General features: G+C 42.9%; 3 protein-coding genes and 1 pseudogene across 3 annotated transcripts; 1 reads left to right on the top strand and 3 right to left on the bottom strand.

Moving 5' to 3' along the window:
- Nucleotides 1-5,934: 5,934 nt before the first annotated feature.
- On the bottom strand, nt 5,935-18,873 carry LOC134574563 (oocyte zinc finger protein XlCOF22-like). The gene is made up of 5 exons (XM_063433687.1): nt 18,860-18,873; nt 14,961-15,146; nt 12,343-12,525; nt 12,138-12,261; nt 5,935-7,413 (listed from the first exon to the last, which is right to left on the bottom strand). Exons 2-5 carry the CDS (start codon nt 15,060-15,062, stop codon nt 6,047-6,049), a joined length of 1,776 nt encoding a protein of 591 aa, XP_063289757.1. The 5' UTR covers nt 15,063-15,146; nt 18,860-18,873; the 3' UTR covers nt 5,935-6,046.
- Nucleotides 18,874-27,357: 8,484 nt separating this feature from the next.
- On the bottom strand, nt 27,358-27,729 carry LOC134574828 (gastrula zinc finger protein XlCGF67.1-like). Its single transcript, XM_063433890.1, has one exon. It carries the CDS (start codon nt 27,727-27,729, stop codon nt 27,358-27,360), a length of 372 nt encoding a protein of 123 aa, XP_063289960.1.
- An 8,393-nt stretch (nt 27,730-36,122) lies between these two features.
- Nucleotides 36,123-39,404, top strand: LOC134574584 (uncharacterized). Its single transcript, XM_063433712.1, has one exon. The coding sequence runs from the start codon at nt 36,129-36,131 to the stop codon at nt 37,188-37,190; it is 1,062 nt and encodes a 353-aa protein (XP_063289782.1). The 5' UTR covers nt 36,123-36,128; the 3' UTR covers nt 37,191-39,404.
- Nucleotides 39,405-40,052: 648 nt separating this feature from the next.
- On the bottom strand, nt 40,053-61,870 carry LOC134574567 (zinc finger protein OZF-like; annotated as a pseudogene).
- Nucleotides 61,871-72,089: the final 10,219 nt, after the last annotated feature.

Raw genomic sequence — 72,089 nt, 5'->3', positions numbered from 1 at the left:
CTTTTTTTTAAGGAGAAATTGGGATTTCTTTTGATGCCATGTTTAAGTCTATCAAGTGAGTTAATATTTTTGGATAATATAGAAAGAACAAAGAGTTAACTGTAGTGCTATATTACACAGAATTTCCTAGGGTTTTTAAAGTGTTCCCTTATAGACACTCACAGTATAATAATGAAAGAAAAGAAAAAAAAAACAAAAGGAAAGGAAAAAACTGTGTGATTCACCCTAAAGTGATAATAAAAATTAATACAAACTGGATATCTAAGATGTATTCGGATATAGATATCTATAGAAAGAATATAAAATATATATAGTGTAATATGGTTAACACATATGGAGGGTGGGGGTGGTAGAGAACTCACAAAATTAAGATGAATTCAGGCGTATCTCCCCTGATAGGGAATAATAGCGATGGAATGGACTTCCAGCGATGTAACTCCTGATGTAGAATGATCAATATTCTTTGCTCACTCAAAGTAAAGGAAGAGAAATGATGGTGCAGATTGTATAAAAGTATTACAATTTATTACAAATATTGCACTTACAATGTTGCAAATAAAAAACAGCTTGTCTCCACACCAAGGTGGTCTCCATGCAAATCAGCCAATCGGATCACAGCAGGAAATAGCAGACAAATTGCAGCAGTCAAAATTAAAATAAAGTAAATAAATAAAAACAAAAGTTCAAATGAACTAGATGAACACCTTTCTTGTTATTTACCTATTTTTTTGGAATATTTCTTAAGCTGTTGTGCAGGATGTGAAAAGTGCTGCCCTTGGTCACCTTGAAAACCACTGCTGTGACAGCTCTTTTCACACCCTGCACATAAATTTGCTAAAATTGTGTTAATGGATTAAAGCAGTAGCCCAGTTTTCACAAATGTTATTTAAGTCTGTGTATTTATCTCTATCTTATTTAAAACAAACCTATAATTCCAGTCAAACCAGTAAACCTGCACCCATTCCTTAGAAATTGTCATGCTTTTAAAAGATTTTTCACAAATATATTGAGTATTGTTCACTTTAAAAATAGACATGTGCAATTCGTTTAGTTCCGAATGTCAATTACGATGAAGTTCGGGCAATTCAGACATTCAGATACTTCCATATGTCTGAATAGCTGAATCGCCGAATTTCCAAAGTCCCGAAGTCCCGAAGCGCCGAATTACCAAATAGCCGAAGTGCCGAATTTCGGATTTGCCGAACCGAAGTCCCGAATCGCTGAATGTGCGAATAGCCGAAGCACAGAATTGCTGAAGTACTAATATACTCAGTGGAAGAATGAAGAATGTTACACTGTATACCAGTTTAAATAAAAAGTATACACACATTGCCAGGATTCAGCTGTAAGCATTTGCAACACTTACAACAATCAAGTAACACGTTCATAAAAATGTAAGTTTCTTAGCTAGTCAACGGATGGGAATGAGTAAGTAGATAGCTCCCTAATACTGTGGGAATTAGGGAGTTATCTACTAAAAGGCTGAAAGACTTAAATTGGACTTTCAGACAAATTTACTAATACTAAGTAAAAATTAGGGGCATGTCTAGTAAACAGTAAGCAGCCTGTGGCTGCTCACTGTAAAAAAATTTAAAAAGCAAAAGTGTCCCCCCTCCTGAGTCCTCTTTTGGGGCTGAAAAAATAAGATTTTAGAAAAAATAAGACATCAAATGGTAAGTTTTATTTCTTTTTTTACAGGTACTTAGTTATTGTTCCCCCTTACTATTTTTAGGGTGAGGGGGTAGGTAGGGATTTATTATTTTTTTGGGGGGAGGGTGGTGACTAGGGGTTTGGGGACCCCTATCACCTGTGTATCATTTTTATTTAGGGCCCCCACCCACTGCTCAGGGGGGAGGACAATAGGTCCCCCCATATTGGTATTTAAGGCCACCACCAGCCGGGTGGGGGTCTGGGGGGAGGACAATAGGCCCCCCATATTGGTATTTAGGGCCCCCACCGGCCATTCAGGGGTGGGGGCCAGGGGGGGGGAAAGAACAATAGGTCCTCCCCTTACTCTAATTTAGGGCCCCCACCCGCAGCTCAGGGCATGGGTGGGGGCTCTGGAGGGGGGGGGGGACACTTGGTTTTTATTTGTTGTTGTTTTTTTTTTAACAGTTTACTAGATATGCCCCTACTCGCAGTATAGCGAGTAGGGGCAGAATTTACTAATACTAAGTAATTTTTTACTTAGTATTAGTAAATTTGACTGAAAGACCAATTGAGGTCTTTCAGCCTTTTGGTACATAGCTCCCTAATACCGTGGGAATTAGGGAGTTATCTACGAAGTGGCTGCAAGAGAACATCCGAAATCCTGAATTTCAGAATGCCGAACCAAACTGAATATTTTGCCCATGCACATCCCTATTAAAAAGTGTATTTAAGACATATCCCCTCCTCCCCCACCCCTTAATATTACAGTCAATAGTATCACCAGTACATTTATAGTAACTGTCCAAAAAGATACCTGACTAACACATAAAGGTCGCGAGCAATTTGTGTATAAATTATTCTAGCAACAGGGTCCTAGCAGTAAATCAGCCCTTTAACTTGATCACCTTGGCAACGGCACCTCCAATATTTAACTATGCCACTACGTTTTCCCTATTCTCCTAAAAGTGTAATTACTGAAACAGCTGGTTCTGTCATTCCATGGGGTAGGTTCTAGATAATTCTTACACACGTGATAAAATATTTTACCAGGAAGGATTGAGATTGGACACTGTATGCAGTTTCTCTCAAAATATTGATATCTGCAAGAAAGCCACCGGATTCTTTATTTCAGTTATTACTGGGATTTAAACCACCTAATTAGTGTGTAAATACAAGGCTGCTACTGTATCTGTCACATCAAGAAACATTGTATATATGTAAACTGAACCTGATTTATGTTGATATACTGCCACCATGTGTCAAGTATTAAGATTGCAACTTGTATTGGTTTACATTCCCTATCAAACTTGTGTTGATCTATAATAGAATGTGCTTTCTGTGTTAACATTGCCACCTAGTGTTAAGTTTTGAATTTGCCACTGAAATCATTCTAAATAAGAAATAGGTATAGCACCTACAGGTACTTCCCTTAATTTATTATTGGGAATATTTGGACAACTTTCTATCTATACTTTTTTTTTTTTTAGATATAATTTGTTTTAAGTGTTTGTTGAGCTTTAATGTAACACCGAACCATAATAATATCCTGCCTCTTGTTCAATAAACAAGTTTTCTTGTCGAGTGTTTGGGTGTCAGCCTATTTCCTTCATAGAATCAAAGGAGTTGTAGTTCAGCATCAGCAATATGTGGAGGGCCGGAGTTTGGGGGAGCCTGTCTTAAAGGGTAACTTTAAACCCTTTTTAAATAATAGTTATTTTTTTTATCTAGCATCCGCGATTGGGCATTACTAATTAAGTCCATCCCGTTAAAACCTGCAAAAAATAAATATCAAACGTACCGGGAATCCAGCACCCGGCAAAGTTCACCCATGCTACATTCCACTCCCTGTCTGATGTCACTGCTGCTCTCGGAACGTCCAATCAGATGCTTGATCAGCTCAGAGCACATGTGCACGCTTTAAACGGAGATGCTGCACATACACATTCCTACCACCATCAGCACTTCGAAGTGCAGAAGTAGTCATAGTGATAGGAGAAACCCTTTGATGTACTAGTTTTGGTGCACGTATGCCATTTCTTTCTTTTTGTACAATGCCTAAAACTATATCTACACTACATTTGAAAGGTTGTCATGTTTGGCATAATCAAAAACAGCATGATGACGCAGAAGCTGTCCAATAGTCTCAAAGAAAAGCATTGGATTCAGTGCATGTCTAAGCAATGCATCAAACAGCCTGAGTGCAGCCATTCCTGCACACGTGTCCTGTATTCAGTATGAATGCTAGTAGTACTTTAAAGGAACACTACATTCCTGACAATATTACTATCGTATTCCTGACACTGTACTTCTAATACTGCTGTTTTGGTCCCCAGCAACCCTGTCAGTAGAGTAAAAGCTGATTTTACTGGCCTTTTCCAGCATTGTGCAGGTCTATTTGTAGCTGGCTCCACCACCTTGGCCGAGAGCAAACTTGACGATTTCAGCCAACCCAAAGCATCAATCAGCATTCTCCTCATAGAGCTGCATTGAATCAATGAATCTCTATGTGGAACATTCGGCTCCTCTACGCAGAGCATGTAGACACTGAATGTCAGTGCTGCAAATTGTACAGCGCTACCACAGGAATCACCTCTAGTGGCCGTCTGAGTGACTGTCACTAGAGCTGTTCCTAGACAGTAATGTAAACACGGCCTTTTCAGAGAAAAGCCATTAAAAAGACTGCAGGTACTGCCTATAGACACCAGAACTACATTAAGATGTAGTTGTTCTGCTGACTATAGTGTCCCTTTAAGATTACAATTTTCATGTAGGTAAAACACCTGTTGCTGCCATTGAGAGAATCCATTTTAATTCCATCACATGCTAAAGAACTCACATCCCATTCTGATTGCTTCCATTTTATTATGTGTTTTTCCCAGTAAACTATGCTACATTACTCTCTGGTGTGAACCATCGATTTGCCTGTTTGAACTGGGAAGAATGTACAAAGATATGGACAATAATGCTCATATGTTCCTTACAAGATAGGGGACATGTCAAGATAAAATGTCAGTTCTGGGATGGCAATCTGTGCAAAGCATACTGGCAGCAGATAACCAATAGCAGCAAAGCCCCTGTCCAAGTCCTCCCTTCAGCACAGTCTTTGGACATTCCTCTTCCCTGCAGCGAGGGGGATTGATGTCAACTGCAGAAACACCTTGGCGTCGGATTGAAGGAAACTTTAAAGGGAAACTATAATCACCAAAACAACTTTAGCTAACTGAAGCAGTTTTAGTGTATAGATTGTTTCCTTGCAGTCTCACTGCTTCATTCTCTGCCATTCAAGAGTTAAATCACTCTTTTTTCTGTTTATGCAGCCCTAGCCACACCTCCCCTGGCTGTGACTGACGCAGCCTGCATGAACAAAAACGGTTTCATTTTCAATCAGATGTAACTTAATTTAAAACTTTTCTCCTGCTCTGTAAATTAAACCGTAATCACATACAGGACGCTTCCGCAGGGTCTAACAGGTTATTAACAGAGCAGGAGATAAGAAATTCTAAAATAAGCAAGCTGTGCAATAAAGGAATTGTAAACATTAGATGACTCTTTACAGGAAGTGTTTAGGAAGGCTATGTAAGTCATGTGCAGAGAGGTGTGACTAGGGCCGTTTAAACAAAGGGATTTAACTCCGAAACAGCAGAGAATTGAGCAGTGAGACTGCACAGACATTATCTATACGCCAAAACTGCTTCATTATGCTTAAGTTGTTTTGGTGACTGTAGTGTCTCTTTAAGATAATTTTTTTCTTTCTTTTTTACTCTTTCTTGGGGGAGGGAAACATGCCAGCTGGGTTTACTCTAATCATAAACAGTGTTTTATTAAAATACTGTTTGTTTGGTTAGAGTAACCCTTTAAAATGGATCTGTCACTTCTTTGAAAATAACACCATTAAAAAAATCTTTGAAAACCACCTGTGACTAGTATTAAATGTTTAAAGCGATGGTCAGTTTTCTCTAAAAAGTATATTAAATATTAAAATGGTCATCACAATCCGGTTCACATGTGGCACAGCCGGGGCAAGGATTGCAAAAGGAGAAACAAGTGGATGAAGTGATCATGATGCTTGGAGTAACTATTCAACAGGATGGATGCTGTTATATTTTCCCCCTCTCCTTTTTAAAGTAAATGATAAATACTAAACGTTTAAATTGTTTAAAGGATTATTTTGGCTGCGCGCAAAAAAGGACAAAATTTAGTTGGTAAAAACACACAAATATAACCGTGTATATTTTTCTTGTCTCCCTTATTTGGACTAGGATACCCAAAATAATGAAAAGGAACTGCATAGAACTAAATTTAATTACAAATTACAATATATTTATAGCTGAATAGTTTCCATCTTGAATTGTCCAGTTCAGACGCACACAGCCCAATATTCGAGAACATTTCCCATTCAGAACAAGACGTTTTCACTCATATGAGTTTTCTGATGGAGAAGAAGAGCTGAGTGGTGGGTAAAACATTTCCCGCAGTCAGAACATATGAAAGCCTCCACCCGGCTGTGACTACGCTGATGAAGAACAAGGTCAGACTTACGAATAAAATGAATCCCACACTCAAAACAAGCGTATTGTTTCACTCCTGTGTGAACGCTTTGATGTCTACCAAGATGGGACTTCTGACTAAAAGATTTTCCACATTCTGTGCAAGAATAGGGCTTCTCTCCCGTGTGAGTTCTCAAATGCAAATTAAGGTGTGACTCCCGATTGAATGACTTTCCACAGTCAGAGCAAGGATACATCTTTCTTCCCCTATGCGTTTTCATGTGTTTAATAAGCTCTGCATGTAACGGGAAATGCTCCCCACATTCAGAACATGTAAAGGTTCTCTCTCCAAGGTGGGTTATCCAATGAAGTTTGAGAAGGCCTTCTTCATCAAAGCCTCTTCCACAGGCTTTGCATAGGAACGGTTCTTTTACTTCACTGGTCTTCTGGTCTATTGGAATTCCTTGTTGTTTAACACGATCTGAGTGGATACTGAAAAATGTTTTATACCCAGAGTTTGTGTAAATTCTTTCTAACGCACTTGAATTTTGTGGAGGAGTAGTAGATGTTTTATTAAACTCGTCGTACGTCCTTACCTGCGAGTCTTTGTTTACATTCAATTTCTGACTCATTGTGTTGCTTTGCTCCACAAAAGGGATAGATGCGTGCTCTGCAGTTAGAAAAACATCAGTGAGATTGCTTTCTTCGTGTGTTGTGGAGTCTTTGTTAATCGGAGTATATTCTATTTCTGTGTGTTCCCTGGTTGCATAACGGTCCGTGTGGGTGATTTTTCCATCACTACACACGGATGATCCATGTGAGGCCGATTCCTTCTTAATAGGAGTTGATGCACATTCCATCTGCGTATGTGCTGTGGGTGTATAAATGTCAGTGTTCGCTACATTTCTAGCTTTAGATGAGCCGGAGTCCCCCTTGACATCAGTAGACGGACATTCTGTCTGTGTGTGTTCTGTGACTGTATAAATGTCCATGGCGGAGGAAGTCCTACATTCATCTGAGGTAGATTCCTTATTAATAACAGTGGATGAATGTTCCCTCTGTGTATGTCCTCTGGGTTTATAAACATCAGTAATATTTCCTTTTTCATATGAAACCTCTTTGTCTGTTGCATTTATAACCGTTTTCTGCGTTGTAGGGCTCGGTTTGAATAAAGTTGGTTCTACGTGTCTCTGGTTATTTTGTTTAGATTCAGTGAAGCAGTCTGGCGATGTGAAGGAGCATAATCCGTTGGTTCTAACTCTGTCCATGCTTATATCTGTTGGAAATAAGTACAATGATTAGAACTCATTTCTAAAGGTAGAAAACCAGGACACGTTTTTTTCATGTACAAACAGACTATATTGCATGCCTTTATTCTACAAACTGGGTAGTGTTTGACATTGTTGTAAATGCTGCCCAATTATTAATTTATCTTGAACTTAAAGGAACACTATAGTCACCTAAATGACTTTAGCTACATAAAGCAGTTTTAGTGTATAGATCATTCCCCTGCAATTTCACTGCTCAATTCTCTGTCATTTAGGAGTTAAATCACTTTGTTTCTGTTTATGCAGCCCTAGCCACACCTCCCCTGGCTATGATTGACAGAGCCTGCATGAAAAAAAAAATGGTTTCACTTTCAAACAGATGTAATTTACCTTAAATAATTGTATCTCAATCTCTAGATTGAACTTTAATCACATACAGGAGGCTCTTGCAGGGTCTAGCAAGCTATTAACATAGCAGGTGATAAGAAAATCTTAATTAAACAGAACTTGCAATAAAGAAAGCCTAAATAGGGCTCTCTCTACAGGAAGTGTTTATGGAAGGCTGTGCAAGTCACATGCAGGGAGGTGTGACTAGGGTTCATAAACAAAGGGATTTAACTCCTAAATGGCAGAGGATTGAGCAGTGAGGCTGCAGGGGCATGTTCTATACACCAAAACTGCTTCATTAAGCTAAAGTTGTTCAGGTGACTATAGTGTCCCTTTAAGCAGTGAGACTGACTGCAGGGGCATGATCTATATGCTAAAACTTCTTCATTAAGTTAAAGTTGTTTTGGTGAATATAGTATCCCTAATTTTCACCTCCTTTGCAGAAATAGACAGGACACAGAGGTCAGCATATTGAATCAGAGCTTGCTTTGCTCTCAGGTATCAGTGTTAAACAGAAGGGTAAAATAAATTCCTTGGGATGAGTGATAATGCAACTCAGACCAATATGGAATGCTTTAACCCCTTAAGGACCAAATAAAAGGGAATAAAAGGGAATCATGACATGTCACACGTCATGTGTCCTTAAGGGGTTAAACAAGCTGAGATTTAAGGAAAGTGAAGGAGCCCCATTCAGAAAATTACATAGTGTCACTCGTTTTTCCTCCCCGCATTCTCACCTCTTTGTCAAGCTCCTAAGACTCATCACCATTTATATGAATTTGAAGCACTTTAAGAAATTCAATCTTTTGGGGATGTAACTTTCTCCTATTGTTTTATCCACTTAACTGATGTAATTAGTTTATGTCGTATGATTTGAGTTGTGTGTTAAACCTTTCTAGGAGCATTAAAACATTGCTTTAACCCCTTAAGGACCAAACTTCTGGAATAAAATGGAATAATGACGTGTCACACACGTCATGTGTCCTTAAGGGGTTAACCCCTTAAGGACCAAACTTCTGGATTAAAAGGGAATCATGACATGTCACACATGCCATGTGTCCTTAAGGGGCTAAAGGCATCCTAACGGCACTCAGACCACTTTATCTCAATTAAGTGGTCTTGGTGCAGTGGTTCTGTCCTTTAACCCTGCAATGTAAAACAATGTTTGTTTTAGAAACTGCAATGTTTACATTACAGGGTTAAGTCCGGCTTTAGTGGCTGTCCCAATGATAGCCACTAGAGACGCTTGCAATGCACGGACCGAATGAAACTTGGTCACAAAATAACTCAATGCTTTTCTTTTCTATTTTTTTTTTTAATTCTTTATTTTTGTTGTGCATGTGATTACAAATCGATGTAATAACGCCACAACAGCGTAAACTTTGACATTTCAGTGAGAGCAGTGGCATGGAAAACGTTGCACATTTTTATATTATTAACAAGCTTAAACAATCGAACACGTTACAAGTTGAAAAGTCGGGTAACAAGATGTAGAGGGCGTGCGTGTAGGTTTATGTGAGTTCGCTCAGTTTACAGGTGATGTTCAGGTTTAGACTTTCTAACATGGCGCTAAGTTAAAGATTTAAATGACAAGATGAGTAGGACATATGTGTGTTCTGGCTTGAGTGCGTAGACTTAATTTGTGTATGACAAACAGGTTTAAGTTTTCTATCATGTCATGTATGTAAGATGGGAAGTGATAACATGTCTGTGCGCCTGAGAGTAAACTCAATAGGGAGTGATACATGAGGGGTTAACATGCTGTGTTGATCAGGTGGACGTGAGCCCACAAGGGTACTGAGTAGGAGTGTGCTAACTGACTGTTTGATTGTTGACAGTGCCTTCAGGTATGGAAAATAAAAGAATAGTACGAGAGATAAACAAGAAGAGCAAAACAGTTGGTTTAGCAGGAGCCATGAATTAAGATTGTAGGTGTCATGCCCTGTGATAATTGGAAGGGTCCCCTTTCTGGCCTGGCTTCATCCGATGCCCATTCTGGAGGGCCTCAGGTGACTTGAGTATGAGTCCATCATGATCTGGGCCGGGTCGAGGACTGAAGACAAGAAGCGTTGCTTGCTGGTCTCCTTAGAGCATACCCTCTGCATCGCAGCCGTGTACCTTCACCACGTGGGGTAGAGAGGGGAGTGTGTCTGGCATTGGTGTGCTCCTTTGGCTGGCTTCCAACAGTTGACGCTCGCAGCCGGTAGGTATATGTGCTCTCGTGTGTGTGGCCGGTGGGTGTTCGGCATTGTGGTGAGCTGTTACAGGGTGCGCCATGCTTAGGAGTGTGGGGCCCTCTGACGTGGCGTTGTCTCTTAGATATTGGCAGAGGAGGCCATGCCTTCTCTGTAACATCATAGGAGGCAGGAAAGTTAACACTGGAAAAGGTGACAATACTTTATTTTTTATGGCAAACACCTATGTAGAGCTAGGTAAAGGGACACTGCAGCGTTGGGAATAGATTTGTTTTCCTAATGCCATGGTATTCCTTTAAGTTTAATGAATTTTTTGTATCCGGTTTTCTATACATTCACATGAACACTCTGTGATATAAGACTTATTAAATATACCCCAATGCTTGCTTTTATTGTGCTTTTATTGATGCCATATTGTTCTGTTTGATGAATACCTTCAAAAATAAAGAGATCCAAAAAATAAAATATTTCTACACTGATCAAAATTATAAACGCAACACTTTGGTTTTTGCCCCCATTTTTCATGAGCTGAACTCAAAGAGCTAAGACTTTTTCTATGTACATAAAAGGCCTATTTCTCTCAAATATTGTTCACAAATCTGTCTAAATCTGTGTTAGTGAGCAGTTCTCCTTTGCCGAGATAATCCATCAACCTCACATGGGGTGGCATATCAAGATGCTGATTAGACAGCATGATTATTGCACAGGTGTGGCATATCAAGATGCTGATTAGACAGCATGATTATTGCACAGGTGTGCCTTAGGCTGGCCACAATAAAAGGCCACTCTAAAATGTGCAGTTTTATCACACAGCACAATGCCACAGGTGTCGCTATGAGTTATGAGGGAGTGTGCAATTGGCATGCTGACTGCAGAGCTGTTGCCCGTGAATTGAATGTTCATTTCGCTACCATAAGCCGTCTCCAAAAGCGTTTCAGAGAATTTGGCAGTACATCCAACCAGCCTCACAACCGCAGACCACGTGTAACCACACCAGCCCAGGACCTCCACATCCAGCATCTTCACCTCCAAGATCGTCTGAGACCAGCCACCCGGACAGCTGCTGCAACAATCGGTTTGCATAACCAAAGAATTTCTGCACAAACTGTCAGAAACCGTCTCAGGGAAGCTCATCTGCATGTTTGTCATCCTCATCGGGGTCTCGACCTGACTGCAGTTCGTCGTCGTAACCGACTTGAGGGGGCAAATGCTCACATTCAATGATGTCTGGCACTTTGGGGAGGTGTTCTCTTCACGAATGAATCCCATTTTTCACTGTACTGGGCAGATGGCAGACAGTGTGTATGGCGTTGTGTGGGTGAGCGGTTTGCTGATGCCAACGTTGTGGATCGAGTGGCTCATGGTAGTGGTGGGGTTATGGTATGGGCAGGCGCATGTTATGGACCACGAACACAGGTGCACTTTATTGATGGCATTTTGAATGCAAAGAGATAACGGGATGGAATCTTGAGGCTCATTGTTGTGCCATTCTTCCTCGACCATCACCTCATGTTGCAGCATGATAATGCACAGCCCCCATGTTGCAAGGATCTTTACACAATTCCTGGAAGCTGAAAACATCCCAGTTCTTGCATTGCCAGCATACTCACTGGACATGTCACCCATTGAACATGTTTAGGATGCTCTGATCGGCGTATACGACAGCGTGTTCCAGGTCCTGCCAATATCCAGCAACTTCGCACAGACATTGAAGAGGAGTGGACCAACATTCCACAGGCCACAAACAACAACCTGATTAACTCTATGCGAAGGAGATGTGTTGCACTGCATGAGGCAAATGGTGGTCACACCAGATACTGACTGGTTTTCGGACTCCCCCAATACAGTAAAACTGCACATATTAGAGTGGCCTTTTATTGTGGCCAGCCTAAGGCACACCTGTGCAATAATCATGCTGTCTAATCAGCATCTTGATATGCCACACCTGTGAGGTGAATGGATTATCTCGGAAAAGGAGAAGTGCTCACTAACACAGATTTAGACAGATTTGTGAACAATATTTGAGAGAAATAGGCTTTTTGTGTACATAGAAAAAGTCTTAGATCTTTGAGTTCAGCTCATGAAAAATGGGGGCATAAACATAAGTGTTGCGTTTATAATTTTGTTCAGTGTATATATATGTATCTTACCCAGTAAGCTGAAGGTCTGGTGATTCTCCATCATTACGTCCTTGTAGAGATCCTTGTGTCCTTCTAGATACTCCCACTCCTCCATGGAGAAATAGACAGTGACATCCTCACACCTTATAGGAACCTGACACACACAATGATACAGTCACCATCCAGACACATCCCTTGGTTTTACTGTATAATGTCCCATTCCCAGCAGCCTCACCTCTCCAGTCAGCAGCTGGATGATCTGATTGGTCAGTTCCAGGATCTTCTTGTCATTGTTCATTTCATGTATCAGCAGTGAGTGACGCGGAAGCACCATGTTGGGGCTGTGAGTCCTGGAAAAGCCTGCTTTACTGCTGCTTTGTTGGACACGCTCGTAAGTCTTTTTCACAATAACATAATCCTACATATTGAAATACACAAAGTCAGGTAAGAAGATGCATCTCTCGGATTATGCAGTTTCCTGATTACATTCTTATAAAAGGCTCAAGAATTTACATTTAATTTACAAATTAATATAGTTCTATGAGCACTGTCTATTGTTGCAAACTTTTCCTTGATCCATCTAATAATTAAACAACATTTGGTTACTGATTTTCAGAAATATTACCTGTGCCGCACGCTACAGCAGAAGGCAGCGGGAGATTAGAGAGGTCAATGTGTGGCTGAAGTCTTGGTGCAGGAAAGAGGGTTTGGGGTTTTAGAGCACTGGGCCGATTTTGCGTTTGGGTACAACCTGTATAGCCGTGATGGATTGCACCTAAACGGAAGAAGGTCTGCTGTGCTGGGGGATAGGATGGCTAGAAGGTTGGAGGAGATTTTTAAACTAGTAGTAGGGAGGGAGGGTCAAAGCAATCTAGAAAATGGAGATAGGACAGAAAGGAGATGGGCTTTATCTCAGAACAAATGGGGTGGAGATGAGGGAGGGGAAAGCTCAGAACAGAGGAGGTATGTAATATTGATAATTCACAAAACGTACAAATGACTCATGGTAATATTAAATGTATGCTTACTAATGCAAGGAGCCTATATAACAAAATGGGGGAACTAGAGGCAATAGCATACACTAAACAATACGATATAATAGGCATAACAGAAACATGGGGGGGGATGAGACACATGACTGGGCAGTTAACTTAAATGGGTACACGTTATTTAGGAAGGATAGGAAAAACAAGAAGGGTGGTGGGGTATGTTTGTATGTCAACCATGAGTTAAAGTCAAATCTTAGACATGTGGAGTGTGACGAGGAAAATGTGGACGCTTTATGGGTAGTGTGGGGATATTTATGGGATGATAATATTATACAGTTAAGAATTGCCCACTATTTCAATTCTCTTACATCTTAGAGATCGTTATCATGTAAGTGAAATGTATTCCATACAAATAAAATCACAATTTGTAATAAAAATAGATACAATTTATTGTGACAAATAAAATAATAATATTAGGCAGCATGCATGATAACAATCAGTGAATGTTTAGATAGTATAGATTTCAACTAAGGCAAAGAAAAGTTTTTTTTACACTAAGAGCAATAAGGATATGGAATTCTCTGCCTGAAGAGGTGGTTTTGTCAGTCACTACAGATGTTTAAACTGCAATTGGATAAATACTTGCAAAAACATAACATACAGGGATACAATTTCTAATTAGTGGGCTAATAGCTGCGTGATCCAAGGAGACATCTGACTGCTATTTTGGGGTCAAGAAGGATTTTTTTCCTAGTTTGTTGCAAAATTGTAAGCGCTTCAGACTGTTTTTTTTGCCTTCTTTTGGATCAACAGCAAAAGCATATGTGAGGAAGGCTGAACTTGATGGACGCAAGTCTCTTTTCAGCTATGTAACTATGTAACTATGATTTATGATAATATCCATTTACATCAATTCTAAATTAACACAGAGCTATGTTTCTTAAATAAAGCCTGTGTCACCGTGGAATACCCAGAATCCCTCAACTCTCCAGTCAGCAGGTAGATGATCTCCATGGTGACATTACCCAGAATCCCTCACCTCTCCAGCCAGCAGGTAGATGATCTCCATGGTGACATTACCCAGAATCCATCACCTCTCCAGTCAGCAGGTAGATGATCTCCATACTGACATTACCCAGAATCCCTCACCTCTCCAGTCAGCAGGTAGATGATCTCCATGGTGACATTACCCAGAATCCCTCACCTCTCCAGTCAGCAGGTAGATGATCTCCATGGTGACATTACCCAGAATCCCTCACCTCTCCAGTCAGCAGGTAGATGATCTCCATACTGACATTACCCAGAATCCCTCACCTCTCCAGCCAGCAGGTAGATGATCTCCATAATGACATTACCCAGAATCCCTCACCTCTCCAGTCAGCAGGTAGATGATCTCCATACTGACATTACCCAGAATCCCTCACCTCGCCAGCCAGCAGGTAGATGATCTCCATAATGACATTACCCAGAATCCCTCACCTCTCCAGTCAGCAGGTAGATGATCTCCATACTGACATTACCCAGAATCCCTCACCTCTCCAGTCAGCAGGTAGATGATCTCCATACTGACATTACCCAGAATCCCTCACCTCTCCAGCCAGCAGGTAGATGATCTCCATGGTGACATTACCCAGAATCCCTCACCTCTCCAGTCAGCAGGTAGATGATCTCCACAATGACATTACCCAGAATCCCTCACCTCTCCAGTCAGCAGGTAGATGATCTCCATAATGACATTACCCAGAATCCCTCACCTCTCCAGTCAGCAGGTAGATGATCTCCGTAGTGACATTACCCAGAATCCCTCACCTCTCCAGCCAGCAGGTAGATGATCTCCATAATGACATTACCCAGAATCCCTCACCTCTCCAGTCAGCAGGTAGATGATCTCCAGGGTGAGATTCAATATCCTCTCAGTCATCTGATTCCTGTACTTTTTCATTATTGAAATTGATTGAAATCTCATGGAATGGGCCCTGGTCGTGGTGCAATGACCTTTGAGTGATGTCCTTAGGGGGCGATATGCTGCGTTTGTTACATCACAGCCATCCTGAAAATGTACAGAAAAGACAATAATTTGAAAGAAAATTAATAAAATAGACTGTGCCTAAATATTGCTAGTATGGCAGCATGGTTCAACTGTAATAAACCCCATCAATGTTACCACTTTGAACTCATCAACTATTTTGTTTGGAAATAGGCAGCAGGCTTAGTATCTGCAACCAGGAAAACCTGGTCATACAAGCCAGACTGCCGCCTGTGGGTTTCTTCAAATAATCCAGCATGGCCGTGGCGGAGGTGAAATGAAATTATCAGGGGCTGCTGTTCTATAGTAAGAGATATACTGGATATGTTTGGGACTGCTTCATATTGTTGCTTTCATGTCTCTTTTTTTGTCTTGAAGAGAGAAAACAGCAAAAAGAGCCACAGCGCAAATGGTTTCAGCAAAAATCAAGAAAACAGGCAGATAATCTGGTGATATCTACAATTCTGGTTTAAAGTTTGATATATATTTTACAAGTGATGTGTGAAGCAATCCACAATGCCGATCAGTCCGAACTGCTTTATGCCAAGTATGGATACATTAGAAATTGTGTTTTTGTTTAGATATATTAGTTTGGAACACTAGCAATGACTGTGGATTAGTGTTTGCAGCAGTTAAGGGGTTAGTATCTCTCCCTAGGAAAGCTTCGGACATTACAATTAGTACCACTGTTTGCAGAGAGATAGGAAGATAATTGTGACAAAGTCTGTGTGCCTGTCTAAATGCTAACACTGACATTCCTATAACAATGTATAGCCCTGTAACTAATACTGACATTCCTATAGCAATGTATAGCCCTGTAACTAACACTGACATTCCTATAGCAATGTATAGCCCTGTAACTAACACTGACATTCCTATAGCAATGTATAGCCCTGTAACTAACACTGACATTCCTATAGCAATGTATAGCCCTGTAACTAACACTGACATTCCTATAGCAATGTATAGCCCTGTAACCAACACTGACATTCCTATAGCAATGTATAGCCCTGTAACTAATACTGACATTCCTATAACAATGTATAGCCCTGTAACTAATACTGACATTCCTATAGCAATGTATAGCCCTGGAACTAATACTGACATTCCTATAGCAATGTATAGCCCTGGAACTAACACTGACATTCCTATAGCAATGGATAGCCCAGTAACTAATACTGACATTCCTATAACAATGTATAGCCCTGTAACTAACACTGACATTCCTATAGCAATGTATAGCCCTGTAACCAACACTGACATTCCTATAGCAATGTATAGCCCAGTAACTAATACTGACATTCCTATAACAATGTATAGCCCTGTAACTAATACTGACATTCCTATAGCAATGTATAGCCCTGTAACTAACACTGACATTCCTATAGCAATGTATAGCCCTGTAACCAACACTGACATTCCTATAGCAATGTATAGCCCTGTAACTAACACTGACATTCCTATAGCAATGTATAGCCCTGTAACTAACACTGACATTCCTATAGCAATGTATAGCCCTGTAACTAACACTGACATTCCTATAGCAATGTATAGCCCTGTAACCAACACTGACATTCCTATAGCAATGTATAGCCCTGTAACTAATACTGACATTCCTATAACAATGTATAGCCCTGTAACTAATACTGACATTCCTATAGCAATGTATAGCCCTGGAACTAATACTGACATTCCTATAGCAATGTATAGCCCTGGAACTAACACTGACATTCCTATAGCAATGGATAGCCCAGTAACTAATACTGACATTCCTATAACAATGTATAGCCCTGTAACTAACACTGACATTCCTATAGCAATGTATAGCCCTGTAACCAACACTGACATTCCTATAGCAATGTATAGCCCTGTAACTAACACTGACATTCCTATAGCAATGTATAGCCCTGGAACTAACACTGACATTCCTATAGCAATGGATAGCCCAGTAACTAATACTGACATTCCTATAGCAATGTATAGCCCTGTAACTAACACTGACATTCCTATAGCAATGTATAGCCCTGTAACTAATACTGACATTCCTATAGCAATGTATAGCCCTGTAACTAACACTGACATTCCTATAACAATGTATAGCCCTGTAACTAACACTGACATTCCTATAGCAATGTATAGCCCTGTAACTAATACTGACATTCCTATAACAATGTATAGCCCTGTAACTAACACTGACATTCCTATAACAATGTATAGCCCTGTAACTAACACTGACATTCCTATAGCAATGTATAGCCCTGTAACTAACACTGACATTCCTATAGCAATGTATAGCCCTGTAACTAACACTGACATTCCTATAGCAATGTATAGCCCTGTAACTAATACTGACATTCCTATAGCAATGTATAGCCCAGTAACTAATACTGACATTCCTATAACAATGTATAGCCCTGTAACTAATACTGACATTCCTATAGCAATGTATAGCCCTGTAACTAACACTGACATTCCTATAGCAATGTATAGCCCTGTAACTAACACTGACATTCCTATAGCAATGTATAGCCCTGTAACTAACACTGACATTCCTATAGCAATGTATAGCCCAGTAACTAATACTGACATTCCTATAGCAATGTATAGCCCTGTAACTAACACTGACATTCCTATAGCAATGTATAGCCCTGTAACTAATACTGACATTCCTATAGCAATGTATAGCCCTGTAACTAATACTGACATTCCTATAACAATGTATAGCCCTGTAACTAACACTGACATTCCTATAACAATGTATAGCCCTGTAACTAACACTGACATTCCTATAGCAATGTATAGCCCTGTAACTAACACTGACATTCCTATAACAATGTATAGCCCTGTAACTAACACTGACATTCCTATAGCAATGTATAGCCCTGTAACTAACACTGACATTCCTATAGCAATGTATAGCCCTGTAACTAACACTGACATTCCTATAGCAATGTATAGCCCTGTAACTAACACTGACATTCCTATAGCAATGTATAGCCCTGTAACTAACACTGACATTCCTATAGCAATGTATAGCCCTGTAACTAACACTGACATTCCTATAGCAATGTATAGCCCTGTAACTAACACTGACATTCCTATAGCAATGTATAGCCCTGTAACTAACACTGACATTCCTATAACAATGTATAGCCCTGTAACTAACACTGACATTCCTATAGCAATGTATAGCCCTGTAACTAACACTGACATTCCTATAACAATGTATAGCCCTGTAACTAACACTGACATTCCTATAACAATGTATAGCCCTGTAACTAACACTGACATTCCTATAACAATGTATAGCCCTGTAACTAATACTGACATTAGCTGAGAGATCCACCCTGGTGTAGGACCCAGATAGCTGGAATGGAATCAGAGCTGACTGTCCCCTGTTAGTATTTTATTATTCTATAAATGGAATGTTAGGATTTTATTATTCTATAAATGGAATGTTAGGATTTTATTATTCTATAAATGGAATGTTTGGATTTTCAGTGCAGTTAGAATGCAGGATATTCTGATCACATTCCCAATGGCCATGGATTACAATGTATAATAATGCTAGGGATCCCCAGCTGGGGATGGAACCTGCTGTCTGTCCAGAAAGTATTGTTTATTGAATGACCCTGGTCCCTGGAGGTCACACTGTGTAAATCGTGCCATTCCAATAACCCTGAGCCGCCCCCCATGTGTCCCTCATTCACATGACAATGCAGGGTGCCCGCACATACCAGCCGACCGCTAACTTCTCTACAACCCCTTTTGTTCTCTCACTACTTCCGGCGGGCGGGCTGTGACGTCACCGCAGCGCGCAGCGCATCACGGGAGATGTAGTTTGTGTACTGGATAACTGTATAGACTATAGAGGGATCCTGTGAAGCCCACTACTGCAACTACACCCCAAACAGGCTGTAACAATAAACACAAAATCTGTTTAATTATTCCCCCAGGCCCAGTGCTGCCCCCTGCAATAATAAACTATCACATGTCCCGCACCCCAGAAATCCAGTTTATTATTACACTGTGTCCAGTCTGCCCCCTGCAATAAACTATCACATGTCCTGCACCCCAGAAATCCAGTTTATTATTACACTGTGTCCAGTCTGCCCCCCTGCAATAAACCATCACATGTCCTGCACCCCAGAAATCCAGTTTATTATTACACTGTGTCCAGTCTGCCCCCCTGCAATAAACTATCACATGTCCCGCACCCCAGAAATCCAGTTTATTATTACACTGTGTCCAGCCTGCCCCCTGCAATAAACTATCACATGTCCTGCACCCCAGAAATACAGTTTATTATTACACTATGTCCAGTCTGCCCCCTGCAATAATAAACTATCACATGTCCTGCACCTCAGAAATCCAGTTTACTATTTGTAACGGACCGTTTCACTTACAAGAGGATAAAAACCGTTTAGGCGATAATCCCCTTTCCCATAGACCAGCAGCTACTGCAAGCACCAATCTCCGAACGGCAAACTGTACGAATTCACCAACTCCCGAACTGGAAACACACGAACTCTGGAATCAGCCGAACAGGAAAAGCATACAATCCGCTTACACTCTTGGCAGTCAGCATACAATACAATTCCCCCAAAAACGAGACGACACTTCGGTTTGAGGGTCAAGCAGAATCTGGTTTACTGAGCGCTACCTGCCCAGTATTTATGCAGGTCTCCCACCTGGTGGACACTCCCCTAAGTGACCAAATGGGAGACTGAAACAGCAGACAGACATGTATCACTTTAGTACATACAGCCCCAATACTTTCCCACAATGCATCCTGGCTTCCTCCCTTCTGTCCTGGAGATAATTAGAGAACTAATTCAATTATCTCCCAGGACAGAGGCAAGACTCCATTATGCACGTGGTGATACAAATATAGTATATCACTTTAAAATATACAATGGGACAAATGGTACAGTAAATATACACATTTAACATATCCCCAGATAGCTCAGGTCTGAGTGCACATTATTAGGTGAATGGCACTCAGACCACACGAATACAGTTTAATTGCCATGGAGCTAAAGTCTTTAATTACACGAACAGGCTCCATGGCATGGCTATCTGGGTTAAAACATTAGCATAAAATAAACTACCGAATTAACATGCATTCGCTCAATCCGTACGAATAGAACCAGGGGTTGGAGGTTCAGCGGTGCCTGCACGTAACAGTGTCCGGGTTTGGTGCAGGAAAGCCGGGCAGAAAAGCGATGGCTGCCCGGGGAGCTCCAGAACACCGCCATCGTGTGGTGGCTAAGTGTAACCGCGACCACCCAGTAACAATCAATTAAGCTGCGGTTAACCGCAGCTACTGGGTGGTCAATTGCCGGCACACGCTTGTTAAGCCGCGGTTAACCGCGGCTTCTGGGAGGTAGATGGGAGGCACACGCTAGCCTCTGGGTGGCCCATTAACAACGCCGGCCGGCTTCCCACGGCTCTGGGGAGGTTGGTAAACGGCTGTTTGTTCGGTAGATGGAATCTACCGAACTGCTGTGCAGAAAGGGAGAAATAAATCCTTCTGCACAGCAAAATTAACCCTTTAGATGCCGGTCCATATTCCAAAGGCAGCAGGCGGGCAACTAGGCTCCTCCAGTTCACAGTGGCGAGGTTGGCTTCACCACATTATTACACTGTGTCCAGTCTGCCCCTGCAATAAACTATCACATGCCCTGCACCCCAGAAATCCGGTTTATTATTACACTGTGTCCAGTCTGCTCCCCTGCAATAAACTATCACATGTCCTGCACCCCAGTAGTCCAATTTATTATTACAGTGTCCAGTTTCCCCCCCTGCAATAAACCATCACATGTCCTGCACCCAGGGCCAGATTAAGAGCCCAGTGGGCCTGGTGCTGACAATTATGATGGGCCTAATTACAGAATCTTATCGACCAAAAACACTAAAACAATCATACCTCCCAAGCGTCATGTATCTGATGGAGATGGTGTTGGAGGGAAACTCATAGGATTCAGCTATAAGAAAACACATACTCTATGCTAATCTCTCTCTAATTTATGCTTTCATCTTTCAAGTAAATCCATACCCCCTAATAGCAGTGTCCAGTGAAGCAGGAAGTCAATGGGCAGGGTAAAAGGGTGGGCCACTGACGCAAATCACATGACCAGAACTGCCAAAAGGGGTGAATATGCCCAAAAGGGGGGCATGTTTGTCCAAAGAATTAGAAGGCCAGCCTGGCATGAATGCATGTCAGGCTGTCTGCCAATCATGCAGGCTGTCCAACTAAGGGCATACTATGCAGGCAGATGATAAATGCATCAAATGATGCTCCTACGCCACGCATTCTAAAGACTGTCCCCTAGCACTCACATGTCCACTTGTCTCCTTATTATCTTACTAGCAGGCAGAAGCTCCTGGTATATAGTCTGGGACAGAGTAAAGGTGTATATAGTGAGTGTAGAAGAAAGGGGACATGCCACAGTGTTAGAGAAACCAAAGTCTGCGTTATCTAAACTAATTTTATTGTCAGCCAGTCCACACAAGTTTTGTTGCCATACATCCCTCTTAAGCTTCCAAACTTAAAGGGACACTATAGTCACCAGAACAACTACAACTTATTGTATTTTTTTCTGGTAAGTAGAATCATTCCGTTCAGGCTTTTTGCATTATACACTGTCTTTTCAGAGAAAATAACTCCACTTGCCACTCCTTAGATGGATGCTAGAGGTGCTTCCTGGGGCAGTACTGCCTAGTGTGCAGCACTGACACTCAGTGTCTTTCCTCATAGAGATGCATTGATTCAATTTATCTTTATGAGGAGATGCTGATTGGCAAGGGCTATGTTTGACTTGTGCTGGCTCTGCCCCTGATCTGCCTAGTTGACAGTCTCAGCCAATCTTATGGGGAAGCTTTGTAATTTGCTCAGACCACCACTTCTGATGATGTCAGTTCAGAGGCAGAGCCAGCATCTGCAGACTTGAATACAAGTAAGATTTGACTATATTTAGGGAGGCAAGAGGGTGTCAGGGGGGCTAGATGGTGGTTTTTACATAATAGGGTCAGAAATACATGATATGCTATGATGTAAATCACAAGGAGTGACATAAGAGAACATTCTGTAAAATCACCAACAAACTACTCAGTTTGATTCTACTGTATAGATGAATTGCTCCCAGTGTCTCCCTGTCACCCAGTGTCTCAGTCGCGCAAGTCACCCAGTGTCTCAGTGTCCCTATGTATCACAGTGTCAGTGTCCCCATGTCGCCCAGTCACATAGTCTACCAGTGTCCCCATGCCTCAGTATGTCCCCATGTCACTAGGAGACACTAAGACACTAGGGACCTTGAGAGACATGGGAACACAGACACTGGGAGACTAGGGGACACTGGGAGACATGGGGACACTGAGACACTAGGGACACTTGTGGACATAGACATGGGGGCACTGGGAGACATGGGGAAACAGACATTTGGGGACACTGGGAGACAAGGGGACACTGAGGACACTGGCTGGGAGACATGAGGACACTGGGAGACATGGGGACTAAGACACTGGGAGCCATGTGGACACTGAGCCACTAGGGACACTGGCTGGGGGGACATGGGGACACTGTGTCCCTAGTGTCTCCATGTCTCAGGGTCTCCCAATGTCCCTATGTCTCTCAGCGTCCACATGTTTCCTAGTGTCTGTGTCCCCATGTTTTCCAGTGTCCACAAGTATCTCAGTGTCCCAGGTCTCCCTGTGTCCCCATGTGTCCCATAGTGTCTCAGTGTCCCCATGTCTCCCTGCTGCCTTTCCCCCCATCCCCATAATTAACAAAGGTCGTTCTAAATCTCTGATCATCATGAGCTTTCGGAGGAAATAACTTGGCTGGCTGCTAACTATAACTTCTTTTTGGTATGTGTCCATATTCCTGGCATTCAGAACGTAGCAGCTTACCATTTATCTCGCTTTCAATTTCAGGAATTCCACAAAGCTTTACCGATGGCAACCTTGGTGGCTACCCCGGCTCCGTCATGGCAGGACATAACATAGGATTCAGAGATCTGTTAACTCATGGCAGACTCCTTTCGCAATTGGCTTTGTCTGACAATACTAGAAACTCATACAACAGGGCATAACAGATTCTTGTTTAACTTTCAGATTGTAAATAAATATTCAATGGAAATTATTGTAGCTTTCACTTCTTTTTGCCACCTTAAATTAAAATTATCTTACAACACCATCAGATTATATCTGATAGGAATACAACACCATATACTTACACATTGGCCAAACAACCACAGTTTCCTATCATCTTATCAAATCAAAACCATACTAAAAGGCATTGAGAATTAAAACCCCACACCACCATCTTCTAGATCACCTATTCATAGTCAACTCTTCTACTCATTATCGGACCTCATAGATACAACCCCTTTTGAATCACACACTAATCATGTCATTAAAACCGCTATCTACTTAGCTTTCTATGGGTTCCATAGACCCGGAGAGTTTACGTCTACAAACACTACATCCCAAGACGCCATTAAGAGATCACTACATACTATCCCTCAACCACACTAAAACCACACCAAAGAATAAACTGGTAAAGTTACCCTACCAGTAACAAATGGTGCCCGGTACAGGTACTAGATCAATTCCTAACTATTGTTCCCGGTTCCCCTGACCAACCTTTGTTTACCTTACATGGCAATGCCCTCACCACTAGTAAATTCACACTCTATATTAGAGTATTATTGGCAAGGTTAGGCCTTAATCCATTCCACTACTCAGGACACTCCTTCCGCAATGGAGCAGCCACCACTGATTCTAGCATAAACATACCAGTACAAATTATCAAGACATTGGGATGGTGGAATTCATCGGCATATACCAGATACATACCCCAACCAATACAGGACATACGTGAAGCTTTCTGTAACATGAATAGGTGATATATGCTATATGTTTGTCAAATTGTAGGCTGAAATAAATGTTGTATGGTATACTTTTTTGCCCTCTTTTATTATAGGCCTACCACATTGTCGGTTTCGGCACATCACAACCGACGGTTCATATTTTCTATTTTGTTAAATGGTATAAGTTATATAAAGTTATATACTGTCATTACGGCTTCTATGCCCTGAACACAAATGGAAGGCTGGGCCAGTAGTTGTGGGAGGGGCATGATTTCCCTACTTAAGTGTTGCCAGATCCCTCCTCATTGCCGTTGTTGGTCTGGCGATTTACCCCTCCCATGGCTCCCTTTACTAACAATTATACTCAGGGTGGGCTCTCTCTTATTTCCGGCCTACCTCATCGTCGGTTTCGGCACACCACACGACTGTTCATATTTTCAATTTTGTTATATGGTATAAGTTATACACTGTCATTACGGCTTACATGCCCTGAACAAAAATATATATATATATATATATACACAATAAACAATACACAAGATCCAGCGCACTCTCCTATCTACTAAACAGCAACTTCAATGTTGACAGATTTTATTAGTTTGTAAAAGTTTTTTTAAAAACACCTAATCTAGGCAAAAAAAATGGGGATTTAGTTACATTATATGATCATACATTGCATAAGCCTGCCACAACGTCAATGTACCCCATCTTTGGCAGGTCCTACTCTCACAGTCTAATGTCTGCTCTTATGAGATTAACCACTTACTTGGGAAAAAATTCCATCTGAGGCTCTCTGCAGTACAAGGCTAAATAGGGACCTGAGATGAGGCACCTGTAACAGGGAGGGGTGCAAAACCAAGGAGTTGGCTAGACTCCCAAATATATATAGGAAACATGGGGGGATGGTTGCACTCACCTAAACATGCTTAAATGGGGTGCTGCTGGGGGCCATATTATACAATAAACAATACACAAGATCCAGCGCACTCTCCTATCTACTAAACAGCAACTTCAATGTTGACAGATTTTATTAGTTTGTAAAAGTTTTTTAAAAACACCTAATCTAGGCAAAAAAAATGGGGACTTAGTTACATTATATGATCATACATTGCATAAGCCTGCCACAACGTCAATGTACCCCATCTTTGGCAGGTCCTACTCTCACAGTCTAATGTCTGCTCTTATGAGATTAACCACTTACTTGGGAAAAAATTCCATCTGAGGCTCTCTGCAGTACAAGGCTAAATAGGGACCTGAGATGAGGCACCTGTAACAGGGAGGGGTGCAAAACCATGGAGTTGGCTAGACTCCCAAATATATATAGGAAACATGGGGGGATGGTTGCACTCACCTAAACATGCTTAAATGGGGTGCTGCTGGGGGCCATATTATACAATAAACAATACACAAGATCCAGCGCACTCATCTCAGGTCCCTATTTAGCCTTGTACTGCAGAGAGCCTCAGATGGAATTTTTTCCCAAGTAAGTGGTTAATCTCATAAGAGCAGACATTAGACTGTGAGAGTAGGACCTGCCAAAGATGGGGTACATTGACGTTGTGGCAGGCTTATGCAATGTATGATCATATAATGTAACTAAATCCCCATTTTTTTTGCCTAGATTAGGTGTTTTTAAAAAAAACTTTTACAAACTAATAAAATCTGTCAACATTGAAGTTGCTGTTTAGTAGATAGGAGAGTGCGCTGGATCTTGTGTATTGTTTATTGTATAATATGGCCCCCAGCAGCACCCCATTTAAGCATGTTTAGGTGAGTGCAACCATCCCCCCCATGTTTCCTATATATATATATATATATATATATACACACACATTTCATAACTGCCCCCCTACTTTTGTCCCTCGCCCCTTATGTGACCCCCCTAAGTATGAATAATGGAGACGCCACTGTTTATACATTTCCTGTAAATTAAAAAAACAATCAGTTATTTTGATTCTAGGTGTGTAAATTTCCTCACAAGGCTTGCAATTTCTGTTTGTACAGAATTTTTCTTTTAACTTTTAAGGAGAACTTGGACTCAGTGTGGGATCTAAGGTAAGTTCATTGTTAATTTTTTATTTTTTTTTAAGGGGGAGCCAATATCAACATTGGTTAATCCATATAAAAACTGTTATATTAAGGCACTGTTTTTGGTTGGAGTAACCCTTTAAGTTTGAAAATTCAGTAATTGTATTCAGTAATATGATGATGAGAAATACTGTCTGTCAAGTCCAGTTTGATTAAGGAAAAGTGGCTTTGTTAGTGTGTCAATAAATCTTCACTATGATGATTGTGATTGTGTTGTGCTGGTATGGGAATTACTGTTATACCGTATTGGCGTGCACACATGATCAATCTGTGAAATATACCAAAGTCTTAGCTACTTCACCATGCCACGCTCTTTTTATTTCCATGTCACATTTTATTGCAAATAAATGAATAGTACAGCTATCAAAACCGTTGCCAATTATATGTATATAGAAGATAACAGAAAAAAACAATCAAATCATAACTATGTTCACATTGAACTTCATCTATATGGAGTGGAGTGCAGAGGGGGAAGAGTAAAAGGATTGGTGAGAAGAAGGAGGAAACAAAGGTGAACCAACGTAGAAAAGGTGGGAAAATTATCTAAACATGGCGATCAGACTTTCAGAAAAGATCTGCTCCTGCCCCCTCTAAGTCAATTAACCCAACATCTGGGGAAGGGGTGGAGATTTAACCCTCATGTAGAATACTTGCCGTAATTTGGGATTTTACCTTTTCCATCCATTTCTGGGACTCTCAAGTAGATTCAATTCAACAGGAAATACAAATATGCTGTATGTTTACAGTTGTGCCTGCTAGTAAGAACTGTACCTATAAGTGGTTACAATGTTAAATATGGACTTCAGTTAACATGAACTATTTCCCCTCACACTTACCACTCACTTTCTTTGTCTTATCTAACCTCGTCAGTCATGGCTAACGTTGACAATTAAAATGTATGTGAACCAAGCTCTTGTGATACTGATTCAGCAACATAAGGGGAATAGAATTCAAAAACATTAGCAATAGGAAAGTATTGTTGGTAAGGTTGGTTCCTCAGTTCCATCCGTAAAATCATATTTTTTACCTTAGCAGTATAACCCTGTACAGCAGCTGTGAAATAAAATGTTTCCTATATTCAGATCTGATATGTATGTTTGCTCTGTGAGTAACAGCTCGAACAGATCCAACATTTAGAAAAAAATAATAATAATCTAAATTCATATGTGGATTTTCAGATGATTAGTGAGCTGGTTTTTATGTACAAACCATGTGTCGCATACAGTACAACAAAATCTATTTTCTTTCATGTGAGTCCTCTGATGGGAAACCAGCTAAGCATCACGGCTAAAACATTTCCCGCAGACTATACACAAGAATGGTTTCTCCCCAGTGTGAATTCTCTGATGCCTAAGAAGGTTTGAGTCCCGATTAAAGCTTTTCCTACATTCAGAACACGAAAATGGCTTCTCTCCGGTGTGAATCCTCTGATGGGAAACAAGATGTGCTTTAAAATAGAATTCTTTACCGCATTCAGAACATGAAAATGGCTTGTTTCCTATATGAAATCGGAGATGCTTTTTCAAATAAACTCCTATAGACAAATGATTTGCCACATATAGAACATTAAAATGGCTTCTCTTCTGTATGAATCTCCTGGTGTGTAATGAGATTAGACTTTTGGCTAAAACATTTTCCACATTCATAACATATCTCCAGGCTGCTGCTGATGAGAAACATCTACACACAGTGTGACAGGAGAGAGTGTACCTACAACCAGCCTGGCAGGAGAGAGTGTACCCACACACAGCATGGCAGGAGAGAGTGTACCTACACACAGTGTGACAGGAGAGAGTGTACCCACACACAGTGTGACAGGAGAGAGTGTACCCACACACACAGTGTGCCAGGAGAGAGTGTACCTACACACACAGTGTGCCAGGAGAGAGTGTACCCACACACACAGTGTGACAGGAGAGAGTGTACCTACACACACAGTGTGACAGGAGAGAGTGTACCTACACACACAGTGTGACAGGAGAGAGTGTACCTACACACACAGTGTGACAGGAGAGAGTGTACCTACACACACAGTGTGACAGGAGAGAGTGTACCTACACACACAGTGTGCCAGGAGAGAGTGTACCTACACACACAGTATGACAGGAGAGAGTGTACCCACACACACAGTGTGACAGGAGAGAGTGTACCTACACACACAGTGTGACAGGAGAGAGTGTACCCACACACAGTGTGACAGGAGAGAGTGTACCTACACACACAGTGTAACAGGAGAGAGTGTACCTACACACAGTGTGACAGGAGAGAGTGTACCCACACACACAGTGTGCCAGGAGAGAGTGTACCTACACACAGTGTGACAGGAGAGAGTGTACCTACACACACAGTGTGACAGGAGAGAGTGTACCTACACACACAGTGTGACAGGAGAGAGTGTACCTACACACACAGTGTAACAGGAGAGAGTGTACCTACACACAGTGTGCACCTACACACAGTGTGACAGGAGAGAGTGTACCTACACACAGTGTGACAGGAGAGAGTGTACCTACACACAGTGTGACAGGAGAGAGTGTACCCACACACAGCATGGCAGGAGAGAGTGTACCTACACACAGTGTGACAGGAGAGAGTGTACCTACACACACAGTGTGCCAGGAGAGAGTGTACCTACACACAGTGTGCCAGGAGAGAGTGTACCTACACACACAGTGTGCCAGGAGAGAGTGTACCTACACACACAGTGTGACAGGAGAGAGTGTACCTACACACACAGTGTGACAGGACAGAGTGTACCTACACACACAGTGTGCCAGGAGAGAGTGTACCTACACACAGTGTGACAGGAGAGAGTGTACCTACACACAGTGTGCCAGGAGAGAGTGTACCTACACACACAGTGTGCCAGGAGAGAGTGTACCTACACACAGTGTGACAGGAGAGAGTGTACCTACACACACAGTGTGACAGGAGAGAGTGTACCTACACACACAGTGTGACAGGAGAGAGTGTACCTACACACACAGTGTGACAGGAGAGAGTGTACCTACACACACAGTGTGACAGGAGAGAGTGTACCTACACACACAGTGTGCCAGGAGAGAGTGTACCTACACACACAGTGTGCCAGGAGAGAGTGTACCTACACACACAGTGTGACAGGAGAGAGTGTACCTACACACACAGTGTGCCAGGAGAGAGTGTACCTACACACACACAGTGTGCCAGGAGAGAGTGTACCTACACACAGTGTGACAGGAGAGAGTGTACCTACACACACAGTGTGCCAGGAGAGAGTGTACCTACACACACAGTGTGACAGGAGAGAGTGTACCTACACACACAGTGTGACAGGAGAGAGTGTACCTACACACACAGTGTAACAGGAGAGAGTGTACCTACACACAGTGTGCCAGGAGAGTGTGTACCTACACACAGTGTGACAGGAGAGAGTGTACCTACACACAGTGTGACAGGAGAGAGTGTACCTACACACAGTGTGACAGGAGAGAGTGTACCCACACACAGCATGGCAGGAGAGAGTGTACCTACACACAGTGTGACAGGAGAGAGTGTACCTACACACACAGTGTGCCAGGAGAGACTGTACCTACACACAGTGTGACAGGAGAGAGTGTACCTACACACACAGTGTGCCAGGAGAGAGTGTACCTACACACACAGTGTGCCAGGAGAGAGTGTACCTACACACAGTGTGACAGGAGAGAGTGTACCTACACACACAGTGTGACAGGAGAGAGTGTACCTACACACACAGTGTGCCAGGAGAGAGTGTACCTACACACACAGTGTGCCAGGAGAGAGTGTACCTACACACAGTGTGACAGGAGAGAGTGTACCTACACACACAGTGTGCCAGGAGAGAGTGTACCTACACACACAGTGTGACAGGAGAGAGTGTACCTACACACACAGTGTGACAGGAGAGAGTGTACCTACACACACAGTGTGCCAGGAGAGAGTGTACCTACACACACAGTGTGACAGGAGAGAGTGTACCTACACACACAGTGTGACAGGAGAGAGTGTACCTACACACACAGTGTGCCAGGAGAGAGTGTACCTACACACACAGTGTGCCAGGAGAGAGTGTACCTACACACAGTGTGACAGGAGAGAGTGTACCTACACACACAGTGTGCCAGGAGAGAGTGTACCTACACACACAGTGTGACAGGAGAGAGTGTACCTACACACACAGTGTGACAGGAGAGAGTGTACCTACACACACAGTGTAACAGGAGAGAGTGTACCTACACACAGTGTGCCAGGAGAGTGTGTACCTACACACAGTGTGACAGGAGAGAGTGTACCTACACACAGTGTGACAGGAGAGAGTGTACCTACACACAGTGTGACAGGAGAGAGTGTACCCACACACAGCATGGCAGGAGAGAGTGTACCTACACACAGTGTGACAGGAGAGAGTGTACCTACACACACAGTGTGCCAGGAGAGAGTGTACCTACACACAGTGTGACAGGAGAGAGTGTACCTACACACACAGTGTGCCAGGAGAGAGTGTACCTACACACACAGTGTGCCAGGAGAGAGTGTACCTACACACAGTGTGACAGGAGAGAGTGTACCTACACACACAGTGTGACAGGAGAGAGTGTACCTACACACACAGTGTGCCAGGAGAGAGTGTACCTACACACACAGTGTGCCAGGAGAGAGTGTACCTACACACACAGTGTGCCAGGAGAGAGTGTACCTACACACAGTGTGACAGGAGAGAGTGTACCTACACACACAGTGTGCCAGGAGAGAGTGTACCTACACACACAGTGTGACAGGAGAGAGTGTACCTACACACACAGTGTGACAGGAGAGAGTGTACCTACACACAGTGTGCCAGGAGAGAGTGTACCTACACACACAGTGTGCCAGGAGAGAGTGTACCTACACACACAGTGTGCCAGGAGAGAGTGTACCTACACACACAGTGTGACAGGAGAGAGTGTACCTACACACACAGTGTGACAGGAGAGAGTGTACCTACACACACAGTGTGACAGGAGAGAGTGTACCTACACACACACAGTGTGACAGGAGAGAGTGTACCTACACACACAGTGTGCCAGGAGAGAGTGTACCTACACACACAGTGTAACAGGAGAGAGAGTGTACCTACACACACAGTGTGACAGGAGAGAGAGTGTACCTACACACAGTGTGCCAGGAGAGAGTGTACCTACACACACAGTGTGCCAGGAGAGAGTGTACCTACACACACAGTGTGCCAGGAGAGAGTGTACCTACACACACAGTGTGCCAGGAGAGAGTGTACCTACACACACAGTGTGCCAGGAGAGAGTGTACCTACACACACAGTGTGCCAGGAGAGAGTGTACCTACACACACAGTGTGACAGGAGAGAGTGTACCTACACACACAGTGTGACAGGAGAGAGTGTACCTACACACAGTGTGACAGGAGAGAGTGTACCTACACACAGTGTGACAGGAGAGAGTGTACCTACACACAGTGTGACAGGAGAGAGTGTACCTACACACACAGTGTGACAGGAGAGAGTGTACCTACACACACAGTGTGCCAGGAGAGAGTGTACCTACACACACAGTGTGCCAGGAGAGAGTGTACCTACATGCAGTGTGACAGGAGAGAGTGTACCTACACACACAGTGTGCCAGGAGAGAGTGTACCTACATGCAGTGTGACAGGAGAGAGTGTACCTACACACACAGTGTGACAGGAGAGAGTGTACCTACACACAGTGTGACAGGAGAGAGTGTACCTACATGCAGTGTGACAGGAGAGAGTGCACCTACACACAGTGTGACAGGAGAGAGTGTACCTACACACACAGTGTGCCAGGAGAGAGTGTACCTACACACACAGTGTGCCAGGAGAGAGAGTGTACCTACACACACAGTGTGCCAGGAGAGAGAGTACCTACACACACAGTGTGCCAGGAGAGAGTGTACCTACACACACAGTGTGCCAGGAGAGAGTGTACCCACACACACAGTGTGCCAGGAGAGAGTGTACCTACACACACAGTGTGCCAGGAGAGAGTGTACCTACACACACAGTGTGCCAGGAGAGAGTGTACCTACACACACACAGTGTGCCAGGAGAGAGTGTACCTACACACACAGTGTGCCAGGAGAGAGTGTACCTACACACACAGTGTGACAGGAGAGAGTGTACCTACACACACAGTGTGACAGGAGAGAGTGTACCTACACACACAGTGTGACAGGAGAGAGTGTACCTACAACCAGCCTGGCAGGAGAGAGTGTACCCACACACACAGTGTAACAGGAGAGAGTGTACCTACACACACAGTGTGACAGGAGAGAGTGTACCTACACACAGTGTGACAGGAGAGAGTGTACCTACACACACAGTGTGACAGGAGAGAGTGTACCTACACACACAGTGTGACAGGAGAGAGTGTACCCACACACACAGTGTGACAAGAGAGAGTGTACCTACAACCAGCCTGGCAGGAGAGAGTGTACCCACACACACAGTGTAACAGGAGAGAGTGTACCTACACACACAGTGTGACAGGAGAGAGTGTACCTACACACACAGTGTGACAGGAGAGAGTGTACCTACAACCAGCCTGGCAGGAGAGAGTGTACCCACACACACAGTGTAACAGGAGAGAGTGTACCTACACACACAGTGTGACAGGAGAGAGTGTACCTACAACCAGCCTGGCAGGAGAGAGTGTACCCACACACACAGTGTGACAGGAGAGAGTGTACCTACACACACAGTGTGACAGGAGAGAGTGTACCTACACACACAGTGTGACAGGAGAGAGTGTACCTACACACACAGTGTGACAGGAGAGAGTGTACCTACAACCAGCCTGGCAGGAGAGAGTGTACCCACACACACAGTGTAACAGGAGAGAGTGTACCTACACACACAGTGTGACAGGAGAGAGTGTACCTACACACAGTGTGACAGGAGAGAGTGTACCTACACACACAGTATGACAGGAGAGAGTGTACCCACACACACACACACACACAGTGTGACAGGAGAGAGTGTACCTACACACACAGCCTGGCAGGAGAGAGTGTACCTACACACAGCCTGACAGGAGAGAGTGTACCCACACACACACACACACACAGTGTGACAGGAGAGAGTGTACCTACACACACAGCCTGGCAGGAGAGAGTGTACCTACACACAGCCTGACAGGAGAGAGTGTACCTACACACAGTGTGGCAGGAGAGAGTGTACCTACACACACAGTGTGACAGGAGAGAGTGTACCTACATGCAGTGTGACAGGAGAGAGTGTACCTACACACACAGTGTGCCAGGAGAGAGTGTACCCACACACACACAGTGTGACAGGAGAGAGTGTACCTACACACACAGCCTGGCAGGAGAGAGTGTACCTACACACAGCCTGACAGGAGAGAGTGTACCCACACACACAGCCTGGCAGGAGAGAGTGTACCTACACACAGCCTGACAGGAGAGAGTGTACCTACACACAGTGTGACAGGAGAGAGTGTACCTACACACAGTGTGGCAGGAGAGAGTGTACCTACACACAGTGTGGCAGGAGAGAGTGTACCTACACACACAGTGTGACAGGAGAGAGTGTACCTACACACAGTGTGGCAGGAGAGAGTGTACCTACACACACACCGGCTGTCAGGAGAGAGTGTACCTACACACAGTGTGGCAGGAGAGAGTGTACCTACACACACAGTGTGGCAGGAGAGAGTGTACCTACACACACAGTGTGACAGGAGAGAGTGTACCTACACACACAGTGTGACAGGAGAGAGTGTACCTACACACAGTGTGCCAGGAGAGAGTGTACCTACACACACAGTGTGCCAGGAGAGAGTGTACCTACACACAGTGTGACAGGAGAGAGTGTACCTACACACACAGTGTGACAGGAGAGAGTGTACCTACACACACAGTGTGACAGGAGAGAGTGTACCTACACACACAGTGTGACAGGAGAGAGTGTACCTACACACACAGTGTACCAGGAGAGAGTGTACCTACACACACAGTGTGACAGGAGAGAGTGTACCTACACACAGTATGGCAGGAGAGAGTGTACCTACACACACACCGGCTGTCAGGAGAGAGTGTACCTACACACAGTGTGACAGGAGAGAGAGTACCTACACACAGTGTGACAGGAGAGAGTGTACCTACACACAGTGTGACAGGAGAGAGTGTACCTACACACAGTGTGACAGGAGAGAGTGTACCTACACACACAGTGTGACAGGAGAGAGTGTACCTACACACAGTATGGCAGGAGAGAGTGTACCTACACACACACCGGCTGTCAGGAGAGAGTGTACCTACACACAGTGTGACAGGAGAGAGAGTACCTACACACAGTGTGACAGGAGAGAGTGTACCTACACACAGTGTGACAGGAGAGAGTGTACCTACACACAGTGTGACAGGAGAGAGTGTACCTACACACACACAACCTGGCAAGACATAGTGTACCTACACACACACACATACAGCCTGGCAGGATAATCTGAACATACACAGAAATGAACTAACAGTGTGGTTCCCCCAAAAGGCTAGTATACATTTACCCAAATATGAATATATTTGATAGATACTATATTAAAATAAGAAAATGAAAATAAAAAAATACTTTAAACAATTTCTACCTTTAACCCCTTAAAGACACGACGTGTGACATGTCATGATTCCCTTTTATTACAGAAGTTTGGTCCTTAAGGGGTTAAAGTTCTTGTGTTCGATAAAAACAACCAAGATTTGCTGCTTATGTACTGTGCTCAAACCTGTGCTTACCTTGAACCTGTTTTCTAATGTAGTTCTTGGTACAATATTTTAATGAAAGTGATTAGTATATCCCACAAGTCCTGCACACAATATGTCGTTCAGCAGTAGATTAACAAAATAATTAAACTGCTACATACACTAACTAAAGTAACGGTGCGTGTGCACAACGTGGCAAGGAGTGTGTCATTATGGGGTGTATTTATGATGTAAGGCAGGGTGTATTTATGCAGTCTGGCTGTTTGAATATTGGGGTGTATTAGTGTAGACTGATGGCATTTGTGTGTGTATTTATGCAGTGAGGCACGGTTTATGAATGTGGGGGTGCATAGTGAGGTAGTGAATGTGTATTTATGCAGTGATGCAGCATGTCAGTATATATGACTGTGGTGGAATCTCGGTAAAAATAAATTTAGTAGGCCGAGATTGCCACGTGGTATGTGCACGTGCATATGCTGATGTATCGGTCGGTTGCACGTGGCAACGATACAATCAGTAGTGTAAGGAGCATGTGCAGGAATACAGGATATACGAGTATTCCCCTCCTCCATTGTGCTGAGCAAGCCAAGTGGTCAAACAGGAAAGTTAGTCTCTATTCTATTGATTGGGTTAGAGTACATGTAGGTGGAACTGATTATAGGAGGAGCTACATGCCTATATAAGGGACCTACACTGTACGATCAGGGCTCAGACTTTGCTGTTTTTTGGTGACATTAGTCCCTCTGAGTCCCGGTCGGTGAATCGAATAAAGATCTCTTCCTTCCTGAAGAAACCTGTGTCCATCTCTCTGTGCTTGGCTTCCGTCAGTTTCTCGGGTATCATGACGTGTTTTATTGGGTTGTGTGTGTTAAAGCATTCTCCACTCTACTCTCTTAATGAGTGGTTGGGGTGTTTTGTGAACTTCCCAGGCGGTATTTGGCTTTTCAACAACTGGTATCGGTGCGTGACCAAACTGTCAGTGTACACACAAAGCCTCTACAGGAGTGTGTACACACAAAGCCTGGCAGGAGAGGGCACACACACACACACACACATAGCTTGTCAGGAGAAAGTGTACACACTCAGCCTGGCAAGAGACAAAACACACACAGCCTGGCAGGAGAGAGTGTACACATGGCAGTTTAGATAGGTTCTAGTCAATGTTATGGTTTAGTGTGTTTGAATTGAAAAATGAACTTAAAGTGTAAGAGAAAAAATATATATAGTTATTGTTTCATTTATTACGTTATGCTTTTTTTACCAGCATTTACTTTTTGCTTCTACAGATCGGAACTATGCCAGGTTGTTTTGTCCATACATGCCGTAACCACACAGCAAAGAAAAGCTTTAAGAAAGATGTCATGTTTCACTCGTTTCCATCCACTCCATCCAGAATTAAACAGTGGTTGCAACATATAGGGCAGCAACAATATATCCAACAGGAATTTGGAGACCTTGACTTGTTTGTAAAGAAAATTCTAGACAGGAAAGGCTGGTTACGTGTATGTTCTACCCATTTTGAACCAGAAAGTTATTCTTTATGTCAGGGTAAAAGAAAATTGCTAAAACCTAATGCCGTTCCCACAGTTTTCAAGAAACTCAATGCTGCAGGCATTGCGTACAACCCCAGTGTGACCTCACATCCCAGGTCAGCTAGCTTTAGCTTTGGGGACTATGTAGCAAATCAAACATCTAGGAGACATATGGTAATGGTCGATTCCAGCACATCAGCTGACATCACAGTATGTAAGGAAGACAAAGCTACTCAGTGTCCTGAGTTTGAGCTCAATGTTTATGGGGAACCATGGAAAATAAAAAATGATCACTTCTACAATGGTGAGGCTAAAGCTGACGAACCGTCCATTCCGATACCACCCTCTGAAGATAACTGCCACATCGCTGTATCATATTGGGTAGCTAATGCGAAGAGAGAGTGGGTACCAGTTCCTCAGGAATCAAGGCAAAACAATTCATTCCATTATGAGATCTCACAAAGTATAGGAACAAGAATTTGCCCGCACCAGGACACAGTAACCATACCCTTAGTCTCCAGTTGTAAAGACGCATTTCCTGATAGTTTACTGGAGCAGACAGGAGCAAGCTCCTTTACAGAATCTGTCTCTACTTTGCAACCTTCTAAACTATCCAGCATTAGTTACATCTCAGAGTGTGGATCAAATGTGGATATAAACACCTCCATGCCTAAAGATGTTTCAGAGAATGACATGACCCATGAACGTAAATTTTTTGTGTTTGAGTCCTGTCTGGATCTCTTGCTTGAAAATGTCACATGTAAGTATGGCAGGGGCTGTAATTCTCCTCTTGTTGACATTGAGAAACATGTTGATGGTACATAGCTCTCGGTGACCGGTATCTGTCAAAATGGTCACCGATTTCACCTATGGCACAATCAGCCTTCCAAGGGCAAAGTTGCTGTGGGAGATATCTTGAGTTAGGCTGCTGTTTTTTTTAGTGGTTTGAACTTTTGCAAAGTCAAGGAAATGTGCAAATTGTTAGGTTTACAGTTTATTTCGGAAAATACTTATTACAGATGTCAACACAAATAAATCTTTCCAACGTTTGATAGCCACTGGCAACAAGAACGCCTAAGAGTCAGTGAGGCATTCTTAGGGCTTCCAATTAGCCTTACTGGGGATGTACAGTGCCACAGTAAAGGGTTTGGTAGTAAGTATTGTATTTATACTTTTCATGAATCTGCTACAAAGAGAATTGTGGACTTCAAAATTGTTCAAGGGAAGCCAATCGGTTCTTCAGCATTGCTGGTGAAAAAAGCTTTTAGATTGTGCTTAAACAGTATATTACAAGATCAGTTTCAAGTGTCAACAATTAACACAGATGGACGATCAAGTCTAAAAAAAAATCATGCAGAAAAAGTACGCAAACATCACACACAAGAACACCATCTGGAACTGTGTAAAAATCCTGCATAAACGCCTCCTTGCTGCCAGTAAGCAGAAACACTGCTCTGGCATAGCGGATTGGATTCCTACGATTACAAATCATTTGTGGTGGTCTTACAAAACTAGCGAAGGAAAAGCAGAAATGCTACGTGAGAAATGGCAGTCTGTGCTCATGCATGTAACCGATCAGCACGAGTGGAGTAACGCAAAAATATATCATGCCTGCACACACCGGAAATATACAGAGCACGAACGAAGACTGCGGCCCTGGATTCTAACAGGCACGCCAGCCTACTTTGCGAGAAGTGGTCTTGTGTCCCCAGCTCTCTAGAAACTTGGAGAACCTCTCTCTGCTTATGTATTCAGGAGAAATAGACTTGTTTAACAGATATTGTTGGAAATACATGCCCGAGACAATGTATTTCAAAAGGGCTGGACTGGAAGCGCGTACCAAACTTGCAGCTATTCTATACAACGTAAATGTACATGGACGGTATACAGTGTCCCACTGTTTTAGACGGGGAAGAAATACTGTTGGTAAAATGAAGCTGAAGAAAAAAAGGAGAGTCGACAACGCTCATATCCTCTCAATGATAACTGATGTTCTAAAATCACCAACAACAATGGCTCAGGCCACCTTAAATTCAGTTGGACAATCTAAACGTAACACCTGCTAGTAACATGCAGTCGGGTACATTTCAGTTTTCAGACCGTTAGCTGGGTCAATATGAATAATGCCAGTTGTATGCTATGCCTTCTTTACTTACATTGAAATCAGGGTTGTACGACGTATCATTTTTGTTTCTTTTTTTGTTAGCTGGGTTTTATGTACATTTTTCATTTAATTTTCCCCAGCTCTAATTCTGTAACTTTGACCGATTTATTTACAGATCATTTTCCTAATTTTTTTTCTTTATAGTTCAATACTTCTTTGTATCTCTCTTCCTGTTACTATCACCCTAGTCTGATAAGTTTTCACCTTTTTTTCTTGTTTCACTGATCCCAGGGCTATACTAATTGCTCAACTATTGCTAAACCCTCAACTATTGTAGAACGCCAACATTTGTTGTTCTGTATGATTTGGGGTCTACTTTAACACATCCCTGTTTTACAAAATTCTAAACATGCTTCATGTTTAAATACTGTCTGTAATGAAAAGGGAAATCAGTAAAGTGTGAAATGTCTGAAATTCAAAATGGATTGTAAAGGTACCCTTTAAGCAAAATAACCACTACAGTCCAATGTAGTAGTTATGTTGCCTAGAATCTCTGTGGTCATCCCCCAGTTCTTTGTCAAATCTAGTGCAGTTGATGAAAAGCAGGTTTTCCGTGGCACTTAGCTGCTGCCCCTTCCTCAGCCGAATAAGTCCTGTCTGGCTTGTTGGAGTTACACTGTCTAGAAGTGTGACTTCCACATTATTAATGTTAATGCCGTCCAACTTGCATGGCATTAATAAACTGAGAACGACTGGAGGTGGGTTAGTGGTTTGACAAAGACCTATCAAGGCGAAAAGAAGCTGTGTTTTAGACAGTCATAAATACATTGCTTTTTCACCCAAGTCAAACAGCTAGACAATTTAAACTCATTGTCTACCGGACACGTGCCAATTAGCCCATTCTATGAAAAGGGTCACATTTCTATTAAATAATATACAAGACTGAGTTTTGAAATATGGTTGATATAAATGCATATTTGTTATTTGTATTTTTCTTCTTGTTAAAACTTAAAATATAATTTTGTTAAATGGAATAAAGGTTTTGTATAGTCTGTACACTTTGTGTCCCTGTCCCCCACAAGGTCCACGTGGGAGTGCCCCTTGCATGGGGACTTGCATAAAAGCCAGTGTGGCACCCATTAAAATCATTCCAGTTACACCCTTTATCTAGTTTCGGCCAATGTTTGGGTACTGGTCTACTTTACTGGAAGAATGTACTTGGGAGACTGTCATTTGTATGGAGAATCGTTCAACTCAACACCCAAACTGCGAGCTATAATCACTCAGGCAGTTCGGGAGGAAATAGACGAACGAGTAGCAGTTATACCAGATTTCGTTACACACACTGTACATGATAATGTGACATAACAATAATAGACACCCTTTTATCTACTTGAAGATAGCAAGGCAGGGTCTCTGCCGGCACAGTTCCACAGATGGAAGAAAACAGCTGATGTTTGAACTGTTAAGATCAGATTAATGGCTACGTAATATTATACAACATCAGAACTACAATAGAACAAAAAGAAAAAATCTTTACCAAGAAAGACTCGCAAGAAAGGTTCTTCAATTTCATGGTTTTATTATCATTGGTAGGAGACAGGATTATGACAGGTGCATAGTCTAAAAACACCCATTAAACAGGACGAGAAGGACAGTACACAGTAGTATCCAATGAATAAATTGTAACATTACAATATCATCAATACACTAATGCACATTCTAAGCATTTCTTCAACACTTATTATGCATCATTATCCTTATCGGTGTTTAAATTTGAACAGTTCACTTCAAATGAGCACACCAAGGGGTTTTGTTTTTACGGAAATTGTTGGCCCCTCCTTGTTAAAAACAAACAAATTTGTAATCCAGTGCCCAGACAGGCACTTTGCTGAGCCTGGACGAACCACTGTGAGATTATCCAGCATTATGATCTCTGGACTAAATTTATTCTTATGGCAATTTCCATGCTCCACAAAACCAATACTTGAAGCATTCACTCCAAATGTTATTCCATGAGAAGCACGAAGTCCGAAGTTGCTAAGGAAAATGTTGACACAAATATATAATGTAGAACAGTTAACTGTGTATTATTGGAAAATAAAGCCATGGAAGAGTTCTGGAAATGTCATGATAAACCACAAGGGCAAATGATTTATGAATGTCCCCCAAATTTTATTTTTCTCCTATTACATACTATACCACTATGTATCTCTTCTTTCACACAATACTTCATGACTAAGGTTAGTGTGCTAGTGTTAGAGCTAGGGTTCCTTTAATCTAAAAGGTGCAACAACAACAACAAAAATATCCAAAACACTAAATATGGGTCTTGTCCAGCCCAAAATTAGTGGGAGCCCTACAACTATTTCACACATTCAATAGTTTCACTTCTCTGATGTTCAATAAGATGTGTCCTTTGTGTAAAACATTTCCCACACTCAGAACAAGAAAATTATTTCTCACCTGAATGAATGGTCTGATGCCTAACAAGTCCCGAGTAACAGGTAAAACATTTTCCACATTCTGCACACAAGTATGGTTTCTCTCCTGTATGTATTCTCTTATGGTCATTGAGAGTTGACTTTTGAGTAAAACGTTTCTCACAGATGGCGCAAGAAAATGGCTTCTCTCCTGTGTGAATCCTCATATGCCTGACGAGCTTTGTGGAACGGGTAAAACTTTTTCCACATTCAGAACACATGTATCTTTTCTCTCCTGTATGACGTCTTTGATGTTCTGTCAGATAAGACTTTTGAGTAAAACATTTCCCACATTCAGAGCAGGAAAATTGTTTCTCTCCTGAGTGAATCCTCTGATGCCTTATAACCTCTGCTGAATGGGTAAAATGCTTCCCACATTCAGAACAGGAGTATGGTTTCTCTCCTGTGTGAATCCTCTGATGCCGGGAATGATGTGACTTTTGAGCAAAAGATTTCCCACATTCAGAGCAGGAGAATGGCTTCTCCCCTGTGTGAATCCTCTGATGCCTTACAACATCTGCTGAACGTGAAAAACATTTCCCACATTCAACACATGAATATGGTTTCTCTCCTGTATGAATTCTCATATGTTTACTGACTTGAGACTTTTGAGTAAAACATTTCCCGCATTCAGAGCAAGGAAATGGTTTTTCCCCTGTGTGAGTCCTCATATGTCTTACAACATCTGCAGAACGAGTAAAGCATTTCCCACACTCGACACATGAGAATGGTTTCTCCCCTGTGTGAATTCGCTGATGTTCCTTGAGCTGTGAATTTTGAGTAAAGCATTTCCCACATTCAGAGCAAGGAAACGGGCCCTTTTCAGTGTAAACAATTTGAGGCATAACAAGATTAGAGAACTGGGTAATTAGGTTTCCAAATTCAACACAGGAATACGGTTTCTCACCTGTATGAATTATTTGATCTGTAGTAAGAAATGACTTCAAAGCAAAATATTCCCCACGTTCAAGAAATGGGTATATTCTATCTTCTAATTTTCTATATATGGCTGTGTCTGGACAATTTTCTCCTTTCCATAACAAAGATTCATCCCCGATATGAGATGTACATACTGTCTGTATACATTCTTTGGTTGGATACATGACCCGATCTGTGGGATTTGCTTCTTGACAAGATACCGCTTCCTGTTCCAGATGATTCACAACCGCGCTTGGTCGCTCTTGTACTTCGCCCTGAGTCAAGTATTTTGTTCCGTCTATGCCTATTTTATCTCCGCTTGTGCAGTCTGGTAACATAAAAGGAGAATGAAATTAATCTTGGCAGCTCTTCTACTAGAAACAAATGAAAACGAGATTTGATCATTTAAACTAAAGTTTAAATTATCTATATTCAGGAGTTTACAAAGAGATCACTGTAAAAAGTACACCTATACTGCTTCCATAGTAATTAAGAGGCTATGTAACATACAGGTGCTGCTAATCAAATTCTCTTGATTAATTGATCATCAGCTGTTAACGGAACACTCCAGACCCGTGCTTTATGTGCCAAGAATGTGTCCTCTTTCTCATTTTACAAAAAGTGAAGATTTCAACAGAAGTCTGCACTTTTATAAATGAACCTTATTACACCACTGATCAGGTCACTTCCTGGTTCGGTTATCTCAGTGGAGCTAAACTCAAGAAGCAGCAATTGCCCAGAACACCTGCCTTGCAAAGATTGTAAAAGCTGCACTGGGAAGTCTGTGATTTGCCAGCCACAGTAAGTCTTGGCAGGATTAGAAGGTGAGGGCTCGCAAAAATATCAGATAAAAGATTTGCAGATTTACAAGCTGTTTTTAAGTATAACCCCACAATGAAGGAAATAAAATGCATATTTAAATTTATGCATGTTTTTGTTAGGAGTACATGTACTAAACAGAGATATATATTTCGTTTTTGTATTTGGGAAGTGGAGTGTCACTTTAAAAGAACTCTATAGAGTGAGAAACATAAAGGTGTATTCCTGACCCTATAGTGTTAAACGAACTATTTAAGCCCTTCAGTCCCCCATCAAACCCCTTAACGACCGATGACGGTTCAGGACCGTCATCAGAAACATCCCCTTGAGGACCGATGACGGTCCTGAACCGTCATAACGTCTTGGGGTACTTACCTGATCGCCGTCGGTCCCCCGGCGGCGATCAGCGCTCCTCCCGGACAGTCTCCCAGCGGCAGATCAGGAACCCGCGGTCACGTGACAGCTCGATCACATGGCCGCAATAGGTGCCTGTGTATCTGCCTGCAGGGGGACTGTCTGGGCAGACCGGCAGTCTCCCTGCAAGTGGAAAAATAAAGTAAAAAATAAAAATAAATTACATCTGTGTAAAAAATAATAATAATAATAATAATAATTATAATAATAATAATTATTATATATATGATATATATATGTATTATATCGATATATAATATATGTATATATATTAAATATATAATGTCATACTAAGTGTATTTTTACATTTATATTAATATAAAAATACACTATATATATATATATATATTGACTATATATATATATATATATATATATTATAAAATATAAATAATACGTATATAGAAATAAATTAAAAATGTAAAAATAATTTGTAATAATTGGAATTTTTTTTATATATAATGTAATTTTATTCTATCGGTATTTTGATATTAAGATATATATATTTATATCAAAATACACTTAGAATGTAATGATATATATATATCTATGTATAAAAAAAATCAAAATAATACAAAATATACATATGTCCATATACATAATTACATAAATATACACATAGACTTCAAATATATAAATATGTAAATATATTTAAATTCTACATGCATATTTATGTAATATTTTTACATAATTAAGTAATTTTATTGATTGCCGTTTGAGGGACATGCCTAAGAACCCAGGCCGAAAGTCCAGAGAATTTAATTTGCTAGCACTATATTTAACCCTGTAACTTTCTATGACACCCTAAAACCTGTACATGGGGGGGTACTGTTTTACCCGAGAGACTTCGCTGAACACAAAAATTAGTCTTTAAAAACAGTAAAACATATTACAGCGATGATATGGTCAGTGAAAGTGAAGTGTTTTGCATTTGCACAAACGGCACTTTCCCTGATGATATTATTGCTGTGATAGGTTTTACTGTTCTGAAACACTATTATTTGTGTTCAGCAAAGTCTCCTGAGTATAACAGTACCCCACATGTAGAGGTTTAATAGTGCTTTTGAAAGTTACATTGTCAAATATAAGGCTTAATTTTTTTCATTGAAATTTGTCAGATTGGTAATGTTGCCTTTGAGAGTGTATGGTCAGGCCCGGCGCCACCTGTAAGGTGACCTAGGCAGTCGCCTAGGGCGCACCTTAGCAGGGGGCGCCGGATCCCTGTGTCCGGAGTCCCCGCTGTGGCTCCTCATGCTGCTCCGCCTGAGCGCTTTAGCAAGCCCCAGGCGGCGCAGTATTGCTGTGTGGAGGGCGGCCGGGTTTAAATGACCGTCAGGAGGGAGGCGCAGATCGCTCCCTCCTGCTGGTCTCTTAATGTAGCGTGGCCGGGCGGCGCGGAACGCGGGACAGGAACCTCTGTTTCCTGTACCCGTCCGCCGGCGGAATGACAGGAAATGCTCACTGAGTGAGCACTTCCCTTCAGTCCGCCGGCGGCCGGGTACAGGAAACAGAAGTTCCTGTCCCGCGTTCCGCGCCGCCCAGCCACGCTACATAGGCAGATAGGAGGGTAAGGACCATTGGGGGGTGTAAGGCCCATGAAGGGAGGGGGGTGTAAGGACCATGAGGGGAGGTGGGGTGTAAGGACCATGAGGGGAGGTGGGGTGTAAGGACCATGAGGGGAGGTGGGGTGTAAGGACCATGAAGGGAGGTGGGGTGTAAGGACCATGAAGGGAGGTGGGGTGTAAGGACCATGAAGGGAGGTGGGGTGTAAGGACCATGAAGGGAGGTGGGGTGTAAGGACCATGAAGGGAGGTGGGGTGTAAGGACCATGAAGGGAGGTGGGGTGTAAGGACCATGAAGGGAGGTGGGGTGTAAGGACCATGAAGGGAGGTGGGGTGTAAGGACCATGAAGGGAGGTGGGGTGTAAGGACCATGAAGGGAGGTGGGGTGTAAGGACCATGAAGGGAGGTGGGGTGTAAGGACCATGAAGGGAGGTGGGGTGTAAGGACCATGAAGGGAGGTGGGGTGTAAGGACCATGAAGGGAGGTGGGGTGTAAGGACCATGAAGGGAGGTGGGGTGTAAGGACCATGAAGGGAGGTGGGGTGTAAGGACCATGAAGGGAGGTGGGGTGTAAGGACCATGAAGGGAGGTGGGGTGTAAGGACCATGAAGGGAGGTGGGGTGTAAGGACCATGAAGGGAGGTGGGGTGTAAGGACCATGAAGGGAGGTGGGGTGTAAGGACCATGAAGGGAGGTGGGGTGTAAGGACCATGAAGGGAGGTGGGGTGTAAGGACCATGAAGGGAGGTGGGGTGTAAGGACCATGAAGGGAGGTGGGGTGTAAGGACCATGAAGGGAGGTGGGGTGTAAGGACCATGAAGGGAGGTGGGGTGTAAGGACCATGAAGGGAGGTGGGGTGTAAGGACCATGAAGGGAGGTGGGGTGTAAGGACCATGAAGGGAGGTGGGGTGTAAGGACCATGAAGGGAGGTGGGGTGTAAGGACCATGAAGGGAGGTGGGGTGTAAGGACCATGAAGGGAGGTGGGGTGTAAGGACCATGAAGGGAGGTGGGGTGTAAGGACCATGAAGGGAGGTGGGGTGTAAGGACCATGAAGGGAGGTGGGGTGTAAGGACCATGAAGGGAGGTGGGGTGTAAGGACCATGAAGGGAGGTGGGGTGTAAGGACCATGAAGGGAGGTGGGGTGTAAGGACCATGAAGGGAGGTGGGGTGTAAGGACCATGAAGGGAGGTGGGGTGTAAGGACCATGAAGGGAGGTGGGGTGTAAGGACCATGAAGGGAGGTGGGGTGTAAGGACCATGAAGGGAGGTGGGGTGTAAGGACCATGAAGGGAGGTGGGGTGTAAGGACCATGAAGGGAGGTGGGGTGTAAGGACCATGAAGGGAGGTGGGGTGTAAGGACCATGAAGGGAGGTGGGGTGTAAGGACCATGAAGGGAGGTGGGGTGTAAGGACCATGAAGGGAGGTGGGGTGTAAGGACCATGAAGGGAGGTGGGGTGTAAGGACCATGAAGGGAGGTGGGGTGTAAGGACCATGAAGGGAGGTGGGGTGTAAGGACCATGAGGGGAGGTGGGGTGTAAGGACCATGAGGGGAGGTGGGGTGTAAGGACCATGAGGGGAGGTGGGGTGTAAGGACCATGAGGGGAGGTGGGGTGTAAGGACCATGAGGGGAGGGGGGGTGTAAGGACCATGAGGGGAGGGGGGATAAGGACCATGAGGGGAGGGGGGATAAGGATCATGAGGTGAGGGGGGATAAGGATCATGAGGGGAGGGGGGGTAAGGACCACCAGGGGAGAGGGGAGTAAGGACCACTAGTGGAGGGGGGGGGGGAGTAAGGTCCACTAGTGGAGGGGGGGGGAGTAAGGACCACTAGGGGAGGGGGGGAGTAAGGACCACTAGGGGAGGGGGGGAGTAAGGACCACTAGGGGAGGGGGGGAGTAAGGACCACTAGGGGAGGGGGGGAGTAAGGACCACTAGGGGAGGGGAAGGGGGGGGGAGTAAGGAGCACTAAGGGGTTTGGGAGAGGGAGGACCACTAAGGGGGTGAAGGACCACCAAAGGGGGGGTAGGGAGGGAGGACCACTAAGGAGAGGGGAGGAGGGTAAAGACCACTAAGGTGGGGGGGGAGTGAGAAGACCACCAATGGGGACTGCAGAGGGACAGGGGGCCAAGGGAGAGCACTAAGGGACAGAAGGGGAGAACACGGAGGGACAGGAGGGAAGGGGAAATCAATAACTGACAGGAGGGGAGAGCACTATGAAATTTTAAAAAAATAAATAAAGAGCTACTCCCCTCTCAGTCCCTATCCTACCCCACAAACCCTCTCTTTTACACTACACACATACATAATGCATCCCCCCCCCACACACAAAAACATACAATGCATTCCAACTCACACACAGACACACCTGAAACACACAATGCATCCCTTGCGTTCACACAAACAGTCACTCTCTTACACACAGAAACAAAATGCATCTCTTACACAATCAATGCACCCCCTTACAGACACATACACTACATTCCATAAGAATACACACACTGCAACCAGTCTACAAGAACACATAAAACATCCCCTACACACATACACTCCACTTCCTGTGAGAGAACTCATGGGTGGGCCATGTAGGTATTTATGGGTGGGCATTGTAGGCATACTCACGGTCAAGCCCTGGGGGCCCAGACCTTGAGCTGTGTAATGGGCCCTGTTCGTTAATTGTTGTCTCCAGAGAGCCTCTTCTACACCAGACCTGTGGAGCCAGACTGAGCCCATCATCAGCCTCTTGTCCTCATCTGGTGGTAAGTAGGCAATCCAATATATTATTAGTGGCACTAATCTCTAATTTACCTCACATTAAATGGATACTATAGTCACCAGGAGCACTACAGCATAATGTAGTGATTCTGGTGTCTATAGCCTGTGCCTGTAGGCTTTTTAATGTAAACAGTGTTTTCAGATAAAAGACACTTTGTGAAGACTGACGTTGGCCCATATGGCAGAGCATATGGGCGGGCATTGTGATGTCACATGGTGGGCAGGACGGCAAATTTTGTTTTGCCTAGGACGGCAAAAATCCTTGCACCGGCCCTGCGTATGGTAGCCCAGGAATGAGAATTACCCTCACGATGGCATACCATTTGCAAAAGAAGACAACCCAAAGTATTGCAAATGGGGTATGTTCAGCCTTTTTTAGTAGCCACTTAGTCACAAACACTGGCTACTAAAAAAGACTGGCCATACCCCATATTAAATACCCTGGGTTGTCTACTTTACAAAAAAATATGTACATGTGGGGTGTGATTCTGGGATTTATGACAGATAACAGTGTTACAATGTCACTACTGATAAATGTAAAAAAAATATATATATGGGGGCCTGACCAGCATGGCGGACGGTCGCAACTAGCAGGAGCTCCCTAGCTAAAAACTTGTTCAAGCAACATACCGAGACTCCTGCCGCTCACATCATAACCCACAAACGGACTTAGTTGTCACAGACGGCGGCCAGAGTATCCCGGTTCCGGAAACCGAGATGCCGACCACTAAACAGCCTGCAGAGCGGTTGCGGCCTAGAGGGTACCCCGGGCGGGAGACACGGCTGGTCATCCGTCCCCTGAGTCTCACTCCAGCAGGTCCACACGTAATCCCGTCCCCCCCCCCCCCCCCCCAGGGCCGGGGGGGACATCCCGGTCCACACTCCACTGCCTACGGAGTGGAAAAGCCATGGCAAACCACACAGCGAAACCGAGAACGGTACCCCGATACACAAGATGGCGGACACACTCCCCTGTCGCAGCAGAACAAAGCAAGAAATCTCGCACTGCAGACCGGAGGCCCAGGAGAGCCTAGAGGCAAAGCTTGACGCTATTCTGGGGGCTTTCTGGGCTAAGTTGGCAGCAAGAGTGGCAAACCCCAAACGACACCCTCAAGCGAATATCCAGAGGCAGGAGGCACAAAATGGCCGCAGACTGAAAAGCAGCACCATACTGCGTCCAGCACCAGCCACAAAGGGCATTAGACTCCCTGGGCAGGGAGTCATAAACAGACCGACTCCCAGACAGCGCCCGCACAAACGGAGCAAATTACCTCAAAGGAGCAGAAGACACCGAGGGGGCCTACAACAACCCAGCGCCCACTACACAAAGCGCTCACGAGCTCAAGCCGGCCCGCTACCCACAACAAGACACATGAAGAGCAGCCCTGGTGATGACCGCAAAGAGTACTTTGCGACAAGGCAGAAACTAAGCAGGAGAATCCCACAAGTACCCGCTGCACCAGGGATAACCCTGTACCGACCGCACGACCCAGCTATCCGACCCCAATGGCACCCGTTTGAGAGCGGCACCAAAAAGAGGCATAAAGCATGGAGGAGCCTGCAGCAAGAGAAGCAGATCCCGAAAGATGCCGCGTCTGCGGTCGGGAAGAACATACACTTTGATGAGACAAGGCAGAGTGGCAGCTGTCCCTCACTGCAGCCTGACAGATCTAGGTGCACGGGACCCACCGAGACCCCGTCCACAGGCATCGGATGAACACGTTCCAGCGCAAAACAACCATCCCCTGCAGCATGGACTCTAAAATCATAATATTACATCATTACTGCAGGGTGAGGTCAGCTGTAACCTTGACGCAGCTACTGCTATCAGGTACCTCAAAACCTATGGTGTCCGGGACTTTACCTCTGGCATAGTGCCGATCTACCAAGCGAAGTTCCAGCTAAGTACTCACCCCCTCCTTTTATTTTTCATGCCTGCCGCCCGCTTGCCCTGTCCCCAATGCCCTTTCCCAGGCTCCTAAGCGCTGGCATCAGATGACACCAGCCTGTAAGATGCACTTGTCCCTCCTAACATGCCTCACCTTCTCACTATTTATCCCTCCTAACATTATAATCTACAATGAGCACTGTCGGCTTATACCACATATTAGGGGACTTAAACCTGTTTATAATATGTTTTAAGCTTGAATATGATATGCAAAACGAAGTCTCCCTCGCCGACACTGAATACATACTTGACATGTTAGGGAATTTAAGCCTGTGTATAATTTGTTCTTATAAGCGCATGTATGTTCAGAAGCAACCTGTTATCAGTTTAATTTGTTTGTTTTTGTTAATAGCTAGCAACAGCTGAAACAGTCCATGTATAACTGCATAATGTAGAACCTGCCTTTTGACTCTCACAGTTAAGCATTTAATTTGTCCAGCGCATATTGTAACGTTAACACGCATGTAAAACATCCACTCAATGTTCCTTTGGCCTGTTGGCGCAAATTTGGGCTTCCTACGTGACCCACGTATGCTCACTAATGCACTACTAGGTTATGCTACCTGAGTTAATCATTACCTAACGTGGTTTAGCGTTGTATGTTAACCAATTTGCTCTCTTCATTTATAAGCAAAATATACTAACTTGTCCGCACAGCCACCATTAGATGCATGTAGTGACATTTGAGTAATATTAGTTTAACTTAATACCGTTCCAACGACTGGTTTCATGTTCTGGCTGTCTAGACACACGGCACATCAGGCTAACATATTGCAGCCACTCTGGCTTAACTAACCAAGCATTGTAGCATTTTGTGTACCTAACTAGCTTGGACGTAGGCTAAGTCTTTTTTTGCTAACTCTTATTTGCTACGGTTTTGCTTATGTTCAAACTCATACTTTTTCGCTTATAAAAAAAAAAAAAAAGAGGCATTACTAATCTGGAAATGTGACACATTACTGTTGTATCAATCCAACGCTGTACCCCATTCGAACATTTTCCCTGTTTTCTCTTCTGTACCCTATCTCATATGCCTTCAATAAAAAACAGATTGATAAAAAAAAAATACATATATATATATATATATATATATATATATATATATAAATAAATAAAAAGATCAATTTCCTACTTGTACTTATAGCCCTATAACTTGCAAAAAAAAAAAAATAAGCAATAAAGCATGTAAACACTGGGTGTTTTTAAACTTAAGGACAACATTTTGAATCTATTTAGCAGTTTTTTTCATTAGCTTTTGTAGATAATTAAAAGATTTTTCAAGTAAAAGTCCAAAAACTTTTTTTTTTTTTAAATTTTCACCATATTTTATTTTATTTTTTTAAGTAAAATATATGACATGATACAAATAATGGTATGTATAGAAAGCCCTTCTTGTCCTGAAAAACCGTAAATGAGAGAGCAGAAAATTACAGCTAAACACAAACACCACAAAAGTGTTAAAACCGCTCTGGTCCTTAACGTACAACATCGCAAAAACAGGCCGGTCCTTAAGGGGTTTGTGACAAACTGCCATTTGCCACTGGGCATTGGAGAGGACTGATCGCTAGCCTCCTACCCTGCGACTATGGTCCTGGGATGTATTGCCCTTTAAGAACTGCATTTGGGCATAATTGATTTTTATAATGCTGTTCCTAGCCCTTTAAATACTTTGGAGCAGTGTTACAACTTTTAAACTGGCACTTCGGATGCAGTCGAAGTGCCGAAGTCGTCGAAGTGGCTGCCATTCGACAAACGAACACGTGGCGGCGGCCATTTTAACTTATTCGAATGCGGTCAGCGGTGTGTGCAGCCATATCTATGGAACTGTTTGCGGCTACCCAATTGCACGAACACCGCTGACCCGTACCTTCTTCCACACTGCGGCTGGAGACTAAGTCCCGTTCGAATGGGACTTAGTCGTTTTCACGGTGTAAAATAGACCGACCGCACAGCCCAAATCCATGGAACTGTTTTGGGCATGAAAATGTGCTTGCGGTCGGTCATAAAGGACTTATACCTATCTCCCGAACGTATTCGAATGATTTTTGGGTATGTTTGTATTTGGAATGTGCTGATTAATAATATGTAACTGTTATTAATATTGGATGTATGGTTTTATAGAGTTATGAAAGTTGGGTAAGAAGTATGTTTAAACTGTACGTATAATTGGGTTACCTCTCAGGCTAAGGGGAGGGAATCTGTGGGATGTAACCATTGTGTGATTGGGTAATGCATAATTGTATGTGGGCGTCTCCCTTGCAGGGGAGAATTGCATAAAAGCAGAGTGTGTGCCATTAAACCGGAGTTCTTCTTGACCCTCAACACGTAGTCTTGTCTCGTGATTGGAGGGGACAGCTATATTCACACTGGGGATTGCTATGCGCTGCATACTCCCTTGAGCTTTAATCACTTAGCTCTTTTGAGAGCTTATTCCTGATACGCTCTCCTGGAGGAGAGGTCTTCCCCACACGGTCCTGGAGGATAGAAGCTGATTCCAGGGTGGACGGAAGACAGCTACGGCGGTTGTGGAGTTCAGTGCAGTGCTTGTGGTCCTCGGCGCAAGCTAGGAAGCGTCCATTAACGGAAGGAGTCCGTTACAGGGTTAAAAAGGTATTTTATTTACCTTTGTTTCAGCACAGCACAGGTCTTCAGGTGCCTGCTCCACCTCCTTGGCTGACATCAGAATTGATGCTGAACTAGCCACTCAGTAACTCATCATAGAGATGCATTGAATCAATGAATCTCTATGGGGAAAGTTCAGCTGCACATTGTTGAGAACAGGAAGCACCTCTAATTACCACTAGAGGTGTTCCTAGGCAGTAATGTAAACACCGGGTTGTCTCTGAAAAGTAAGTGTTTATATGAAAATGGCTGCAGGGACTGACTATACTCACTAGAACAACTGCATTAAGCTAAAGTTGTTCTGGTGACTATAGTGTCCCTTTAAAATGAGACAATTTCTTTCTCCATTTTATTTTCATTTTTCGTGCAGACCTATTTCACAAACTTATAAGCCTATAGGTGTTGATCCAAAGGGAGATTTAAGTAATTTGGATAAATCTGTATGCCACCTATGTTCAGTTCTGTATATGCCCTGGCTGCTCCAAGAATGACCTGGATCGTGATGCCAATTGCTTAAAGGGACACTATAGTTACAAGAAAAACTAAAGTTTATTGCATTTGTTCTGGTGAGTATAATCATTCCATTCTGTTTTTTACTGTAAACAAGGTCTTTTTTAGAGAAAATGCAGTGTTTACATTACAGCCTAGTGATAACTCCACTGGCCACTCACCAGAAGGCTGCTAGAGGTGTTTCCTGGGGCAGTGCTGCAGAGTAAGCAGCACTGCCAGTGTCTCCACCCTCTGCATGCAGACACTGAACTTTCCTCATAGAAATGCATTGATTCAATGCATCTCTGAGGAGATGCTGATTGGCCAGGGCTGTGTTTGACTTGTGCTGGCTCTGCCCCGATCTGCCTCCTTGACAGTCTCAGCCAATTCTATGGGGAAGCATTGTGATTGGCTCAGACCACCAGTTCTGATTATGTGAGCAGACAGCAGGCAGGTCAGAGGCAGACAAGGGCAGAGCCAGCAGCTGCTGACTTGAATACAAGTAAGCTTTTACTATACTTAGGGAGGCAAGAGGGGGCCAGATGGAAGTTTTAACACTATAGGGTCAGGAATACAGGTTTGTGTTCCTGGCCCTATAGTGTTCCTTTAAAATGTAATCTACATTTAAAAGAAAACATAGCAGCACATAAAAAAGGAAGAGAATTAAAACAAGTTATAAGCGATTTTCAATGTTCTAATCAATTGTGTGATTTCCAGAGAAGTTACAGTTCCCCTTTAAGGACTACATGATGTTTCACACAGTTTTAGTACAGGTAGAGCTATATTTCGCAGCTGGGGAGATCCAGGTATCAATGGATACTTAGAACTCTCCACTGTGGACATATTTATTGTCCAGATGCTGACCAACTCTAAATGCTGCTTTCACAGTGAGAAAAATAATAGCCTATTGAAATAAGTATAGTTATAGGACCTCTGAAGACAAGACACATGAGCGATTAATTGGAGATCCTCTGTGTCTCAACTGACCTCCCAAGCCAATAGTTCCATTCATGGCTTCATGAATGGAGTGATATAGTTGACATTGAATGTGCACAGAAAGTAGTGAAGAAACCTGTCAGGGAAGAAGAAGACTTGTATGGTAGAATCCAAGGTTATCTAATGAAAACCACAGCCATAATTTAGTAGAGAATAACAGTGCATATATTTTAAGTGGACGTTTCAAGATGAACTTTATTATTCATCAGGAACGTCTAGAAAAAAAATGAAAGGAACATTTAATATGGCTTCCAAACAAAATGTAGTTCCCTAATGTAAGTATTTATTACTCACCACTGCTAATATTTATAGAACAGTCTGACTCCTTAAGCTGCTGGGGTCTCCTCGCATATGGTTCTTCTCCTTGCACAATAATCGATACAATTGGGGGAATCGCATTAATCCATCCTGTTTGTTTATAAGATTTACAGGAAATTTTTTAATCACCCCAAACCACAATGCATTCTAAAATATCTTGACATTTCCAAAACCTAGGCTATAATAGTAACAGAACACCAAACACAAGTGTGTGTTTCAATAGCCTGTCTTGTATCAAACAGGAGTGTCTGTTCTTCTATTAAAAAATTATTTCTGATGAATGCAGTCACCCAGAACCCTGTGGCACCCAGTAAGTGTCCACATACACATCTGTGCTTTTTCAATCAGTTTAATTTGCTCACCAAGGGACCACAGGGTCAGGTAATTCTCCATCATCACATCCATGTAAAGCTCTTTATCATCTTCTGTTAAACAGCCCCATTCATCCTCCGAGAAGTAAATGGCGACTTCATCAAACTCACATTGTCCCTAAATAAAAAATATTTTTAGTGTTTTCTATAGGCAAAAATCCTCAAATAACGAGTGACCTCCTCAATATATTTATACATAATCGTATAATGTGTAATTCGTTTTTGAGCAAAGTTGGTTAAGGTGTGCAGAAACCAATGTACGGGTAGGCCTGTAATAAAAGAGGGCCCACCATGGAGAAAAGTGTGTAGCGGACCCCGGGTAACCTGACTGGTTACCTCCGCTATTTCCTTCCCTCAGCCACTCTGGAAACACTTAACCCCTTAAGGACACATGACATGTCATGATTCCCTTTTATTCCAGAAGTTTGGTCCTTAAGGGGTTAAAGTACAAGGACACCCATTCCCCTCAATAACTGGACGAGACACAGCTCTGGGAGTACAACACGATTTTATTATACCACACATGGCTTTTATGCATAACCCCTTGCAAGGGATCTCCCACACAGACACACAAGGGTTTCTATCCCAGGATCCCCTGTACCTGGGAGCCCGGGCGCAGGAAAAGGGACCTAGTCTCTTTGTCTCCCAGGTACAGAAAGTTCGCCCCACATACAAAGGGTCTTCAATACCAAACGACAGGGGGTCTTCATTCCAGGATCCTCTGTGCATGGGAGCCTGGGTGCGGGACAGGGACCTAGTCTCTTTGTCTCCCAGGCACAGAAAGCCCGCCAAACTTGCCAGTGCCCAAAAAGTTTCCCCACCAACCTTATGAACCCCCACACCGTACATTTCCCCAACCGGTCTCCGTTCGTGAGGCTTTTGTGCGAACCCCAGGCAAGGGAAGCATCTCCTTTCAGGATACAAATGCTCCCCCTGGTTGGCATTTGTCTATACGAAATGGCGGCCACCCAGGGGAGCACTCAATTACTTCCCTTGCGGTTTTGCACTTATGTTACGGGTGTAAACGTTCTAATTAATTGGGGTGAACATTCTAATGGGGCACCGGGGTGGTCCCAGTTCCGGAGACGAATGGGTTATGTTCGTATGGACGCTCTCGAACGGGAGAATAAGGCACAGCACACAAAATACAGGGAAAAACATACGAATAAGCAGTGGTTCTGCTACATAGCTCCCCCATAACCACAAACCGGCATACAGTCTGATCCCAATGGATCACTTCTCCAGTTCTGTCTGTCTCAACAACCCGTCAGCATTCCAGTTTGGCTTACCGGGTCTGTAATGAATAGGGAAGTTGTATGGTTGTAGTGCCAGGCTCCAACATAACAGCCTGGCACGGTCTCCCGCGACCTGGTAAAGCAAGACCAACGAGTAGTGATCTGTGAGTAATGTGAATTGTTGTCCATAAAATGTAAAACTGTAGTTTTTTTTGAATGCCCACACCACCGCCAGAAATTCCTTCTCGATGGCGGTGTAGCTCACCTCCCGAGGCAGTAGTTTGCAGCTGAGGTAAGCTACTGGGTGTTCTCTGACCTGGCTCAGCACCGCTACTAATCCAAACATAGAAGCATCTGTGTGGATGAGAAAATGTTTATTCGGATTAGGAGCAGCCAGGACAGGGGCATTTTTCAGGGTGTTCTTAAAGGCTTGGAACGCCTGCTCACACTCCGGGGCCCGGTTTACGTGCCTGGGCCAGTTCTTTTTGGTCAGGTCGGTGAGGTGCTTAGCTAGAGCTAGAGGGACAAACTTCCAACAGTAGCCAGCAGTCCCTCGGAAAGCCATCACTTGGGTCTTAGTGCGGGGACGGGGCCAGTGAGCTACTGCCTCAACCTTGGCTTGCTTGGGCTTCTGCTTCCCATACCCTACTCTGTGCCTCATGTACTGCATTTCTAAATGGCAGTTACTAGTGGCCACCCTATCTCTACACTTCTGGAGGGTAGGGTCGGAGACTACTTTTCCAAACTTGGCAGGGGTATCCCAGGGCAAGGGGAAGGTTACGAGTGCCTACCTGAGCCTTGCAGTGTGAGCCGTCCTGGGTGGTGCGGGCTTGGCGTCGGGTCATCACCGGGTATGCCTCCTCGGGGTCATCGGTGGGCACATACATAGAGGCTAGCTGGCCCAGGTTGTTACCCAGCAGCACATCTGCTGGTAGGTGGTTCATGAGCCCGATCTCCACTACCTTGTTTCCAGTGCCCTAGTCAAGATAAACCTGGGCAGTGAGCAGGCGGTGCACGGCTCCCCCTGCTACCAGGACAGCAACTGTTCCACCGGTCTTTTCCGCCTCTGTGACCAGATGGTGCTGCACTAGGTTCAGGTTGCCCGGTTCGGTGCCCTCTGGGTGGATATGGGAGCCTGTGGATTTCTGAGTAGGGGATCTGCAGCTGGAGCGACCTGTGGTGTAGGGCGCATAGAGGGTCTGTAGCGCAGCGATGGGGTTGTCGGCCACGTGCTCATATGCCCGCTGCGCTGCTTCAGTCAGGGTTTTGGGGTGCCGGTCCCTCACCCACTTCTGCACCTCGGGGGAGAGCCCGTTATAAAACTGCTCCAGCAGGAACAATTGAAGAATTTCCTCGGGGGACTTGGCGTGCTGGGAATGCATCCAGTTCTGGGCTGCTCGAGTCATGCGACAAGCCCACTCTGCGTCAGAATCCGTGTCCTCTTTTTTCGACTCCCGAGTCTCCATAAGTCTCCAGGGTGACAGCATATCGGGCCAGCAGGACCGCTTTCACAAAGGCATAATTCCTCAGCTCGCTCTCTGGCACGGCTCTGTAGGCATCGTCAGCCTTACCGGTTGATTTCCCAGTGAGCAGGGGGACCCGATCGGAGGGGGGAACGTCATGTAAAGTACAGAGCCGTTCAAAGTCCTGTAAGAAATCATCAATGTCCTCTGTTTTGGTAAACGTTTTAAAACGCAATGGCACTTTAGGCTTCTGTTCGGGAGGTGCAGAACTCGCTGGAGGCACCTCCGCTGCCCAGTTCTGCTGGGCAAGTAGATAGGTCTGGACCTTCGAGATGGTCCTGGCTATGATCTCTTGCGAGGGTCTCTCTTCATAATACGCCAGGCATATCCTCATTTCCCTCACAAAATCAGTCTCGTTGTCCGCCGGTACAGCGAGCTCCACGCTGGGCTGTACACTCCATGAGTGCGTCAATTAGGTCTGCCTTTGGAGAGTTACCAGTGTAGCGGAACTGCCACCTGTTCATGAATTGCCTTTCTTTATATTATGTGTGTTTCCCCATCCTTTTGTTTATTGTGCCCTCTCTCCGTCGAGAGGTCTTCCAAGAAGGGAATTCATTCACCTCCCGAACGGGGACCACCCCAATACCTCATTTAGAATGTTTGGTTAGAACGTTCACACCTCGTTACATAAGTGTCAAACCGCAAAGGGAACCAATTAATGAGTGCTTCCTTGGGTGGCCGCCATTCGTACAGTCGAATGCCAGCCAGGGGGAGGATTTGTATATTGTTTCCCGACTTGCTTCTCTCCCGAATGAGGACCTCTCCGGTGCTTTATTAGAATGTTCACACCAATTGATCAGAACATTGACACTCGCAACATGTGTGAAATCGCAAGGGAAGTTTTTAAGGAGTGCTCTTCTGGGTGGCCGCCATTTTGTATAGACGAACGCTGCCCAGGGGGAGCATTGGTATCCTGAAAGGAGATGCTTCCCTTGCAAGGTTCACCCAAGGACCTCGCAAGCGGGGACAGGGCAAAGAAAGGTAGCGCTGCAAGGGTTCCTGGGGTTGGTGTGGACACTTCTGGGGCACAGGCTTGCCTGAGGGCAAACACCAGTTCTTTTCCCGCGGGTTAGCTTTTCTGTGCCTGGGAGACAAAGGCACAGTCCCTTTTTCCCGCTCCTAAACTCCCAGGCACAGAGAGAAGAAGACCCCTGGCTGTTGGTGTGAAGAATCCTGTAGATTTAGTGGCAGGCTTTGGGAACAAAGGGAACAGCCCCAAAAATTAAGCACGCCTAACTAGCCAGTGCCCCAAAAGTGTCCCCACCAACCTTATGAAACCCCACACCATACATTTTCCTGACTGGTCTCCGTTCGTGAGGCTCTTGTGCGAACGGTCTCCATTCGGGATACGAATGCTCCCCCTGGTTGGCATTCGTCTATATGAAATGGCAGCCACCCAGGGGAGCACTCATTAATTACTTCCCTTGCGGTTACGCACTTATGTTACGGGTGTGAACATTCTAACTAATTGGGGAGAACATTCTAATGGGGCCCCGGGGTGGTCCAGGTTCGGGAGACGAATGGGTTTTGTTCACTCTCGAACGGTAGAATAAGGCGCATCACACAAAATACAAAGGAAAACACACGAATAAGCAGCGGTTCTGCTACATAGTGTGACAAGTAATGCATGAGGCGCGAGGTGGGTGGGATGTCCTGAATTGGAATGACCCAGGTAAGAGGGAGAGTGGGGTTTATATAGATCCATACTCCTCCCACAAATACAGGCCTTGGCCTTAATACATATATAAGATGCCAAAATACCGGAGTATTGCAGTATGCAGTGATACCTTTTTTATTGGACTAACATTATTTCAAAGAGAAGCTTTTGAGAGTTTTCTGCTCTTCATCAGGTCTAAAGCAATACTGATCACTCTGTTAGAGTTTAACACTTAAAACAACTGATGTTAGAGAAGGGGAGGGAGGGGGTTAGTGGGGTGTCATAAATAGCCGAAGATGTGCCTGAAAGTGAAAGCTGCAGATTGGATGAGAATATCCAAAAAAAGTAAATAAATGTATACATTTTTTCTGGCTATTCTCAGCCAACCTGTACCTTTCACTTTTAAGCACATCTTCTGCCATTTAGGACACCCCACTTACCCTCCGCCCTCCCCTTCTTTAAGTTGTTTCAAGTGTTAAACTCTATCATACGCTTTGCTAGTATGTATTCAGAATTCTATCCCCTGACGAAGGTGCACTATCCAGGCACCGAAACGCGCGTCGGGTTCTTTTCTTTCGTTCCACTTATTTCTCACAGGGCACTATCACTATGTGCAGGTAACCAACACTCTAAGTATGGTTCTGCACTTTAGCACTATGTAAGTTTTTTCTTATTCTTCTTTCCTCCTTTCCAGTCCTACTTTTCACACTATTTAAGGATATTCTGACGTTTAAGCGCCAGCAACAATAAGGATTGAAAAATCCAAGGTCATTGGAAAAAAAAAAATCCAGTCCCTTGCAGCACAGAATACTAGCCTCTGTATATGTTCTGTCTAGTTACTGTTTTCTCAAAGTATCAATCTTCATACAATGTATTAACATTGTTTCTCATTATCTATCTTATAAACACGTTTTAGTTGGTCTAGCCAGTTTATAATGCAGGGAATCTCCTCATTTCTACAGAGCTGCTGTTTAGACTCAGTACCTATCCTTTTACAGTGGTTTGACACTGTTCATTATTATCCAACATATATACACTTTTCTCAGAGCATCTAGTTAGTTTACTACGTAGGATAGCTCCTTATTTTAAAAGAGCTACATTGACTACCTATTAGGTATATGGATATTTGATATAGTAGGACTGTCACTTGTGATTCGTTTTGAGTATTTTTAATTCAGACGTTGACCTACCTTATAGACAATAAAGCCAGGTGTCTGCTGAACTACACCCACGGACCAGTGATCCAGGAGGGTAGCCTAGAGGCTTGAACTGTATTATTGTAGTTGTATTGTCCCAGGCATGTTAGAGGGGGTACACGCTATGTACTTTTTGGTATTGCAATATTTTTAATTTACAGACTTACCCTATGACATTATAGTTCCAGATTATACTCATACTTCTGGATCTCTGTATCCATTAGTTAGAGTTGTAATTCTTGTTATTTCATATTTAGGGGTTAAGCCCCAGGACACCTCTGGAGTGTCCGACAAGGTGTGTTCTCTCTCCACAGGTTGTTAGGTTAACCCTCTCTTCCGAGGCTTACCATCACTTGGAGTTTATTTATATCTTTTGTGTATTCAGTATTCATTGGGGTGGAGGAGGCCTCCTCCGACAAGCAGGCCCAATCCATTGCGGAGCTCCAACTAGAGGTGCAGGCACTCAAGATGCCGCAAGCCCAAATTGAACAACGTTTTGCAGCACTTGAGGATCAAAGGCGGCACAATAACGTGAAAGTCAGAGGCATCACGTAGGATATTCCAACAAAATAACTCCTGCACCTGATGAGGAGAATTATCTGAGTCCTTTTGGCCACTAAGCAGGCCGGAAATACAAACATAGAAGCTGTCTTCAGTGTCCCTTAGCCCCGGAGGGCTCAAGCTCTGTCTCCTAGAGACCTTGTGATGAGGTTCTGTACCTTTGCTGATAAAGCAGCGGTCCTAACTGCTCTCAAAGGAAACACCATACAAATTTGAAAAAATTAATCTCCTTTTATGCCAACCTGTCAGGGTAAACTCTACAGTGGATTGATCACTGCAACCCTTTACGACCCTACTCAGGGAAAACAACATAGGCTATTAATGGCGCTTGCCACGGACATTACAAGTCCTGCACAACAATACAGTTCACTCCATTGTGGACCTGAGGGGAGTTGCTGCGATACTGTAACTGCTTGGCTTGCCAGGGGACTCTCTAGCGCTTAATAAAAATCCAGGCAACAAACTTACCAAGCACTGATGGGATCCAGCAAAGATCACACCATTTGTGCCTCAAAAAGGAAAGCCTGACGCATATATAAGATTGCCACCAACTGAACTGTGGAAATCTCAGCCCCAAAGTGTCCTCTACAACCATAAAGACTTCTACCACTGGCGGTTCAAAGTTGGTTAACATTTTAGTTTTGGATCCTTACCTTTATTTTTTCTCTGAAGAAAGACCTAAGACACACCTGAGGGCACTAGCCACCCTAAACCACTGAACCGTCAGCCTACTGTTGACTGATTTTCTTCCATGGGGACAATGTCCAATAGCGGTTCGAAGTAGACTCACTTGTATATGTTATTTGAGATGGGAACTTAAATTGTAACCTTATAGGTTGAGTCAACTCCTTCCCCCCTGGAGATGTGCATATGACCAAGCTGATACCTGCAGTCATGAGCCACCACGTTTAATCAAGCTGCCTTTCAGCCAGACAGCGGGTGTTTCTGCCACATCGATGCCATCTTAACAAGCCCAGTGTTGTTAACATTCATACGTCTTCCCACACCTAACATTACCCTTCTTGTGTAATTGCCTTTATAAAATCACTGTATAATAACTCATCTTTACGTGTGTTAGATCTACTTTTACTAGATCCCAATGGACAGAGTAGAGGACAAGTATGGTTCATAGAGGTCTCCCATTTAGACCTGACACACCTCAAAGCTTACCAGATGGCCAGGTCAAGAACAAGTCTCAAATAAATGGTAACAAGCGGTTAGGATATTTATCATAAGTTTATAGATTTTATTCCTAGAAAATCCTCTGATGACTTTACATTCCAAGTTCTGGATTTAAATCTCCTGATGATCAGTCTTTGAAAAAAAGTTTAAAAAAAACAGCCATTAGCCAGTTTCAACCTTACCTTTCCATTGAACTGGGAATCCATCTTCAAGGTGTGCCTGAACATCTTCACCATCGCCTGTATCATCAACTTGCTTAGAATACACAGTTCACATGATTAAGTGGACATCTAAAATCCAGCATTGTGGGCTTTATGAAAATATTTGACAATGATGAAAAAAACCAGGTTCCTGTAACAGGGGCATATATAACATTTTGTAGTCATTAACTTATATGGAGCCAATTAGTTTCAATAAGTACATTGAGGGACAAGCCATATAGACGGCCAGAGACAAACTGAAACAGAAGAATATGAAAGACCTGTGTTACACACATTTCAGGATCATTTATCAAAAAAAAAAAAGTTATATCACTTTATTTGAAGCCTACACATTTACTAGTCTGCATCTCACAGGAGGTGTGTAATTTAGGGGTTGGCAACATATGGCATTCCAGAAGTTATGGACTTCTCCTCCCTTGATGCTTTGCTAGCATTTTGGCCATAAAAGCGTAATAGGAGATGCTCATACACTAATTACTTTCCAAAATATTATGTGTGCAGCTTGTCATACAGCGATTACATCACAGAATATTATGTGTGCAGCTTGTCATACAGCGATTACATCACAGAATATCATGTGTGCAGCTTGTCATACAGCGATTACATCACAGAATATCATGTGTGCAGCTTGTCATACAGCGATTACATCACAGAATATCATGTGTGCAGCTTGTCATACAGCGATTACATCACAGAATATCATGTGTGCAGCTTGTCATACAGCGATTACATCACAGAATATCATGTGTGCAGCTTGTCATACAGCGATTACATCACAGAATATTATGTGTGCAGCTTATCATACAGCGATTACATCACAGAATATTATGTGTGCAGCTTGTCATACAGCGATTACATCACAGAATATTATGTGTGCAGCTTGTCATACAGCGATTACATCACAGAATATTATGTGTGCAGCTTGTCATACAGCGATTACATCACAGAATATTATGTGTGCAGCTTGTCATACAGCGATTACATCACAGAATATTATGTGTGCAGCTTGTCATACAGCGATTACATCACAGAATATCATGTGTGCAGCTTGTCATACAGCGATTACATCACAGAATATCATGTGTGCAGCTTGTCATACAGCGATTACATCACAGAATATCATGTGTGCAGCTTGTCATACAGCGATTACATCACAGAATATTATGTGTGCAGCTTGTCATACAGCGATTACATCACAGAATATTATGTGTGCAGCTTGTCATACAGCGATTACATCACAGAATATTATGTGTGCAGCTTGTCATACAGCGATTACATCACAGAATATCATGTGTGCAGCTTGTCATACAGAGATTACATCACAGAATATTATGTGTGCAGCTTGTCATACAGCGATTACATTACAGAATATCATGTGTGCAGCTTGTCATACAGCGATTACATTACAGAATATCATGTGTGCAGCTTGTCATACAGCGATTACATTACAGAATATCATGTGTGCAGCTTGTCATACAGCGATTACATTACAGAATATCATGTGTGCAGCTTGTCATACAGCGATTACATCACAGAATATCATGTGTGCAGCTTGTCATACAGCGATTACATTACAGAATATCATGTGTGCAGCTTGTCATACAGCGATTACATTACAGAATATCATGTGTGCAGCTTGTCATACAGCGATTACATTACAGAATATCATGTGTGCAGCTTGTCATACAGCGATTACATCACAGAATATCATGTGTGCAGCTTGTCATACACTGATTACATCACAGAATATCATGTGTGCAGCTTGTCATACACTGATTACATCACAGAATATTATGTGTGCAGCTTGTCATACAGAGATTACATCACAGAATATTATGTGTGCAGCTTGTCATGCACTGATTACATCACAGAATATCATGTGTGCAGCTTGTCATACACTGATTACATCACAGAATATTATGTGTGCAGCTTGTCATGCACTGATTACATTACTCTTGTTAAATCATGTTATTAACCCTTTATAATACCCTGCTTACCTTACAGTAATAGTACAGGGTGTTATTTATTGATATAATGACTGTCCTGCCATTCACTGGTTACATTATTACTCTATTATCATTCATTCATTACTTTCCTGCTGTTGGCCATTGTTCCTGTCTGTTACTGAGTCTTATTACTGTCCTGCATTAAACACAGCACAAACCTCCCACCGTCACTCACATTGTCAGCCAAGGCTCAGGTCAGGCGCGTGTTTATGACGTCACTACACCGGTGAGGTAGCCTGGAAGGAATGAGGGAGTTTAACTGAGTGGTTACCCTACGTCACTCAGCCCCGCCTGAGATACCGCTCGGCGGCCATGATGAATAGGGGCAAATGCCAGGAGTCGCATAGATAGAGCCAGCTGTCAGACACTGCATACAGTGACATGGAGGGAAGGGGCACTCTAGGCAGCCTGTCCATTATCTCCATGCTTATCATTGTAGCACTGTCTGTGTGTCATAGAACATGCTTATAATTGTAGCACTGTCTGTGTGTCATAGAACATGCTTATCATTGTAGCACTGTCTGTGTGTCATAGAACATGCTTATCATTGTAGCACTGTCTGTGTGTCATAGAACATGCTTATAATTGTAGCACTGTCTGTGTGTCATAGAACATGCTTATCATTGTAGCACTGGCTGTGTGTCATAGAACATGCTTATCATTGTAGCACTGTCTGTGTTTCATAGAACATGCTTATCATTGTAGCACTGTCTGTGTGTCATAGAACATGTTTATCATTGTATCACTGTCTGTGTTTCATAGAACATGCTTATCATTGTAGCACTGTCTGTGTGTCATAGAACATGCTTATCATTGTAGCACTGTCTGTGTGTCATAGAACATGCTTATCATTGTAGCACTGTCTGTGTTTCATAGAACATGCTTATCATTGTAGCACTGTCTGTGTGTCATAGAACATGCTTATCATTGTAGCACTGTCTGTGTGTCATAGAACATGCTTATCATTGTAGCACTGTCTGTGTGTCATAGAACATGCTTATCATTGTAGCACTGTCTGTGTGTCATAGAACATGCTTATCATTGTAGCACTGTCTGTGTGTCATAGAACATGCTTATCATTGTAGCACTGTCTGTGTTTCATAGAACATGCTTATCATTGTAGCACTGTCTGTGTTTCATAGAACATGCTTATCATTGTAGCACTGTCTGTGTGTCATAGAACATGCTTATCATTGTAGCACTGTCTGTGTGTCATAGAACATGCTTATCATTGTAGCACTGTCTGTGTTTCATAGAACATGCTTATCATTGTAGCACTGTCTCTGTGTCATAGAACATGCTTATCATTGTAGCACTGTCTGTGTGTCATAGAACATGCTTATCATTGTAGCACTGTCTGTGTGTCATAGAACATGCTTATCATTGTAGCACTGTCTGTGTTTCATAGAACATGCTTATCATTGTAGCACTGCCTGTGTGTCATAGAACATGCTTATCATTGTAGCACTGTCTGTGTGTCATAGAACATGCTTATCATTGTAGCACTGTCTGTGTGTCATAGAACATGCTTATCATTGTAGCACTGTCTGTGTGTCATAGAACATGCTTATCATTGTAGCACTGTCTGTGTGTCAAAGAACATGTTTATCATTGTAGCACTGTCTGTGTGTCATCGAACATGCTTATCATTGTAGCACTGTCTGTGTGTCATAGAACATGCTTATCATTGTAGCACTGTCTGTGTTTCATAGAACATGCTTATCATTGTAGCACTGTCTGTGTGTCATAGAACATGCTTATCATTGTAGCACTGCCTGTGTGTCATAGAACATGCTTATCATTGTAGCACTGTCTGTGTGTCATAGAACATGCTTATCATTGTAGCACTGTCTGTGTGTCATAGAACATGTTTATCATTGTAGCACTGTCTGTGTGTCATAGAACATGCTTATCATTGTAGCACTGTCTGTGTTTCATAGAACATGTTTATCATTGTAGCACTGTCTGTGTGTCATAGAACATGCTTATCATTGTAGCACTGTCTGTGTGTCATAGAACATGCTTATCATTGTAGCACTGTCTGTGTGTCAAAGAACATGTTTATCATTGTAGCACTGTCTGTGTGTCATCGAACATGCTTATCATTGTAGCACTGTCTGTGTTTCATAGAACATGCTTATCATTGTAGCACTGTCTGTGTGTCATAGAACATGCTTATCATTGTAGCACTGTCTGTGTGTCATAGAACATGTTTATCATTGTAGCACTGTCTGTGTGTCATAGAACATGCTTATCATTGTAGCACTGTCTGTGTTTCATAGAACATGTTTATCATTGTAGCACTGTCTGTGTGTCATAGAACATGCTTATCATTGTAGCACTGTCTGTGTGTCATAGAACATGCTTATCATTGTAGCACTGCCTGTGTGTCATAGAACATGCTTATCATTGTAGCACTGTCTGTGTGTCATAGAACATGCTTATCATTGTAGCACTGTCTGTGTTTCATAGAACATGCTTATCATTGTTGCACTGTCTGTGTGTCATAGAACATGCTTATCATTGTAGCACTGTCTGTGTGTCATAGAACATGCTTATCATTGTAGCACTGTCTGTGTGTCATAGAACATGCTTATCATTGTAGCACTGTCTGTGTGTCATAGAACATGCTTATCATTGTAGCACTGTCTGTGTGTCATAGAACATGCTTATCATTGTAGCACTGTCTGTGTGTCATAGAACATGCTTATCATTGTAGCACTGTCTGTGTGTCATAGAACATTGCTATCATTGTAGCACTGTCTGTGTGTCATAGAACATGCTTATCATTGTAGCACTGTCTGTGTGTCATAGAACATGCTTATCATTGTAGCACTGTCTGTGTGTCATAGAACATGCTTATCATTGTAGCACTGTCTGTGTTTCATAGAACATGCTTATCATTGTAGCACTGTCTGTGTTTCATAGAACATGCTTATCATTGTAGCACTGTCTGTGTGTCATAGAACATGCTTATCATTGTAGCACTGTCTGTGTGTCATAGAACATGCTTATCATTGTAGCACTGTCTGTGTTTCATAGAACATGCTTATCATTGTAGCACTGTCTGTGTTTCATAGAACATGCTTATCATTGTAGCACTGTCTGTGTGTCATAGAACATGCTTATCATTGTAGCACTGTCTGTGTGTCATAGAACATGCTTATCATTGTAGCACTGTCTGTGTTTCATAGAACATGCTTATCATTGTAGCACTGTCTGTGTGTCATAGAACATGCTTATCATTGTAGCACTGTCTGTGTGTCATAGAACATGCTTATCATTGTAGCACTGTCTGTGTGTCATAGAACATGCTTATCATTATAGCACTGTCTGTGTGTCATAGAACATGCTTATCATTGTAGCACTGTCTGTGTGTCATAGAACATGCTTATCATTGTAGCACTGTCTGTGTTTCATAGAACATGCTTATCATTGTAGCACTGTCTGTGTGTCATAGAACATGCTTATCATTGTAGCACTGTCTGTGTGTCATAGAACATGCTTATCATTGTAGCACTGTCTGTGTGTCATAGAACATGCTTATCATTGTAGCACTGTCTGTGTGTCATAGAACATGCTTGTCATTGTAGCACTGTCTGTGTGTCATAGAACATGCTTATCATTGTAGCACTGTCTGTGTGTCTTAGAACATGCTTATCATTGTAGCACTGTCTGTGTGTTTCATAGAAAATGCTTATCATTGTAGCACTGTCTGTGTTTCATAAAACATGCTTATCATTGTAGCACTGTCATAGCACTGTCTGTATTTCATAGAACATGTGAGGACCAACAGGTGACAAAACCAAGCACTTTTATTTGGTGGTAAATCACAAAGTTCATAATTTAACTCCAAGCAGCATAAGCACTACAGTGCACAGTAGTGGTTATAGTACCAGGCATGGTGTAGTCTCATGCTACCTCCAATCTCTTTATTGTGATATGTTTAAGATATGCAGATATAGTTGAGACTGGTGGTTGGGGATTTCGGGGATTTATACCTGTCTGAGACATACTCGACCCGAATGAGGATCGAACATTTATTTGTCCGTTCATATCCACTCTAATTGATTTTCAACCATTATACTGTAACCGCGGCTGGTTCCCTTATTTACCACTATAATGTCTTAAAGCATAGAACTTAGCAGGGCTAACCATACAGATATCTTAGCCATAATTTCATATAGTTAGTAAGAGATCCTCTATTTACATATCTAAATAATTGAGAATACAATATAAAATAAGGATTGTCTTGGAAGCAATAGTTTTGTCTTTTAGATATTTATTATTTAAAAATATAAATATAGACATATAAAATCTATTATAGCAGAGTTTATAAAATTAAACTAAATGCTTGCAAATATCATTAATAGGTTAACATACCCTTCTGAACATGTCATCATGTCAGCCTCTCTGTCATTTTAAGATGGAGCAGCGTCTGTCTCCAAGTCTCTCCTCTGTTTCTTAACATTTAAAAGTACACCTATTTATACTTTAGGTGTCTCCATTTTAGGGTTACCATAGTTCATATATGAAAAAGTAACACTTCTTTTACTTTATTCATTTTAGGACCTCCCTTAACTTGGCAAAAATACAAGGCCATAACTAAAGGGTGTATAGGAATAAATAGATACCACTGTGTGGGGCAAGCAACTAGTAACTTGGTTAATAATCATTTAACCTCAGCATTTTCCCAGACCACAACCCCACTACTTTGGGGGTGGTTGGCGCACTGAAATCCCAAAGTAACCCAAATGTGGTTGCCCACTTTTAGGTTTCCTTTGCAGTAACTGTAGGAACACCATCCAAACGGATGGTCCTGGGATTATCAAATGCATACTAAGGAAGTAAGACTAGAAAACGTGGCATCAGAGGTTGCACTTCGCACAGGATATATCCAAGTAAACCTGGTACATGCATCAACACATACAAAAACATATTTATACCCATGAGATGTTGGCAAACTTCCAATGTATAGTGATTCAAAAAGTATGTTAGATATTAATATTTCAATAAACAGTACATCAGTAATGTGGCAATAAGCAAATGCTTATGATTACTAAACACATGAATTACAGTATTTCCCATATTGGACCACCAATATTTCTTTTCAGGAGTCAGAAGTACATTACCTCTCTCTATAAGAGCTTGTCCTAGCCATGAAAAAGCTTTTAGGGCAAGTCTATATTTCCTCTATAGGAAGAACAACCAACCTATTACCTTCAATGGTTATTATGTAATTAACCCCTTTATAGTATAGGAGTAATTATGCGGATAAGCAGGTGGATAAGGTCTGGATATCCTTGCAAGCATAAACTCTGCATCATGACTGAGAGATAGGGTATGCGATGTGATCCAGTGACCACAGAAAAGCGTTGGTTGACACATTGCATCAAAGTGTCTGTTAATGACCAACTACATGAGGAGAGGGACCATGCTTTGTTATAAGCATGTCCATACACGTATTACAATGCCAGGCTTTCAATTTGTTACCGCAAAGCAAAATGCAGTTGTGGATATAAACTCACGACGTATCGTAAGAAAAACTGTTTGAACACCAGACTGAGACTCGAGATCAGTGGACCAAAATAGATAAATTAAATCTTATCAATTAATATACTTGCAATATACTTTCTTTAAATTACTTTATCCTCTGTATTAACTATGAAATATTAAAGTTAAAACGATAACATTTAAAAGCCAACTTTTAGTGTGCATAGGAATTACAAGGCCGTTCATAATGTGAGATAAAGAACAGCTTTTTTAAAAACCGAATAGTCTGTGAACACAAAATGACCTTGTGCTGAAAATTCACTTGCAGGGAAAAACAAAACAAATCCCTTTTTTTTCCTCTTTTTTTTTTCTTTAGTAAATTAATTAATTAAACATAGTTAGAACCTCCCTCAAACTCTCGATGACTTTGCAAGAAACATGTCGTCCTCAAATACTGGGTAAGTCTATTAAACAGTGAAATAGCATTTTTACCCTGTATATTATGTTGTCACAGCTATAATGACCTCAATCGGCAAAGCAATAGTGTAATGGTGTCCATTGCAATCTGCTATCTGTACTTGCTGCTCTCAAAAATTCTGAATATGTTCAGAGATTTCTTGGGCAATAATAAATCCCCCAAAAAACAACAATTTAGCATTTATGCTAAACCTGCCTGTTATAAACGTATTCTGTATATTTCTTGTCATAAGTACTTGTACTTAAATCTGTTTAACAAAGCTGTTTATATTGTGGTAAAAATATATATATTTTTTATTATTATTATTTAGTTATTTAAACATTGCTTAAGTCTGGAATCTGATTCCTTTTGGGATAAGCACCCCTCTGAGCCCCCCAGTTTCAGAGGCTTCTTTGGAGGTGACCACAGAAAAGTATAGATTCTATAAAATAGATGTGAGGGGGCTTTGGACAATAAAGTTACCTTAATTATACTTTTCATAAAGCAGATATGTGATATGCAATGGGATTTAATATATCAGAGGATTATCACTTTAATTGACACTGCATTTTTTATGCATTATTCTTTATGCATTATCATTTTTCTTTTTTTCCTTAATTGTTAATGTCTGTTTAGAATATTACAGGCTTTGCAATATCACATTAATTTTGCAGTATATATATTCACAATGCTCTTACAACATATTATTAAAATTAGCCTCTTTCAGAATTGTAGAATATGTGGCGGAACTGAATCCCTATGTATGAGATTTGAAACTGTATTTTTATTTCTACGCTGTGCCCTAATCTGTATTTATATACATAATTGCGGCAGCATATAGCTTTTAAAGAAGCAATTATTTCACCCATCATGTGTGGTTGACTGTGGACTTTTTTTTTTTTTTTTTTTTAATTCTTTATTTTTCGTTCCGGCAGTCAAGCATTGTTACAATAGTGCAGACATAGGCATGTAAATAACCGTACAAGTTTTTGTTTGCATGTAGTACAGAATTCAGAGTAGTATTGTTAGTACAGGCATCATTCACATACTGTGCACTTTGTGTGCGTGGCCGCCAGAGTTTTTCTTTTGTGTTGGTGTGGTAGTGTTGTTGAGTGTGCTGTGTCAGGAACTCTCAGGTTGGCTTTGATGAGTATGTTGTGCTGTTGTGGCCCAAGCGTATGCGTGGTGTATTCTGCGCTTGCCTGGTTAGGTCAGGCATTGTGCCCTCCCTGCCTGCTCTGTCCCTGCCACCCTCTGAGTGTTGTCATTCCGCTATGTTCGTAATCAGGGAGAGTAAGATAGTGTTTGAGCCTTTCTCTCCTCCTTTTTGTTTACAGGTCTGGTGTGCTTGCAATATATAAAAACATACAAGAAAAGGATAGGTATGTATAGACAAGTAGAAGTAGTAAGGTATTGAAGTACGGAGATGAAGTGATCTCCTGGGGGCCGTGAACCCGGTGCCGCCCGCCTCCGTGGGCTGCGTTCCGTGTTCCGGCTTTAACCGGTTACCCGTTCTGCGGCGGAGCCGCTTCCACCCGTCCGGGTTACGGTATGATGGCGACCGTTGGGTGATTCCCAGTTGCCGCCACTGAAGTGTACCGCGCGGATGCCGCCCCACGCCCCGAGTCATGATTCTATGTGTCGTATTGCTCCCATGGATCCCACACCTTGTGGAATGTGGTCAATGTGTTCCGCACTTGGGCTGTGAGTTTATCCATCAGATAATTGTCACGTAGTTTTGTCCTGACCAAAGATATCTGCGGGAGGTCCGGGCATGACCAGTGTTGTGCTATGGCCCTGCGGGCCGCTAGGTAAATCATGTTGAGGAGTTTTTGTTCGTGTCTTGGGAGGCCCTCTGTGGGTCTAGACAAAAGGCACGCCCATGGGTCTAGTGTCATCCGTTTTTGTAAGATTTGGGAGCTGAGGTCTATTATGCTGCGCCAATATGTCGCAACCATTGGGCATTCCCACCACATGTGTATGTATGTGCCTTTCCCCCCGCATAAGTGCCAGCAATCATCTGTAGGGCTCAATCTCATGTGTTTTTGTTTCACTGGAGTCATGTACCAGCGGAATAGTGTTTTATAAGATTGTTCTTGGAGTGTTAAGCATATGGTGGTTTTGGTGCATGCTTCCCAAATATCCTGCCACTCCGTTCCCTCCAGGACCTCCCCCAGGTCGGCTTCCCACTGGTCAGCGTATCGTAGTGCGTTCTTCGTGTCTGGGGTCGTGTTGAGGTGGTTGTACATTAATGTAATTAGCTTGGATTGGGTAGTCTCTGTGTAGCATAGTCTCTCAAAAAAGGTAAGTGGCGTCAGGGCTGCCTTCTTTACGTCAGGTCTCTGTGCAAAGTCTCGGATTTGCAGGTACCTGAAATAGT

The sequence above is a fragment of the Pelobates fuscus genome, chromosome 10 (genome assembly GCF_036172605.1).
Source record: "Pelobates fuscus isolate aPelFus1 chromosome 10, aPelFus1.pri, whole genome shotgun sequence".
In the NCBI taxonomy this organism is placed as follows: domain Eukaryota; kingdom Metazoa; phylum Chordata; class Amphibia; order Anura; family Pelobatidae; genus Pelobates; species Pelobates fuscus.
The sequence above is the reverse complement of the archived record's forward strand: the minus strand, read 5'-3'. Positions and strand labels throughout refer to the sequence as shown.

What these genes read in the sequence shown, in the direction of transcription:
- LOC134574563 (XM_063433687.1), bottom strand. Translation starts at nt 15,062, where the DNA reads ATGAGATTTCAATCAATTTCAATAATGAAAAAGTACAGGAATCAGATG. An exon ending in TCTACCTGCTGACTGGAGAG is followed by an intron (nt 12,526 to 14,960) that starts GTGAGGGATTCT and finishes TTCAATATGTAG; the next exon opens with GATTATGTTATTGTGAAAAA. An exon ending in CCAGACCTTCAGCTTACTGG is followed by an intron (nt 7,414 to 12,137) that starts GTAAGATACATA and finishes TATTTCCAACAG; the next exon opens with ATATAAGCATGGACAGAGTT.
- LOC134574828 (XM_063433890.1), bottom strand. Translation starts at nt 27,729, where the DNA reads ATGAATGTGGAAAATGTTTTAGCCAAAAGTCTAATCTCATTACACACC.
- LOC134574584 (XM_063433712.1), top strand. Translation starts at nt 36,129, where the DNA reads ATGCCAGGTTGTTTTGTCCATACATGCCGTAACCACACAGCAAAGAAA.